Source organism: Xenopus laevis, chromosome 3L (assembly GCF_017654675.1).
Source record: "Xenopus laevis strain J_2021 chromosome 3L, Xenopus_laevis_v10.1, whole genome shotgun sequence".
NCBI classification, from domain to species: Eukaryota; Metazoa; Chordata; class Amphibia; order Anura; family Pipidae; genus Xenopus; species Xenopus laevis.
Window position 1 is genome coordinate 77,072,923 of NC_054375.1, and position 72,089 is coordinate 77,145,011.

Sequence of the window (72,089 nt, forward strand, 5' to 3'; positions counted from 1 at the left end):
TTTTTGCAGTAATGCCCGATAATTGCCCTTTATCATGCTGTCAAACATACCAAAGCTTCAAAATATAGTTTACAAAGATAAAATACTTTTGCATGGGGTAATTTTACTTTAATGAATGTTTTCTCTAAAAGTATTTTGGGTATATATGATCAATACATTTTCTGAGAACACCTAACAACTGAGATATTGTTTGCAGACAATATTATATTTAATTATGATTTTTAATTTAAGGGTCTGAGTTCTCTCTTCTGCATGTACATTGTTCGCACAAATATCCGAAATTCTAATAATTTGTGGTTTTCGGACAAAAAAAGAAACTACACATTTTTTGGAATTTATTAAAGCCTGATGGTCTTAAAAGTCCGAATCGGAAACCCCGGCCTCTAAAAGCTCTTGAGGTCCTGTATAAGACAATGGGGAAGGTCCCAGTGTCTGCGCTGATGTCCGTACCGATATCCAATGAGTTTGTGGTTTCTGCGCAATAAATTACAAAAAATCGTAGTTTTTGCGCAAAACTCCGAACAATTCGGAGATTCCATGGAAAGCTCTGAAGTTTGCCCGACCCTATTTTTTCAGGCTGTTTTCTTAATAAATAAGGTCCATTCGGCAGTCGAATGGACCTTTTTATGTTAAAAATACTTTGATAAATAACCCCCTACAACTTACTACATTGCTCTATTGATCTATTTTACATGTGGAAAAATATAGAAGAACACGTAACATGTAAAGGGTACTGGTTGGAGTTATTTATATTGGGTTATTAACTAAGGCTCATTTACAAATGCAAGTACAAAATACTAAAGTGGATTTAAAATTGAGCAACTTCCGTATCCATACATGCTCCTTTGCAAATTGTAGTGATCACCAATACACACAATCCGCCTGCTAAAGAATTATGATGAATTAAGGAAACCCCGAATTATCAACCTGGACCTGCTATTAGTTCCAAATTTCCTTTAGTGGATTATGTCCATAGCTGCAGTGAGTGAGTGGGACATAACACACCATTCAACACCCCATGCTGGAAAGGATCTCATTCAAAAACAAATGTAGGGAAAACATATCACAATTTGCATGCGATATCCTGAAATGGCTGTTAATTAGCATTATAATTGGTGCATCAAGTACAAATTGTGGTGGACACAACTTAACATGTGCCAGCAATGACACTAGAATTCTGGGAATAAAATGCTGCATTGTGGGTAATGAATTTGGAAATAGGCCTTGCTGATTTTTTCACAGACAAAAAAATACTATTTAATTTGTAACTGAATTATAATTAGGTCATACAACGTATAATAATATGTGTTGAGCAATTTTAATGGACGAGGTTAACTAACTAAGCTATGCAATAAATAGTTGTATATATCTATGGAAATTTAAAATGATTTACATATAAACTAATGTGATCTGTGGCATATTATTAGAGAGAGCAGGCTGAGCTGTTGCCAGTAAGAGTATAGAGGACAGATGCTAAATTTCTATGTGTGTGACACAGTTTCTTTTCCAAAGGGAGAAAAGAGAGTTAAGAGTTATTCCACTCTCTTCACTGTATACAGTAACGTAACTATCACTGGTGGGGCCCGGGTGAAGGACATACATCTAGGCCCCTGTCCAGGCGCAATTCTTGTACCAGATTCACAGGCATGCGAGACTCCAGTGGGCAGTGAGGGGATGTGGGCCCTGAGCAATTGCACACTCGCACACCTGGTAGTTCTGCCACTAAGTGTTGACAGTATAATACAGTCGCATCAGGGAGTGACAGTGATTCTGCTGCTATAACCCAGGGCACATTGCAGGAGAGAATTTATTTGCTTCTTGTTTTAGCAAACAAAACTAACCCAGAAAAACGAACCAAGAAAAGTATTAACTGGTATTAGGTTTGCAGCTGGCAAGCGTATTTACTTTCTCTTGCATGACTAATGTCCTACAATTCTTCTTGATTACATCAAAGGTTCCAGAAATTACTTAATTTTGGGATTCGCTGGGATAATTTAATTGTGTGGTGCAATGAAAAGGCAGAAGTTCAGAACATCTAGAAAATCCTGGGTGGTCACAAATGACCAAAAGAATACAGAATAATTTAGCTGTTCTTTATTAGAACATTTTTAATCATTTCAGACTTTTAGAGGTTTTTGGATTTTTTACACTAGGAATTGTCTAGGAATTTTTTATTTGGATCTTTTAATAAATTTCATGACATTCATGGTTTTAGAGAAAGTGAGTTAAGTTGTGGTTTCAAAAACCTCTAAAACCACTAAAATGAGACTGTTGATAAGTAGCCTCCACTTGTTTTCCCATTCTCTATTGAGCTTGATCTTCCAGTTTACATTCTAGGCTTTGTTTACCTCTGAAATGATTGAGCAGTATTTTATTATTATTATAATTCAGTATTATTACTAATAATATTTTTTGTGGTAACATGCAATTAAATTTACTGTGCACTTTTGTGAACTTTATTTATCAAAGTTATACAAAGGTGCTTGAAAAGGAACCATATACTGCCCTGCACTATACAGTGAACATAGAACAGAAAATATAAATAGAATCACGGAAGTGTGCAAATCATTGTGGGACTTGTGGGAGCCTTGAAAAACATTTGAACATTTCTCTGAACTACAGTATGTAAAATCATATCATTCTTTAAATTATTATGTTAGAATTTCCCTTTAAATTCACTTTACCATCAGTAAATAACTTAGCAAGTACAAATGCTAACATGTTAATGATTTCATTGTAAACCATTCTGCTACTATTGTGTAAAGCAGATGCAATAATAAAGCATTTTCTTACACTGTGAGGGCAGGGAACCATGCAAGTGCCAGGTCCCTGTCTGATAGCAGCATAACTCCTATAGCAGGGATCTGCACAGAGTCAAACACTTTCCAGGGATCAGGTGAAAACCTGGAGGGGTGCACATGAGACTGGGAAACCGTAAGTTGGAGGTGTCACCCAAATTGTGCCACAGGGAAGTCACATATAATGCTGTGCCCCCTTTGAAAGCTCTGTGTTCTGCAGGCTGTGGCTCAGTTATTGCAATTGAGAACATGATCTATGTTATTCTCTATGTCCTGATCTGGGTCTAGAGGTGTTTAGCCTCAAAACAAATAGTATATACATATAGAGCTTCACATCTTTCATTAACATTATTTTATAATAAATATCAAATTCACAAATTATGGATACAGCTACTTATATAACTGCAGCTTTTTCCCAGATAAAAAATTAAAAATACATATTCAAAAAAAAAATGTTACATTATGATCAGCTACTTTTCACTTTATATAAAAAAAATCTATTTGCACATCCAGTAATTGTTACTATGTGCCAGTTTCTGACATCCAAGGCTGCAGCATAGGAACAAGGAACTCTAAAGAAAGCATCTTCTAAACGATCAAGACAAAAAGAGTCAAACAAAAGATTGATGGTGTTACATGACTCATGTACTTTCCCACCAGTTGAAAAACAAGGTCCATTGTTCTTTGCCAAAACACACTAAAACAGAGAGCATTTGTCTGAATCCCTTTCAGAAATACATTTGCTATGCCACGCATAAGAAGCATCATATACAAATATTTATTCATAGTGACAGGATGAATGGGAGAGGAGCATACTCACAGGATTTGGACCACAAAGTGAAATCTTGTTACTCAGGATGAATCCAGACCTCCTATTTTGAGTGCCTCCAAATTCCTTTAAAGGAAAAGGAAAGGCTTGGTGCACTTGGGCGTGCCAAATGTTAGGCACCCCCAAATGATTGTATTGACTTACCTGAAACCCGGGGCTGGTGCCCTTTCAGCAGAAAACTTCCCCGGCCTGGGGTTATACAGTGAGCACCACAAAGCAATCTTCTTCCGTCTTCCTCCTCCTTCTTCACGCGGATGCGCATGTGCAGTGGAACGAAAAGCTGAATTTTAACTAAAAAGTAGCCTATTTCGTTCAACTGCGCATGCGTTTGCCCCGCGAAATTTGAAGAAAGAAGAAGATGGATGAAGACCGCTCCGTGGTGCTCACTGATAGGAGCACCGGCCCCGGGGTTTCAGGTAATATGTCAATACAATCACTTGGGGGTGCCTAACATTTGGCACCCCCAAGTGCACCAAGCCTTTCCTTCTCCTTTAAATACAATGTTAAAAACTTGTCAGGCAAGTTACTGACACAGCATGGATGTTTTTCTTCAGGCCCTCCTGTTCAATGACAGGTGCAAAATGCATTGTTACCTTATGCCCTAGAGCACTGCACCTTGTATGTCAATAATACGGGCAACAAATATATTAATTCGAGGCATATGAAAGATGTGTAAGGTGTTTTACCACTGTTTTTCTTTTAGCGTTTTGTGTGCTGAATGAATTAACTAAGGACAAAAAGTATTTATTTAGTAAATTATCATTTATGTGGAACACTATTTATTTTCCTATAATGGTGCATTCAGTCAGCCATATAGACCAGACATTATGTATATATAACATGTCCTGGCACAGAAATCATAACAGACAGAGAATGAACATGAAAAAAGATAAATGGTTTGTGTTGACTATGCGTGTATAAAATAATTATAATAATAGACAATGTCCATTAAAGAAAGCCAAAGTGGCTGACGTAACAGATGGTCTTGCAACTAAACTCCAGTCCACAGGTTGTAGGTAATCACCAAACAAGAGCTAAAGTGTGTCATCAAAATAATTTTTTTACATGATTTTTTTTAACTGATCCACTACTGCATACATTGTTTAGAGAATGAACTGCCTTGACTCTAGTCACCAAACAGCGGATGGCTCTAAAACCCCTTTACCTGTCAGTCAACATTTGTGCTGAGAAATCTGCAAGTGGATGAAGAAGTAATTGAATTCCTAGCCCTTTGAGGCAGGGCTTTACTTGTGTGTTCTGCCTTAGGCTCTCCTTGCAAATACACCACTCATGTCACACCAAAGTGCTTGGCTGATGTGAAATAATCACAAAAGCTGTATTTTATAGAAAGGCTCTATCTAAAGACCAACAGAAATTTCAAATGGGTTTAAACTGTATTAATATAAAAAATACAGTAATAAGTTAAGGAACATGTTTTTTTTCTAGATTTCCCTTCTCAAAGGACAGTTTACAAAATGATCAGCACATTCTGTACACATGTATAGCCTACATTTGTCCATTTAGAGTCTCAGCGAGTCTTTGGACCAAAAAAGGGGTCGCAGATGGATTGTGGCCTACAAAGGCCTGATATTTATGTTTGGAAATGTTAGGCGTTAATCTATTTTTTATAATACATGGGAGCTATGACTATCCCTGTAAATAAACAATTTAATAATGTCAACAGTTATAATTGGTGCTCGGTGATGCACTTTGTGTCACATGATTCACTGAAACTCATCTATTATAAAAAATAACATATCCCCTGTTGTAAATATGAGGCTATAATTCACCTCATTGTTCCTTGACCTGTAAACTTGACCTTTGACTTCTTGCCTTTATTTAGTCACAGCTTCTTGGTGGTTTATAAGATCCTTACATTTTACAATAGGGGAAGCAGATACTTTATATAACTACCAGGGTATTGATAGCTCTATTCTCCTTAAATAGAGGTTCATGTGTTCACAATAAGTTCCACTTTAGTAACTCATGGACACCAATCAGCAGATTGTAAATACTGTTTTGTACCTGATGTAACAAGAAACCATATACTGTAAGTTTAAAGACTTTTGTTTAAATTGCTTTGTCTAACATTACTTTTGGCACAGCACAACTAAACAAAACTGAGGGGCGGATAGGAATAGGGTGGATCAGGACATGATGTTAATCATTAGGTAAGCATCACAAAATTCTCAATATGTTTACTTATGAATGTTGTCAAATACAAGCATATGTTTTGTCCACAGGAATAAGTTTGGCAAAGGTCAGTGGATCCCAAGCAACATTCCAACATACATTCATTACAATTTTACATTTTTTTTAGAGTTACTTGTAAAAGTAATTGCTATTGAAAAAGTGTGTTCATCTCTTCCTGTACTCTGGTTCTGACTCTTGAAACAATAGCATAGAGGTCAGTTTCAGTCAATTCTCTTAATCAGCTGCTTCTGCTATACTGTTTCAGGAGTCAGTCAGTAGTGCAGAATGTTTAATTCAATTAATTAATTGTAATTAATTAAAGTATAATTAATATTTAATTAAGGTGCAGTGTATATGTATGGGGTAATTAACTATTCCCAGGGGTGCAAGTACTAGAGCACTGAGGGGTGCGCTCTACATGCCTCCCCCTCCTGCCCTTCATTAGCCAGAGCTGTATGCTAGGGGTGAGTGGCAGGTCTCTGCACTCCACAGTAATGCAACATCACCAGATTGCACTGTGCAAAGTGCAAAAAAAATGTCCACTTTTCGAGTGGAAGGCGCTGTAAAAACTTGAATGCAGATAAAGAAATGAATTAAAATAAAGAATCCCATTTCCACTATATTCACTTGTATTTTACAAAACACTTGAACTGAACAAGCCGTTGGAAAGTAATTCCTCAATAAAATAAAATTAAGAAATTCAAATTTAAACTGTGTATTATCAGCATCACATTTTCTCAGCAGATTTATCGCAAAGGAACTGAAAGCAATGTAAAGGCTAAATATTTTTCTACTCTGATACTAAATGAGACCTTGCAAGGCACAGTATGTCAGGAACTGTAATATGAATTATTTCCAAACAGTAATAAAATCAACTAAACATATAAACTATACTTTATTGTACAAACACAAAGCTACAACCCAGCTACAACCCCCTCACCTCGTGGAATATGGTTCCTTTTGTATTTAGTTGTAGTATTTAACTAGTATATTTAATTTTGCACAGTCTAAAAAAGTGGATCAGGATGCATTTCACTGCATGTTGTACCTGTATAACTATGCATGTGACAAATAAAGAATCTCATCTAATCTTATCTTATCTTTATGCCTTTGGGTGCTGTTTGATTAAATCAGATAAGCAGAACTGTCTCTCAGGTCCAATCTGTTCTTTTGTTATATAATCGAGTGCTTGGGGATCGTGGTGACTGTGGAGCCAGTTGGCTATAAGCTTGTTTGGCACAGCAACAAAATGATGTGCCAAGAGGCTACATCTGAATTAAAGCTAGGTCAGTCTTAAATAAGGAACAAATATGCATAAACATCCAGATCCTCTGCAGAAATTGTTTGTTCCAGATAGAAGTTTCCAACTATCCCCTGTTGTGCTACCAGAATTAATAAGTCCTTAGATTTCCACTCTAAACATTACACACATAATGCACTTCTGGGGTTTTAACACAACATATCCAAGTTTCAGCATTATTTAATCAGTAATGTTAATGGATGCAGAACACATGATGGGGACCTCTATGCAAATGACTGAGTGGGATGTTAATTCAGATGGTCATGCCTGTGGGTTTTTATTTTGTGATATGTTGCATTCAGCTTCATGCTGTAATTCACAAAATACACACATAAGGCTCCCAACAACCAACAACAAAACCACAGTCAAACTTTCATGTTATCATTCCACATAAAACCATTAACAGGAGGTGCTCTTTCAGTATGATGCAGGTATTGATATGTACAGGTGAATTCCATTTGGAGTGCCTGTAGTTTATTTTTTGGTTGTATTTTAGTATTTTCCCTTTCTATGCTGACTGTCTCTGAAATGTAAAATGGATCAGCTTTTTCTTGCAACCAGAAAGCAGATTCATATTTATGTTAAGGCAAAATCTTGCTTATCTTACAGTCTGCCATTCAACACACTTCCAGGTTGGTAGAGTTCAATTGCAACCTAACAATAGGATGCAATTTAAATATTCAGCTGAAAATTGCCTTAGAACATAGTTTTCTGCATTCATTTAAAAGCAAATTTTAAGTTAAACATCACCTTCAATTAGAAGCAGCTAAAAAGTTTATAAATATAGCTTAAAGTAAAACAACATCACTACAAAATGAGCTAAAAATGTAGCAAACATATCAATGAATATTTAGAAGTATTACCTCAATGTATGGTATGATTTTGCAAGAAAAGTCCTCCAGGAGCCACTTCTTGGTAAGTTCATGAAATATTACCAATGGTAAGCAAAAGAAAATAATCAGAAAATCCCAAAATGCCAAGTTTGCCAAAAGTGAGTTGGATATGCTCCTCATATAGTAGTTGTGATAAACTATACACATAACAGCCATGTTGCCCATAATACCTATGACAAAGATAATGACAGACAAGCACATGACAGCATAGGCACCATATGAATCTTCTGTTAGTGGGTAAAAGGGATTCTTTATATGCAATTTTTTACTTGAGGTATTTTTTGGTACCAAAGCTTGATTAATGTCCATGTTATCGGAAAATACTTTAAGATCATTGGTTAGAAAAGGGACAGAGGCATTTAAAGGCAACGCTTGTGGATCAGTCCAAATTGCAGTTCTCTCACTTAGCTGAGTTTCATTGAAATCGGTTGAAAAATTGTTTATATTTGAGGTTATGTTTGTGCTCTGGTTGTTTTCTCTCAACTGAAGTTCAATCGTTCCCCTTCTCTTTCTGCGAACATGAATGTTTGGTGTAATATTATACACATTTTCCTGTGCAACCTTCTGCCTATCAGATCTGGTTTCCACAGCCAAGTTTCTCACCTTTCCATGCTCCTGCAGAATTGTTTTAGATTGCATATTCAGTGCTGCTAATGAGTCTCTTTTTTTCTCTGCATTTAATACCAGATCTAAAGGTCCTGTGGGATTAATGTCTTTCCCAGGTAGCCTAATATGGCAGATAAGTTTTCTTAAGGTCATTTCATTTGAAAAGTTCCTATGAACAGTGTATTTGGAGTTCTTGTTTGTGTAAACTTTGCCAGCGGCTGAATGAAGACCATGACACCAACGTGTGCCCACGATATTGCCATGCTCTGGATTCATCAAACCATCTTGTAGCTTCACAGCACTCACTATTAAAGTCCAGACTGAAAACAAGGAAAATGAGGTGGAGAAAGGATATTGCATGATTGAAACAGAGCTTCAGTCACCAAATAAAGAATCTATGGGGTTATTCTACATATTTCATCTGACAGCAGTGCAGCAGGCAGGTAGGCTCACTGATATATGTGAAACGATGCTTGGGGTTATTGAATTACATTGGCAGCAAAGGAATACAACAGAACTGCAACACTAGTACTGCATTCTATCTTTAATACAGAGGCACACAATAATATAAAGTTAAGGTTCTCACAGGTATGTATCCACAGAAATGCCAGGGCTCCACCCTTCTTGTGCCAGCGTCTCTGGAAAAAAAATGTTTGGTCTTAGATTTTTTTAGTATCTCCTATAGGCAAACACATCTGTTTCCCTGGGAAAAAACCCAAAACCCATTTCCCTCAGTTTCTTGATAATCCTCAATGGAAATAATCCCTCCTTGTCTGGTAGTAAACAGGTTGCAAAAATGTCATCAGGTTAAAGGGGTGCATGTGCAGAGAGAGAGACAGAGAGAGAGAGGATGCTGCCCGTAGACCTGCCCTTTGTTCAGCGATTCAGGAGAAAACACCAGGAAAGGTGTGCGGCTTGATAAGGTGCAGGGAAAGAGGCACCTTGGCAGTGCGGTCTGTTAGTCCCTGCCGAGCTGCTGTCAGTGCACACAGAAAAGAGCCCCGCCTGCTGTCAGTAAAACACTCTTCTTCTAGTCTGTGCCTGTGTGTGTGGCTGTGTGTGTGTGGCTGTGTGTGTGGCTGGGGCGAGACAGCTCCTCCCTCAAGCTCATGTTGCTAAAGGCAATTTGCACACCTTGCAGTCTCATTATTGTATTAATAACGGGGGAAGGCATGGGTACTGGCAGGCAAAATAGCTCATTGTTTTTTCCAGTATATTTTAATCCTGTATGTGAGGTGGTTTTTCTGATTCCAGGGCTGAGCTGTAGCAGGTTTCCTCAGTCCTATAACAAAGGCTAGAAGGGAGGGGTGCAGGAATAAGCAGAGACTCAGGATATTGACAGTGTTGTGGAGAGGAGCAGTTAGTTGCCTTGTTCTTTGCCATGGCAGTAGGTATCAGCATACCTTGTGCTGCACTTATCATGGTTACTGTGGCCATTTTAAAAATCCTGACCCTAAATCACTATGTAGCATGTGCCTACCCTCCTGTCAGAACTCCTATATCTCTATTTATATCCTCCCTCTGCCATCTGCTACCTCAGTCTTCCTTCCCTCCTCACTTAGTCAGGTGTCAGCCCACCTCCTTGCCTCCCCCTGTGTCCTTCCTTCTTCAGACCTCCCCTATTGCAACTGCATTGTAAAGTGTCAGTCCTCCTCCATATCTTCTAATGTGTACTGTGTACGTGCTGCTCTGTTTCACCTTTTCCCACATTGTAGTGGGCACATAAATGGTTAATGGACATTTAACCCCCCCACAAAGAAACATAATATTTAATCAGCCTCTTTGAAGCCTTTAAAGACCTGCCACTCAAAGGTTAAAAGTCCATCTGCAGCATTCTGTTTCCATGGTTAAATCACTCGCCTCCTTCCCTTACAAATTTGCTGTGGCTGTTAACTGTCACCACAAGCGACTGCATCATCATTGACCTTTGTAAACACACCCGCTCCTGCCCAAGTGCCAATGAAGAGACTGCATTGCCGGTTCCCATAGTAACTTGATGAGTGGTTAGACTTGCTTTTGGAACTTATCTACTCCTGACTCCAGTAGCAGACAGATTAACCATTTTAGTGCTCAATACAGTGTGGATTTTCCATCAATGTAAGGTCTGCCTGTGTATGCATTCATTAATGCATGCACTGTAACAATCTCGTTATCGGGAACCTTGCTTGGCGGTGCATACACTCACAATGCACAGGGTAACCCTGCGGAGTCCGGTGTTCACCGACGCCCTTTTGGGCCCCTGCTGACAACAACAAGTCCGTAAACGAGGTACCGTCAAGGATGAAGAGGAGACATAGTCGAGAATCCGGCAAGAGGTTCAAGGCGGGCGGCAATAATCGGAGTCAAAAGTCAGACAGGAGTAAAAAAAACAGGAATTCAGATACAAACAAACGCTTTGGCAGGAAAAGTAAGACTGGAACTAGCTTGGGCATTGTCAAAATGGTGGAGGAGCCTTTTAAAGATGATTTGACACCAAAGATTCAAAACCGGCGCTCCACGATGATGTCAAGACGATCGGCCTCGAACGTCAGCGTCAACAGAAGCCTGCGCACCCGAGACTGCAGAGCCGGTGTCCCGTGGAAGGAGCGGATCTCTCGGCGTGTCTAACATGCAATTTACACATAACAACATATAATTATACCCATGTATACCATAATCCCATTGCATTTTCTACATTTGTGTATTTGTAAAGTGTTCTTTGACAACGTATTTGCTCGGTTTGATGCCAATTAATTTTGCATACCAATGCTGTCTATAAGTAATATCAATAATACTTGTGATTTGTGTCTTTTTAATGTTGTTTGTCCTGCATATCAAAGAACCAATTGTTAAATCACAGCTTATCATTGATTTTATTAAATAATTTTCTTATTATGTTTAACCAAACAGTGTACAGTATTATTCTTTATTTCTTGATATGTTCTTGTAAACACTAAAACTATAATAGTGCTCCTTATTAACAAAACTCACTTTGATAAAATAAAAGTAATCAATTATCTTGGCTCCAGGCTGTCTGGAGCCTCTAAAACATCTTTTATATCGTTTTTTACTTTGTTAACCATTTTTGTTTCAATGTATTTTTAGATTCCCATGCAATAACAAAACACTCCTTTTGGTAAACTAAATGCAATATTTATTTATAAAGAAACAAATTACACAGAATTTTTATATTTGACGACTTTGTTTTTTATACAATACTTTTTCAATTTGCAAAAAGGGTGGACTTGGCCACTTGCTCATAGGATATATCTGGGCACTTTGGCCACTTTTTGTGACAGAATACATGCTCGGTTTGCTCACAGGGTATACTTGGCCATGTTTTTGAAAGAATACTTGCTCAGATTGTCCTATGGTATACTTGGCCACTTTAGGCACTTGTTTGGCTACAGAATACATGCTCAGTTTGCTCATAGGGTAGACTTGGCCACGGTATTTACATAATACTTGCTCAATTTACATAACCACTTGGTTTTATTACATTCCACAACTGCTGTGTAAAATTATTTACTCATTGCTTTCACAATTGATCAGGTAGTCCCAGGGAAATCATCAGGACAAATGGAAACAATTGCTTTTGAGTTATGTCTCAATGAGATTAAAGACCACAGGATTGATGTAGCAGTTATTACAACAATTCTCCATTAAAGCATAAGTAAATTGATGTTAACCAAATATAAAACTATTGATTATCAGTTTAATGTACGGCATTGGTGTAAAAGTATATCTAAAAAGCTGTTTGGTGTAAGTCAAAAAACAAATCATCTGTGGTGGTGCTCACAAAATTGTGACCACAATAGTCATAACAATAGTCATAATATTTTAACTGACAAATGGAAAAACTGTAAATGATGATGATGATATTGTCTTAACCCTTTCACTGCCAGCCGATTTGGTCATTTATGAACCTTTTACATTTTTACAAAGAACAGATTCACATATTTCTCAGAAGTATACATTCCCCAGTATCCAAAATGGGTAAATATGTCTTTCTACTCCAAAGTACTAAGTCGCAAAGCTTTCCTAAATTTGTCAGTTTTGATAAATTTTCTGAAAATCACCTCAAATCTTCCATTTTGAAGCATCCTATGTCCCACATATCATTACGTACCAAGGTAAATCACCCTAAATATGAAGGTCAGGGTTCTCTGAACAATGAGCAAAGGTTTACCTAAGGATGTGGCTTTTAGGGCCCCCAAAAGAAGGCACCCAAATTGATACTTTCTGTCATTCCAGTTACTGCAATTTTTGGAAAGTACGCATTCCCCATAATCCAAAATCGGTAAATATGTCTTTCTACTCCAAATCACCTAAATATGAACGCTGCAGGTCTGTTGAACAGTTTGATGCCCAATATGCATAGATTTAGCAAAGTATGAGGTATGTACGGACCCCAAATGAAAAACATGCATATGAATTTTCCCACCTGCCAACTCAGCTGCTGAAAACAGAGCCACCTGATTGTGTATTACTCCAATACAATACTTTTGTGGCCACAAATCAATGTTGAATGAGGCACAATAATATTGTCTAAAGAGGCACAAATCAACAGCAACATATTTTTATGGCGATATGCAACTCCTAAACCACTTTTATTTGTATACAACTGCAAATGTTGCTGCTTAGTCTCTTTTCAATGTAAATGGAGAATTGGCTTAGCTGATTAATACAAACAAAGCCCCAAACTATGGCTTAACATACTGTATGTATACAATTAAGTTATAGTTGGAGTGAGGGTGGTACACATCCTATGTAGGAGGGTTCATATGTTGTGTATTTACACTTGAGAAAGGGTCAGGGAGACCTGAAATATATTGCACAAATATTTTATTCATCATTAGTGGTAAAGGTTATTTTAGAAAACACAACTGAGCCTATTTGCAATTCCCCGAGCAGTGTGCAAAATGCAAAAAAACAGCCATTTTGGAGTGCTTAGGAGAGGAGTACTAGGGGTGTACTCTTGCATCCCATAGTGCTCTTGCGCCCCCAGGAGTCATGAACGGGGGTCATGGATTACCTGAATTGCCTAAAACCTTCTAACAGGTAATAAGCCTTGGTTGTAGCATCGACCCAGTTAATTAGAGCAATGAATATATCTGTGTGAAAGTATACAAAGTATACAAAAAAAGTCTTCACAATTATGGTAAACTTATAAAAAATACCCATATGCTGTAAATCTACTGTCGGCATTTGAAGAAGGACTGTGCTGCAATTTAAAAATAAACCATTTATTTAACACGAAATGTTACTCTTATTCTTAATTTAAATGAGTTTATGCAGCTTTATCATTATGTCTCTATCACAACAAAACAATAACAAAACAAACAAGAATTTAAGTGTATTAATTTAGATCCAATTTTCCCTGATCACTTTTTTGAAACAATTTATAAAGGTCAATAAATAAGACAGTATAAAAAGTAGGATATTTGGGACAATTGATATATATTAAACAGGGCTGTTAATTTAAGAGTTAATAGCATTTTTTTTCTAGGTTACACGAACGTTGTTTCACATGCATGTAAAAAAAAAGGTGTTTATTTTGTACATGGTAAATTAGAATGTTACTGTTCAGTAGGGATACTGTACAACTGATCAAATGCATTGTCTGGGATTCTAATTAAAAACATTTAAACATCTTCATCAGTACAAATGGATGAATGTGTTTATAGGACAAACATTCATTTCAAACCATTGTAAGCACAGAAACGTCAGGCAGTTGACCCCTAAAAATTCACACAGCCTCTGCTGTCTCTGGCAATCACTCATGGCCCCTTTAACAGAGGTCCTGTTGCTGCAGAACATGAAGGACTGAACCAAACCATATTGTTCTAAGGTTATTTATTGCTGCAAGCATCCAAGGATGCAAAGAAAAATCTACCGAAAGGGCCAAACCTAAATTGCACTGCAGAATGGTGTTCTAATTTGTGATCAATTAGCTTTAAAGCATTTGTAAAAGCACAAAAATATTAGGAGAGGTAAATAGTAAAAGATATTTTTGAATACAATCAGTGGAATTATGGGTTCTTTTTGGATTTAGATGCAACATATTTTGGTGTACAGTACCTTGATTAATGTTATAAACTGCATTAGCAAACTCACTTAAAGTAACCTTTTTTCCTGCTACAACCTAATCATTTATGAAGTTTTTTTATGAGGGTAATGTCACAAAGGCAGAAAAGTAATTAATAGAAGCCATGAAGAGACACCTAAAATCATGCAATTGGGCAGTGCAAGTCTAAGAAATTTAAGGTAATTTTCTTAAAGAGGTTGTTCACCTTTGAGTTAACTTTTAGTATGATGTAGTGAATGATATTCTGAGACAATTTGCAATTGGTTTTATTATTTGTGTTTTTTGTGTCATTTAACTTTTTATTCGGCAGCTCTCCAATTTGCAATTTCAGCAATCTGGTTGCTAGGGCAGAAATTACCCTTGCAACCAGGGCTGGATTTACATAGCTGCCGCCCCATGGTCTGTCGTTCGTAGACCACATCCCCTTTTATTCACTCAAATTTTCATCGGAACTGGAGCAATGGGGATTGGCGCACGGAAAATTTTAAAAACTATGTTATCTCCTGCAGGGCCGGAACTAGGGGTAGGCAGAAGAGGCAGCTGCCTAGGGCGCAATGATTGGGGGCCGCTGGGCAGCTACCTCTTCTGCCTACCCCTAGACCGAACCCACCTGGAAATCTGTTCGCAGTAAGCGCCGCACGCTGAAGCGAACGTGAATGCCTTTACTGCGCATGCGCCGGGAACGCGCTTACTGCGCATGCCCGCCGGGAACCTGTTACTGCGCTTGCGCGCCGGGAACGGGAGAGAGGAAGGGCTGGGCTGCCTAGGGCGCCCGGCCTGTTTGGCCCACCTCTGATCTCCTGTACATCCCTAGTTTTTCTGAACCAATGTGGGTGTGGTTGGGCAACATGCTGCCCCCCTAAAATCCTGCCAACCTAGGCCCGGGCCTTGGTGGCCTTTCCACAGATCCGGGCCTTCTTGCAACCATGCATTGATTTGAAAAAGAGACTGGGATGTGAATAGAAGAGGGTCTGAATAGAGAGACGAGTAATAAAAAGTAGCAATAATAACAAATGTGTAGCCTTACAGAGCATGTGTGTTTTATATGGGGTCAGTGACTCCCATTTGAAAGCTGGAAAGAGTCAGAAGAATGAAAAAAAACCTATACAAAATAAATAATAAATACCAGTAGAAATTTTGCTTAGATTTGCCCATTAAATAACATACTAAAAGTTAACTTAAAGGTGAAACACCCCTATAAAAGCCTTTGTCTACTAAAACTACAAGAGAGTTCCTAAACACTCGCAAGGTTGTGTAGCCATTGGGGCAGCCATCCAACCACTGGATACACAGTAGATAATAGATAAGTTCTGAAGAACCCAATTGTATACTACAGAGCTTATCTGTTATCTGCTGTTTGACCTGTGCCTTTTCTCCTTTTTCAGCTTTGAATGGCTGCCCTCATGGCTACACAACAGCTTGTTTATATTAACTATAGTATACTATCTGAAGCAAACACGCTAATTGTAACAGTACAGCACAGCAGTACATTATATTTTCATTACTTCAAAAGTTTTGTTGTTACTGTTCCTTTAAATGCAAAATTTCCTGTTCTTAATGCCTACAAGTACAGAGTTTTCTTTGCACATGGACCCAAACATTCTTTCATGTAAGAGAATGCCCACAGCATGCCATCAAGGTGTCCATATTTTGCAAACAGAAGGCGTCAAGAGGTGAAATATCTTTGAATACAATGGTGCATTTCACACAATAGGAGGCAGGTGTAAAAGTTTGCTGCAAGCAAAATCATGCTGGATTTTGGAAAAAAAGTATATCTAAAAGAAAATTGTGTACATTATGAAGTGAGTGCATTGTGAGTGGTGCTGATTTTTGCACTTTGTCATGTTTTAGTAGGCAAATACAGTATATTTTCATTCCCAAGGATCCTGTGATTCATTATCATAGTTAAACAGGTCCTATATTGGTTATCCAGAATACTCAGACCTGGGGGTTTTTTTGGACAAGAGATCTTTCTGTAATTTGGATCACCATACCTTAAGTCTAATAATAATTTAAACATTAATTAAACCCAATAGGATAGTTTTGCCTCTAACAAAGATTAATTATATCTTAGTTGGGATTAAGTACAAGGTACGGTTTTATTATTACAGAGAAAAAGGAAATAATTAAAAAAAAATCGTAATTGAGCTATCTGGATAATCCCATACCTGTAGCACTTTTCTTTTGTTTTTTTCCTAAACTGAATTTGCACCTGTTTAAAAATAGCAACCTCTCTCCTTTTTAGATATGATGCATAATATCTGTCAATAAAATTGTTTGCAATGTATTTCTTAATGTATATCCATTAGCATTTTCATTACTGCGACCACTTTGCAGAGAGAGCAGCTAGATGTGTTTCCATTATGAAAGATGCAACCCCTCTGCCTTTGCAAATTATCACCTTTTCTAACGATAACAGACACCTTCTAACAGGTAATTAGGCCAGGTTGTAACAATCACCCAGTTAATTGTGTGAAAGTGTACAAACAGTCTGTAAAGATATTTTCCATAAAATGTCTTTACAATTTCAGTCTATGTAAACTTATACAAATACCCATACGTAAATCTACTTTAGGCATTTGAAGAAAATTGGCAAATGAGCTCAAGGAGAAGGGCTATGAGATGATTAAACTGGACACATAGCAAAACAAATGTACCTAAAGCTATAAGTAGAGTACAGAGAAAGCAACAGAAAAAATCAAATATTCTTGCTAAATGTAAGTAGTCAGAATAGTGCTGTAAGGCTTATACGACTGTAGGAGGAAAATAGAGTACTACTTACTATGCTATGTGAAGTCAAAGAATGGCGTATAATATGAAAGAAGGTCCTTTAAAACCAAATGTTGACTATGTTCACTGTTAAAAGGAGAACAAAAAGAGACCTGCACCTCAACAATTTATTCATTAAAATACAAGTTTATTCAAATTATAATATAAAAATATACAGACCCCACAGATCTTTTCTTTTATACCTCCATGGTACTTATTTATAGGCAGTAAAGATCCCTAATGACGAAATGTCCCATCAGTCCATTAAATATAAATCGGATAGGGCTGAATAAGTAACCTCTGTATCTGCTTTACAATTCATAATACCACGTCATTTGCTATTCCATCGCAATGGTGGAATGAATTGTATAGAAAAAATAATAGATTAATTGATTTGGCTGTATTTTATTCTGATATTGTTTATTCCTGCACAGCAAACCGCTTTTATTTAGTGGATCACTAAGTTTGGTTAGAGGGGATGCTGTTGTTACTATCACACTGCTCAAAACTTCTTCTGCACATTATACAAATATACTACAGCTATTTGACCTGGCTCTATTTATTCATAAGTCATATATGCTACAGTATGTAAGTTACCAAAATAACCAACACAAGCTCAACTACACAACAGCTGTTAAAAGCAGAACAAATGGTTTTGTGTTTAATGCACGAGTATATTCGATTCTATAATTTTTTTTAATTTGCCCTTTTTTCTGCTACTTGCTTACTTGAAAATGTAAAAGGCTTTCTGGTTGCCGGGATCAATAAAGCCCATCAACTTGTTCACACTGAGGCTACACATATTTTAAGTGCAGAAACCTTGAAACATTTGTTACTTTATCCAGTAAAAGCAATAAAAAACTCAAATTTTTGGAGTTAAAAAAAACCAAACATTCAAATTCTTCTATATTTATTATACCCTATTGCTGGAAATAGCTTGAATCCAAAAATACACCATCTAAAACCCGTCGAGGTCATGCAGGAGTCAATGGCAGTGGTTCCTTGAACCATGTGAAGAGTTTCTTGCTTTACTCAGATTCCTTGATTCCAGCATGCAATAGGTCTCTGCTACTGAGTAATGTCTTTCAAATGCAGGAGTCTCTAATCATTACTTTACAGAGACTAGAATTGTTAAAGGGATACTGTCATGGGTAAACATTTTTTTTTTTTCAAAATGAATCAGTTAATAGTGCTGCTCCAGCAGAATTCTGCACTGAAATCCATTTCTCAAAAGAGCAAGCAGATTTTTGTATATTCAATTTTGAAATCTGACATGGGGCTAGACATTTTGTCAATTTCCCAGCTGCCCCTGGTCATGTGACTTGTGCCTGCACTTTAGGAGAGAAATGCTTTCTGGCAGGATGCTGTTTTTCCTTCTCAATGTAACTGAATGTGTCTCAGTGAGACATGGGTTTTTACTATTGAGTGTTGTTCTTAGATCTACCAGGCAGCGGTTATCTTGTGTTAGGGAGCTGCTATCTGGTTACCTTTCCATTGTTCTTTTGTTTGGCTGCTGGGGGGGGGAAGGAAGGGGGGTGATATCACTCCAACTTGCAGTACAGCAGTAAAGAGTGATTCAAGTTTATCAGAGCACAAGTCACATGACTAGGGGCATCTTGGAAATTGACAAAATGTCTAGCCCCATGTCAGATTTCAAAATTGGAATATAAAAAAAATGTTTGCTCTTTTGAGAAATGGATTTCAGTGAAGAATTCTCCTGGAGCAGCACTATTAACCAATTCATTTTGAATTTTTTTTTTCCCCATGACAGTATCCCTTTAAATAACCCAAGTAGCCCACATTTTGGGAGAAAACTGAAGGCTTAAAGAGGATCCATTGTGCTGTTTGTAATTATTTATTTACCACACTTATGTCTATATCCAATCAAATGTATTTTAATGAAATAAATATACTATTGTGTCAATTTACTTTATGTGTGTTTATTTCAGGTGTGTTTATTTCATGTGTGTGCCCCCATGTCATTTTGCAGTTCTAAGGTTAGTGGGCACAGGTGACCGATCTGCTGCCTTCTGCCCCATGATCTTTATGCAGTAGGTAGGTACTAGATTTGCCTGTCAGTGCAAACAAAAAGTGGATTTTGGTAGCAAAATACATAATTTACAGAGGCATATGAACTTGCCTTTTCTCCCTTGGCATAAAGCAACCACTGACAGCAATAACTCTCCTGTAGAACTGGTAATATGCTGTAAGTATCAACACTAGCCCATTGCCATTTGCAGGTTTACTGGTTTACTTACGGGTCATCAATTGTTCACAAAGCTTCTGAGATTTTAACACTTTTACAAAATGCTTTTAATACTGTAAAAACATCCATATACATTATATACAAATAGATGTTGCAAGGCAATTTTATTATTAAAATGTATTTTTTTTAGGTTACATTACACATTGTATATAATTAGTTCCCCATAAAAACTACTAGTCAAGGGAAGAGAGAAAAAAATAAAAATGATATACAGATATTAGATCTATTATCTGGAAACCCATTACCCAGGAAGCTCTGAATAAAGGAATACCAGAGTCAAGGTTAAGCAAACCATTATTTGTTGAGTGATTTCCTTTTTTCCTCTGTAATAAAACGAAGATGTATAAATCCATGTTGGTGGCAAAAACTTTGTCTTTTCTTTCTATAAATGTTTTTTTTCTTAGTTGCCTAATGGAATGGTGCTTCAAATTAAGAACCTTTATCTGTAAAAAGGCAGTTCCCAAGCAGTCCAGATAATATATCCCATATCTGTATGGATAGTGAGAGATCATTTTGGACCCCCACAATTCTGCACCAAAGTGCAGATGTTCCATTAGAATTTTCATTTAACCCAAAGCTTTTCTCTCACTCTCACATAGCCCAGTACATTTTGCTATTCTCAAAACCTGCCTTTGTTTCCATTCCCCACTTCCATTTGTTCCTCTTTTTTTTATTTTACCTCCCTTGTCATTTTCATGTATCTTCTCTAAAAAGCATTTACCTTCTTGAACCTCTAGTTTATTCATGCCCCTTCCTAAAATCTTAATATCTTTTCAAGTCCCTTTCCCCACTTTTTTCCCCCTCTTTCACTAAACCCTCAGCCTAAAGCATTTCTGCTACATATTCCTTAGCAGCAGACATTTAGAAGAGAAAAATATTAACAACAGAGAAATTGATGAAACTTATAGGTCCAGTAAAGTGATAGCCATTTTCAGAAATGACTTACTTATAATAGAAAACTTTACAAAGAGGTATGCAAGCTACAATTTTCCTGGACTTTAGAAAGACAATAAAAGTATTTTATTTTTAACCTTTTTTAATACTGTTTACTCTATAACGCTTTGATGTTAAAGGTGCACAGTAAAGTCTTTCGCAAAACATTTTTGTGTTTTATAGTCAAGAGAAGAAGGTGGCCTTAAGCAGGGTCTTTCCCAGATATACTCACCTTGAGGTGGGAGATATCGGGCTGATCTGATGGTTGGGCCCAAGTGATTGCAATTATGGGATTTTTAAACTTGTTTGATCGATTTCTGCCTGCATTTTGGCCAGATATCTGTTGGGGAAGCCAATTGGAGGGTCCCATACATCATACTCAATCTGTCTGCTGCTTTTATCGGCCATGCATGGCCACCTTTAGAGTGAGACTGGGTGATATATATTGAATGTGAAGTTAAGGAATAATACAGCAGAAATTGTAAACCTGTGTAAAGGATAGACAAGCTGGTTGCATCAATCATATCTTTGCAGTGTAAAAAGAAATAGCTTAAATGTGGCTGTTGATAGATACATTTACTCCTTGCTTTTTGAAACCATTTAAATACAGTAAGTATACAATATTTACATAATATAGCAGAAAATATAAAAAAAGCGTACATTAAACACTGCTTTATACCTAATAAAGACAATGCAGATTTCTCATGAAAGCGAGTGGAGGGGTTACATTGTTTTATATACAAGAACAGCATATGTAAATAAAATACATTTCCTGTCAAACATGGATAATTCATAAGTCGTCTTCAACTACTTCAGTGTCAAATATTTCATAGCAAATTTGTCTTTTCCCTCCATTTGTGGTATTGTAGGACTTGATACAGCAATCTAACCACGGACTTTTGTCTGAAATTTGCAAAACATATGCAACATTAGAGCTGGTTACAAAATAAAGGTTGCTCAATGTTTGTATATATTTAAATATTATGTACCGTTACCCTGCACTAGTATAAACGTGTTTGCTTTAGAAATGCTACTTAAAAATAATTAGAAATAAGGTGCTGTGAAGTTAAGCTAAATTCCAGGGCTATAAGGAACACGTTTACATAACAGAAAACAACACATTGTATACAATAAAATTGGGTTGAACGTCATCCATAGCTCTCTAAAGGACTTTAGATCTCTCTCACTATATAAAAGCAAACAACCGTTTCCAGTAAAGTCAGGATACTGTATAAAATGTTAAAAAAAGAAAGGAAAGATTTGCCAATTTTTGAAGGGTATAATCGCCATTTAGAAGCAATTAGGAATTTAGTTACAACTTTATGCAGGTAAAGAATAAATAAGGATTTTAAACCACTGGTATATTACTTGGGCTGTACCCTTGAACCACCCAACCTGCAGTCCACAATGAACATCTCTCACTGTCCCATAGATAGTCAGAACCAGCACTTCTGTCCCATAAATTTGAAATGCCAGGCTATCCCAAGTTCACTTTGAGGAATTATTATTCTTAAAAATGTTTGTCCACGCAGTGTTTCAGTGATGTAACCCTCCCTATCTTTACTTCTGAGAGACTCAACCTCTCTGGTATCTGGTCTTTTTAGCACGATAACACTAATTTTCCAATTTTTTTGCGCCAACTTTTGTGCAACCTGTTGCTGGCATCAAATTCAAAATGAGCATATATTCTTCAGAAAATAAAATGTGTCAGGGGCAAATTTATTAAGGGTCGAAGTGAAAATTAGAATTCTCAAATTTTTTTTTTTTTTTGGTCAAAACTCTCAAATACGAGTTTTAATTCAAATTTTGAGATTTATCATACTCTGGCCCTTTAAGATCTAAAATTTGACTATTTGCCACATCAAACCTGCCAAATTGCTGTATAAGTCAATGGGAGAGGTCCAGGGATCATTTCAGTAATGTTTGCAACCTTCCTGATTTTTTTTCAATTCGATTCGAGTTTTTATAATTCAAATCAAATTCGATTCGAGTTTTCAGGTCAATTCAATTTGTCAGAGCTGAGAAAATTAGATTTTATTAAAGGAAAACTATACTCCCAAAATGAACACTTAAGCAACAGATAGTTCATATCATATTAAGTGGCATATTAAAGAATCTTGCCAAACTGGAATATATATTTAAGTAAATATTGCCATTTTACATCTCTTGCCTTGAGTCACCATTTCGTGATGGTCTCTGTGCTGTCTCCGAGATCACCTGACCAGAAATACTACAACTCTAACTGTAACAGGAAGAAGTGTGGAAGCAAAAAATACAACTCTGTCTGTTAATTGGCTCATGTGACCTAACATGTATGGTTTGTTGGTATGTTTGTGAGTACAGTGAATCCTACGATCCCAGGGGGCGGCCCTTATTTTTTAAAATGGCAATTTTCTATTTATGATTACCCAATGGCACATACTACTAGAAAAGTATATTATGAAAATGGTTTATTTACATGAAGCAGGGTTTTACATATGATCTGTTTTATGCAATATCTTTTTATAGAGACCTACCGTATATACTCGAGTATAAGCCGACCCGAGTATAAGCCGAGGTACCTAATTTTACCTACGAAAACTGGGAAAACTTATTGACTCTAGTATAAGCCTAGACACAACTACAGCCCTGTCTCCCAGCAGCGCACATTCTGCCAAAGCGACCCCCCCCAGCGATCAACCGGACTTCTTTGCAAAGTTGACGGTGACAGAGAATTGCCAAACGGATTACTGTGTGCATTGTCCCACTGTCCCACTACCATGTGCAGTGGGTGCTGTTTGATATTGCCATCACTGTTAATCTTTCGTATAACCAACAGAGGGCGCTGTGTGATATTGCAGTCACTGTTATTCTTTCATATAACCAACAGAGGGCGCACTGTTATTCATTCATATAACCAACAGAGGGTGCTGTTTGATATTGCCATCACTGTTAATCTTTCGTATAACCAACAGAGGGCGCTGTGTGATATTGCAGTCACTGTTATTCTTTCATATAACCAACAGAGGGTGCTGTGTGATATTGCAGTCACTGTTATTCTTTCATATAACCAACAGAGGGCGCACTGTTATTCATTCATATAACCAACAGAGGGTGCTGTGTGATATTGAAGTCACTGTTATTCTTTAATATAACCAACAGAGGGCGCTGTGTGATGTTGCAGTGACTGTTAATCTTTCATATAACCAACAGAGGGCGCACTGTTATTCTTTCATACAACCAACAGATGGCACTGTGTGATTTTACAGTCACTGTTATTCTTTCATATAACCAACAGAGGGCGCACTGTTATTCTTTCATATAACCAAGAGAGGGTGCTGTGTGATATTGCAGTCACTGTTATTCTTTCATATAACCAACAGATGGCGCTGTGTGATATTGCAATCACTGTTCTTTCATATAACCAACAGAGGGCGCACTGTTATTCTTTCATATAACCAACAGAGGGTATTGTGGGATATTGCAGTCTCTCCCCAAGTGAACTGTTGGTATAGGAATGATTAAAAGTGACTGCAATCTCAGCTACACGGGTCGGGTACCGCAGACCCGAGTATAAGCCGAGGTAGACTTTTTCAGCACATTTTGGATGCTGAAAAACTCAGCTTATACTCGGGTATATACGGTACATTGTTTGGGGGTATAGTTTTCCTTTAATAAATTTGTCAAATTTCGAGTTTATGGGAATTTCTAAATCCTCACAAATTTGAAATTCGACCCTTGATAAATGTGCCTCTCAGTATCAACACTTGACCTGTTCTCTGTACAATTTGCAGTTAATTATTGAGTTAAAATGATTAGAAAATAGTCCCATTCTCTTTTTATTTACATAAATGGGAAATGGGATTGTAGTAAACATTGAGGGATTTAGAGATATAAAGATGAACTTGTTTTTAGCACAGGTATGGGACCTGTTATCCAGAATGCTCTGGACCTGGGGAGTTCCGGATAACGGATTTTTCTGTAATTTGGATCTTCATACCTCCATATAACTACCAGTTGGCCTTATGGCAGTTCTCTTAACCTAAGAATTTGGACCATAAATACAGTTTTATGAAAATAATTTTTTTCTTTTTTAGAACTTATATGAGCCATGCTGCTGTAAAACTTGTTTCCTCTTTTCCCTTATGTACTTAAAACAAATACCTGCCAAGATCAATTAATTTAGTGGAGAGTAGAATCGACTCCTGTTGAATATTTAACTATGACATAAAAACAAGACACAAAGCTAAGTGAAAGCTTACCAATAATTTTTCTTGGTGGGCATAATGTATCCATGATATTGAACAACTTTTCTTGCAGTTTATTATCCAGTAGTATCTCAGAGGCAGAGATGTGAAAAAACTGCTCCTAATGTTTTTAAAAAATGCATGAACACAAATATTAAACTATGAATATAAAAGTAAAACGGGAGTAAAGCAACCAAATTCCACAGTGTCAATCAAGATAGGGTTTTTAGTCATACTATAATATCAGAGCTTTTTAAACTAACAAAGGAATCACCATAGAATGCCATCCGTGCTCTCTTATTTGCACTCCAGGAACTAAATACATTTTAAGCGACCTTTATGGTGAGAAAACCATTGAATTTTCTCTGAAAGTATTAAAAAAAAGTTCACTCGCTGGAAGAGGGTGATGCTAGCATAACGTTATTGGATGCCCCTGTCTGAATTCATACACTAGTTCTAAAGGATTGTAAAAAGAAAATTACATTTTTCCCCAGGTTTAGCCACTGTTGTGATATTGTACAGTTTATATTAGAATTCCATATATAGACTTACAGAATAGTTCCACAGGAAAGCATTGAGTTTCCCAGTTTCATCCACAAATGTGAAATGTAGAGTGAAAACGTGACTTAGTGGTTGAATACCCAAGACTGCATAAAAGGGAAAGACAGAGAGGGAAAAATAAAACAAAATACAGTGTTGGTAGTGTGAGATCCAGGTTTTAAGCAAAAATACAACACTGTGTACATTGCATGTAATTTATTCTACCACTTAAAATGTTATTCTTGAACCTATAAATGTATTTTTTTTAGTTGTAATATTGGTGTGTAAGCAGCCATCTCAGGTCATTGTACCTGATCATGTGCTTTCAAAAACAGCCAGCACTTCACAATAGAACTGCTTTTGGATACGCCATTCTTTGTCCTACTCAATCTAAATGTAGCAACTTGGTTTAGCCAGACTTGGATTTTTACTATTGAGTGCTGTTCTCATGTCATGGGAGCATTTAGCAATGCAGATGTCAGGGAGCTGTTATCTGGTTACCTTCCTGTTTTTTTGCTAATGGGTAGCTGGGGGGGGGGAGGAAGGGGTCACGATCACATGACTGGGGGCATCTGGGAAACTGACAACATATCTAGGCCCATGTCAGATACTTTTTAAAAATTAGATTAGAAAGGACTATGGGAGATGGTCTTCCCATAAGTCTGAGATTTTTGGAGAACAGGCTTTTGGATAGGGAATCCCATGCATGTATTTTTAGAATACCAAAAAACAAGCACAAATATTTTATAATCAGACTATAAATATCCCAACCTTTTGCAATTTCTGTAGCATTCCATGATATTTCTTGAGATAATGATCGGAGCATCTCTGTACTTTTAATTTTAGAACATCTGGTGCATCTGAAACAATAACTTTTGTCAAAGTATATATTAGGCTGCAAATGATTTTATTTAACTAAAAAAATGTAAAAGTTTAACTTCTGCATACATCATGAATTGGCACACCATGTTGTTAACACACTCCTTTCCATTTCCTAAATATTAAAATCACAATATACATCAGTAGACACTCATGCAGAATAATCACTGGCCAGAAAACTGAACTTAAAACATTAAAAATTACTAATACCAATAACTAGATTAAAATACTAATTATCAATACTGTATGAGAAAAACATTGATGATGTGTCTTGTTACAACGGTATTCTTTCCTGTTTTCACAAAAACAATTGTCAGGAGGCTTTCTGATCTGAAATTATCTCTGGCAGGTTCCTTTGAACAACTCTGTGCTGGCAAGGATCATACTTGTACATTGTACTCCAAGAATGCCCAAACGTCACTGCAGCACTGGGAAATAGCAATTTCTAAATGAGGATGTCAGTGAGCCCTGACACACACTGGCACCTTGCTTTTCACTTGTATGACCCATACATATTTACAAAATCATACCCTTATTCTTAATAAAATGCATTTGCAGAGCAGAAAAAAGTGATTAGACAACTGTAGAAAGATAGGGGAAGAAGGGTGAAAAAGTCTTGCTTTCTACAACATCGGGCAGCACTTCTAAATGGTCACAGTGGGTGGAAAGTGGCACAGTATTACAGACATAAAATGTTAGCATGAAACTTATATTTCAGTGTATATTCCTGTTACTCTAGTCAAAGCAATAAAGCTTGAGAACCACAGCTGTTTATAATGTCTAAATGCACATTTACAATTTTTTAAAGACATATGCATTGAAGTTTACCTTTATAATCTATCAATAATAATCTATCAATAATATAGTGAATAAAGTACCCCTATTGTAAAACATAAGGACATTATAAGTCATAGAGGAGTTCCATGACCGAGGCTGAAGGTCAGGCACTCCAAGCTTACTTTTAATCCTCATATTTTCAAACAAGGGGTATTTTATTTATTATATAAGTTTTAGTGAGTCATGTGACAGAAATGACATCACTACTCACCGTTTATAAGGATATAATTTACAAGATATTCATGGGTTTTGTGTATTATAGCTTAATAAACTACTAGATAATATTATATCATTAACTTACCCATAGTGCCATCTGTTTCCTTGAATAAGAAATGGAATGGAAATATCTATTTCTAGGTTTCCTTGAATGGCTTTTACAGGGATTATACTGTCAAAATGTTTGGAAAGTTTGTATATTTCTTGAAGGGTACCACCTATAAAATAAATGAATAGGTAGATGGTACAAGTAATTATCCATTTACCTCTTTAGTTGCCTAGATAGCCACTAGTTACATTTTGCATGCCTATTTCTGAAGTATTACAGTTTTACATAGTAGATGAGGTCCAGCATTAAGGGGAACAGTCTCTATTAAAAGAAAATCTATATAAATATATCTTTTTTTTTTACTTTTTTCCCTACAGTTTCTTCTAATGTATCTAACAATTTATTTGTAAGATACCCTAAAGTGAACAGTGTTGAGAATCACTGATTTTACCAGGTCTAAATGGCTAATTCCAGTATAAGTCAATGCACTACAACCATAAAGTATGGTTGAGTTGTCTGTAGTAGGAATTTATATTTGGCGGAAGAAGCACCATAATAAGTCATTGATATCTTAAATACTAAGAAACAATAATCAAACCTACTTGTGAAATAGAATTAAGCATCCACTACAGTTTGGGTACATGGTTATATCAGCACTTTGAATTTATAGTTGATCCAGAGAAGGGTTATGGAAAAAAAACCCCAAATAAAAGTTTCTCAAAATGCTTAGGCTGAAATAGAACTGCTTTTACAGAAACCGATAGAACTGTGTGCGTCAGCAAATAAAGCATGCGTTCCTATTGGCTTCTCTAACTATGATTCTATTAAATGTAGGTGTGGGCCGGAACAGAGGAAAAATGCTGTATGATATGACCGGCAAAAGCTCTCTGGGGAGAAAACCACAGATCAGTTAGGGTAAGATTTGAGGTAATATTTTTTGCTGTCAGATATTCTTAGGACTATGAATGAATGACTTAATCACTGATATTTACTTAATTAAAAAAGTAATGGGGGGCCTGAACAAAAGGTTGGACCTTCCAGAGGGTATGAACTCGAAAAAAGTCAACAACCACTGGTTCAGAGAGTCAGCGACACCATGTGTTTTGAAGTTGGGACACTAAAGAAAAATAAAAAGCTACTGAAAAAAATACTGTGTTTGGAAGGTGACCTACCCCATTAAAAACCAATTTGTTCTGTAATCCATTTTTGTTTTTATGCAGGTGTTTTACCAACAAAAACCTAACTCTGTGCTGTGTTTAATTCTGGCAACTGGGTGCTCCCTGTTTAATATCTTCATGAATACTTACTGTGCAAGTTATAAGATCTTTATTTTTTTTTGATGAATAAAAAAACAGAATGATTAATGTTTTGCAGCACATTTTGCATGTAACAACAGTGACACCTGGTGTTTTATCCCTGAAGAACAATTTAAAATATTATGGAAAGCATCATCTACGCAGATTGAGTAGTTATATATAAATATAAGAAACCCAGATCTTACCTTGTAACATAATTAATGTGTCCTCTGGGTTCTGCAGAATGTCATGTCTTTTTACAAAATGAATAGCTATATGCCGGTTTTGCTGATTATTTGTGTTCCATACAGCAGACTGGTACCAAGATGTACTCTGTATGCCAGCCACTGAATCATAATCAGAATTGTTTTGCAAAACAGTCTTTATAGTATCCTCATCTGGAACATCATGTCTTAGAAAAAAGAAAACAGCTGAAATGGACTTAGCTTTTCCAATGATAAGATACAAATAACAAATATATTGTCCTATATATAGGGCCAATATATAGAGGCATGGAAAACAACTGTGAAAAGTTCACATTTAAATATTTATAAAAATAATGAACATAATGATTCATGCAAATGCTTTGGTGTGCTCAATTAAACTGGTAAATTTCACCTGTTTACAAGGCACAATTTATTTTTCTCAAAATTAAAAAAATGCATCACGGAAAAGAACAGCTTGCATGGACCTATAAATAAGTATGAACTCCTTATAATGGGTCATAATTTATGGCTATAATGTTTTGACTGCTTTGTTAGCAGGCGTACATTATGCAGAGGATATGTGCACTGCTAATCTTAAATGCAAAAATTCATTTTCGATTCCCAGCATTATATTTTTTTCCAAACTTACCATGCATCATTACATACTCAAATATTAGCATGTGTATTTAAACAAATAACCGTCACTAGCTTTCGACTGAAACAACAATTTGTATCTTGAATGGCCCATTATTATTTAAATGCTATACAGCTCAACATTATGTTTGATATTTACCCAAACAGTCTTCAACACATTAGAAGCCTTGGCATATGTGCACTTCTCAGCCCAATGCAATCCAGCTTAATGAAAAGCAACATGAGTTACCTCCTGAGACTTTCTCTTTCTATGTACAAGAGGGTGTTGCCAGTGGGATTGTGGAGTTTTTTGGCTAGTCCAAATGGGTTGGTAAGAGAAGTACTACTTTCCAAAGTGTTACATCTTATCATCAAATCATATTTCCTACAATAAGTAATACAGTAATAATGAATAAGTAATACAGGTATGGGATCTGTTATCCAGAAAGCTAAGCATTAGCCATCTCCCACATATTCCATTTTACTCAATTGAATTTGAAAATAAAATATACTTTTTCTCTTTAATTGTAAAACAGTACCTTGCACTTGATCCCAACTAAGATAGAATTATTCCTTATCATAGGCAAAACCAGCCTATTTTTTTTTTTTAAATACATTTTTAGTAGACAAAGTATGGTGAAATTACGGAAAGACCCTCATCCCCAAGGTTCCGAGCATTCTGGATACCAGTCTCCATACCTGTACATGGAAAAAATGAGATTTGGAGAATTCTGCAAGCTTAAAAAACACTTACAATGAGTTGCATTTAACACAATGAAGTTTAACAGACTGAAAAAGATTTTGTGGTTCGTAACTTTTCAATCTTGCTCGGATACGATATTTATGAGGAGCTTTGCTTTTTAGAACTGTTGCTAGTGGAGTTATTGGCCAATCCTGTTGAGCTTTGAGAGCTACAACAACATAAAAAAAAAGAAATAAATGTACAGTGAAAAAGAAAGAATACATTTTAATGTTTGACAATATTGTTGAATAAGACAGAAAATGTACTGAAAAATTGTGTATTTACATACAGACATAAAATAGTATAGAAACAAGTCTCTTCCCCCTATGGCATGACTGCTTGACGCATGATTAATTTTAAATAAGAAAATGTAAAAGACACCACAGGACTGATTTATTAACATTTGGGGGAATTTAAAAACAGAATACTTGAATAAACTGCAGGAAAAATACATTTAATCTCCGACATCATTTTTCTTAAACAGAAAAAAGTACCTGCTATTTCAAATGCTAATAAATCAACACCTCAGTGTTGCAATGTAAAACACACCACTATGCTATTCAAGGCAAAACAAACATAAAACAGAAATGAGGCAAAACTTACTGCTTCTTACATATAATATTTGCAGATATTCCCAAAATATATGATATAATGCTTAATATGCTAAATATGAAAAATAGGTAACATATTCTAGGAACAAGAGGGTCTGGTAAAAGGCAAACACACAGAGAGTAGTGCCACACACAGAGAGATGTAAAGCATTTATCTTGGGAAAACACCAACACCAAAATTGGCCCCTGTTAAAGCCTATATGTGACTCAAATGAGAATGGTAGAACAGTCACTCTGAGGGTAGCGAGACACATGTATGTAGAGGCTGTATATGTTGAATATGACAAGTACTTTCAATATACTGATTGTGCCAGTAGGAGGCTTGATTTCAAAATGTATAAAGCCGGATAACTGCTAGTTAATCAATAGCCATGACAGGCCTGAAACATTGAAAATAAAAAAGCTTTTTTTTTTTACTTTGAATGCTGGATGGTGCTGTTTTATAAATAAGATTCATGAGACCCTGGCGGTGAGTGGTCAAAATGTATGATGCACCTATTGCCGAGACAAGACATAATGAGTTTGTGCTGCACTATATTTTTCACCATTTTTTTTTTTTTAAAACTAGTTTATAGGTAAGTTATTTAAGTAACCTGCTGAGCTCTACACTATATAGAAGGTTTTTAAATAAAAAATAGCATTTTATACCATGGCTAGTGGTTTAGGATGAAACTTATTGTGCACATTTATTATGTGCATAAGTAGTTTCATCCTAAACCCCTAGCCACAGTATAAAATGCTATTTTTTTTTGATCTGATACAACTTTCTTTTTCTTAACCTGGATAGGCGCTGATTAATGTATATGTGATCCCAGTAAATAGGAGGTCACATTTACGTGAATACATATATATATATATATATATATATGTGTATGTATATTGTATCTGTGCTTCAGACCATAGCCAAGTTCTGTGTAGTATGGTAATCCATTCACACTCTCACCAATAGGGGTTACCCAGAAGCCCACACTGTGAGGGAGTTTAGACACAGAGAGCTGCTGTTTAGTCAGTTGAGGAGAAGTAGCACACCTGTAACTTTGGCTCTGTGTCTCTATTCATTTTCTCTAACAGTGTAACGGCTGCCACGGCCACACCGTGTGCCTGTAACATATGCACTTCACTGGCTGGACCTGAAATTTGTAGAGACATTGTCTTGGCTTGGAATTGTGTATTCCTAGTATTAATTATTGAGTTCCGCTTTAGATTCAGCCTGCTAGCTACCCAAATCAGCGCCTGGGAGTCTTTATTAAGAGAGTTATTAAAATATGCTTTTGCAGGGTAAAGGTTGTGTGGAATTTGCACCAGGCAGAATAAAGAATTGGGAGAGATAGGGAGATGCACTCTAGGGTAAGTAGGGAGATATATATATATATATATATATATATATATATATATATATATATATATATATATATATATATATATATATATATATATATATATATATATATATATATATATATATATATATATATATATATATATATATATGCGCTAAGGGCACAAAATGGTGGGAATATACCTTTAAAGGAGGTGAGGAGTGGCATGCTAAGAAAGAGAAAGGTGTTGGTAAGACTGACATAAGGGGAGGAAGAGAAAAAGATTTTATGTGAAGGTAAGATAAGAGTCTATATCGGTGATCCCCCAAACAGTGACTCGTGAGCAACATGTTGCTCACCAAACCCTTGGATGTTGCTCCCAGTGGCCTCAAAGCAGGTGCTTATTTTTCTAATTCCTGGATTGGAGGCAAGTTTTAAATTGCATAAAAACCAGTTGTACTGCCAAACAGAGCCTCTTGTATGCTACTTATACACATAGGGGCTACCAATAGTCAATCACAGCCCATATTTGGCACCCCCACTAACTTTTTCATGCTTATTTTGCTCTCCAACTTTTTTTACATTTGAATGTGGCTCATGGGTAAAAAAAGGTTGGGGGTCCATGGTCTATATCAGGGGTGTCCAAACTTTTTACTACTAGGGCCAGATTTGGTGAGGTGAAAATGTGTGGGGGCCGACCATTCAAATGTGAAGCCACTATAGACACTGGGACTGAACCAGCAGCAGCTGTGAAATAACGACAAGTACCAGTCTAAAGCAGTGCAAATACATTTCCCAGCATTCCCAATTGGCCAGACACCCAGCAGCTGGGACAGCATACTGATATATATAAACAGGCAAAGGAAGAATGGTTTAGTCATGCCCGCACTGACACACGGGATAAAAGCAAACTTTCCCCTGACACACGTGTATAGCCCGTGGCCGGCAGTACAGAGGAATGCTGGGAGTTAGCTGACAGATTGACAAGAGAGCACCGGTACTTCTGGGACAGGGAAGGAAGTTGCAGTGCATTTAATAGGGACTTTACTCACTGAGAACGAGTCTACCCCGAGTGCTTTCAGCTGCTCTAAGCTCCCAGGCACATCTGGCTGCAGGCGGTGTGGCTTCAACTGATCCTCTGCGGAATCGTCCACTGAGGACAGCACACTGAGCTCAGCACACGCGTCTCCTATTGGCTGCCTGCAACAACCATGACTGCCCACTGTGCGTTGCCGTAGGGACTGCACCACGCCCACCTCCAGCCGGCATAGTGGGGCGCTCCTGCAAGTGGCATTGGAATTTGCTGTGGGCCAATTAAAAGTGGATTGCAGCCCGCAGTTGGCCCGCGGCCGTAGCTTTGACACCGCTGGTCTATATACTAAGAAGAGGGGCGCTAATGTATATAAGCACTAAAGAGAGAGATCGTGGGAGGCACACACAAAGGTAAGGAAGCAGTGGGGAAAATTGAATAGGAGGCAAAGTTGAACACATACCAAGGGAAGATAAGGCAAAGCATCTGTTAAAGGAGAAACAAACCCTTAAAAAAAACTCCCACCCCCTACCCTACATAGATACCCTCCTCCCTGCCTTGCTGCCCCCCGGGCAAATGCCCCTAACTCTTTACTCCCCCCCATGCAGATTCTGCCCAGGGGAGTTCACGGGCGTCATCTTCTCTTTGGTAATAAAAACTGTGCATGTGCCGAAACTCATAAAAATTGTCGAAGCACCAGTCTCACTCCGAAGCGGCTGAAGATGGCGCCCATATACTCAGCTGGACAGAATATGCATGGAGGGGTAAGCAAAGATTTAGGGGCATTTGCCTGGGGGGGGGAGGTAGGCTAGGGGTCTACGTAGGGTAGAAAAATATAGGACAGAATGAGATGGGAAAACATTTATTATGAAGAGGCTATGGTAGAGTTACAGAAAAAAGTACCATATAATAAAGGTGAGTGTTTCTTGACAGTGTTGGAGAATTTTGTACATTAATAGTTGCATACAGATATGTAAAACAGCTGAAAAAAAATCAGAAGAATTTAAAATGATAACATTATCAAGCTGTAGCTTGAATGATTTTGTTCTATGCAATAACCTTTAATAAATACATAACTGAAATGCCAACATCTTGCAAGAAGTCTGCATTTAGTCTGACTATTAATAAATCTGATAAATGGAAAACTTTAGCTTCTTAAAATCGCTAGAACTTTATGACTGCAGCATGACATTCATTCTCTTATCTTATGAAACATATTTTGTTGTTTTCATTTCTTTGTCTCATCAAATAACGATGTGCCTTATACTAAAAGGTCTGTTTATCAGCAAAGTATTATAAAAGTATGGAATATGAAAATGTTTTTAAACTTTTACATACATTAGATTGATTAAAGGCATCTACAGCAACTAAACTTACAATTTGATGCACTTAGACTTATCTTTAGATCTTTTAGGTGTTAACAAAGGTTTCCTTTTAACAGACCTAATTCAGTATGTTAAAAAACCAGAAACGTAAAAATATACTTTTTATATGTAAAATCTGTTGATCACATGTGTTCAAACTATTTTATGACAACAAATTAGGAATTTTTCTTTCTGTAGGTCTGAACCATGAATTAAATTTGACCCATTTATTTCCTTAGGTAAGAACAAAGCTCACTGTATCCTACACATCTACTATGTAAACATGTGCTTTTAGCCCTAATTTACTTAAACTGCCCCCATTTTAGTTATATAAACTATAGTAAGCAAACACAATTTTACAAGTGTAGGATAACATGACATTTAAAATGGATATAAAACACACTTCTTTATGTTATTGGTCCTTTAAGTGTGCAGTATACTCCCTTATTTAACATTAGCTCAATCACTAAGGCTTACACGGAACACTTTTCATCCATTGTTTTAATAAGGAAAACTCTATGGTTTGTGGTTATTCTTAAGATAAAGAAGACAAATGAAGCTATTCATAGTTTGGTCCTTTCGAGGTAGATCATTAGATTATATATAGTTATGACTTACAATGGAGTCCATTTTGCTGTGGGATTCTCTGTGTTCTGGTCATCTAACTACCTATTCTGCAAAGAACAAACATGGAGTAGCATTACATTGCATGTTTGTCATGATTAGCTCAGAAATATCACAAACCAAAGATTTTTAATGATTAAAATAATAGGAAAAATGGATGTTCAGCAAAAGCCCAATTCAATAAACTCATGTTGAGCAAGGGGATATACTGGTTAACAAGGGAAAAAGTTGAAAAGAGAATACATTATTTAAAGGTAAATAATATCCATGATTATGTGGTACTATAAGAAATTCTCTTTGGTTGCCAGGTCACTTAACAAAGTACACATGTAACTAATGATTTAATAAGATAAAAATAATGTAAACACGAATAACTGAGCAGCATTAGATATAACTCCCTAAAGAAATGCTTTTTATTATTTGCACCTGTCCCTGTAAAGACATGCTGGCATATGTCACTTCTGTTACTTCCTCTTGTGAGAACCCCCCTCCCAGCGCTGATTAGAGAGGAGAGCCAGGAGATCTAAAGAACTGAACTTGTCAGATTAGCTGGAAAAGCTGCCAAATCTGATGCTCTGTGTTCTCTATACACAGCAGGCAAAAACAAAAGCGACTTTTGCTCCCTGTTCTGCTTTAAATAGATCAGTTTAACCATTTGTTTGAAACAACCCTATTTTCCTAATTTTCAGTCCATGATTCCTACTGTTTAGTGCTCCTGTGAAACCCCTGCAGTTTCCCTTGTTATCTATTATCATCAGTGCAGGAAGGATGACTTGTGGCAACATATTACTGCAGGAGAGAGAAAAAAAAAGGACTGAGTGCCACCTAAAATCAGCTGTAGGACTGTAAATTTCGGCTAACTAGCTAGTACAGGTATGGGACCCGTTCTCTGAAAACCCATTATCCAGAAAGATCCGAATTATAAGTCAATTGTCTCCCGTAGACTGCATTTAAATCAAATCATTAAACATTTTAAAACACGTTTCTTTTTTTCTCTGTAATAATAGAACAGTACCTTGTACTTGATCCCAACTAATGTAAAAGTAATAGACAAATACAAGAGTCCTCTGCACTCAACCCATTATCAATATATTTAAGACAGAGACATTTTGTGCATACTGCTAATAAAAAATGCCTTACCCTTTAAACAAAACAGGGATTGTTTGTCCATATATTGCAATATATTTAAGCTGGCCAACTACGTCAAAGTCACCCAATATCTGGCCAGTGTTATGCTTAATTTTCATCTGATTCATTAAGAATTCTATTACTTCATTATACATTTTACAAAGGGACTAGGTTTTGCCTGCAACTTACTAGCTGCTTTCAAAGTAAAACTCCCAAACTTGGCTGCCCTTTTATTAGACACCAGTGGGATCACCTGACTATAGCTGGGAAGGGTGGGAGCTACAACATGGAGCTGGTCACTGCTCCTGTCTAAACTATAACAAACAAGGGAAAGTTGTGCTCACCACTAATTTTTAAAACCATTAGGCGGCCGTCATGATAAACATTAAGTTGGTGTGTCAACCTTTAATGAACAATTTGATGTACCTTAAACTGCTCAACTGCTGAAATAGTTCTTTAGAACAGTATCTATCAGTAGTGGAAATTCTGTATATACAGTTATTTACAATACTTTCTGGTCTTCACCTTGCTCTATTGCACTTTTATACAGGTTTTTGGCAATGGTATGCCCCTTTAGAACACATTATTGTCTAGCCCACCTCATCTACTAGTTAGGAAAGCTGAGGAACATATTATGTAGTCTTAGCTACTTTAAAGAACATAAACAAGACTTTGCTACACATTAAAAACATTTTTGCAATTATTTTAAGACTGCTTACCTAATTGAGGGTGTAATGTGGTAATGATTTCTTGTGATGCAATATTGTCCAAGCTTTCATGAACAGAAACTAAAAGTCTTAACATAAATCAGATACTAATTAGACATTTAATAAAGAGAAAAATTAATTATAAGCTTTATTAATGTTTTTGGACAGTAAATAACACTCTTTGGAGGAAAATAAGATTCATAACATTTTTATGTACAGTATCCTATACTTTTGGATTTCAAATGAATTAATCATGCCAAATGTGGCCTTTATAAGCTTCAGGAGGGGAATCCCTTAACTTTGAGCCCCATCATCCTCCAACAAATAAGGTTTAGATCCTTCTGGAAATGTTAGCCAATTTGCATAGGGTGATCCACTATGCTCTAACAATAAGCTAGCAGATATGAAATGAAGAGTCATATATAACTGAAAAGGGACTGCCATTGTCACTAAAAATAAGCATTGCTTTTAAAACCTCACTAGGAGCTATTTACTATGTTGCTCAGCTCCAAAAAAGATCAGTGGTTATGCGCTGTATCTCAGAAAAAGGACACATTATTTGTATAGGTTCAGTATAGCAGGCTAGTTGCTAAGAACTGCACGCTAAAAAAATAAGCTACATAAAAATAGCTTTTCAATCACCCTTTCATTGTTTCCACCTCAATGTACAGAATTCTTACCTTTGAAGACCTTGGACATCACTGTTGCTTTCTGGCAAAACGGTAATGCCTCGTCCAAAGCATGTGCCTCCATGAAGATGAAACTCCATGTGTGGATTCTTTGCTTCATTTTCTTTGCCTGATGTATGTAGCTTGGCGTGCACATTATGAATCAAAAGATAGCTACCGATCTTCAAGAAGAAAAAATGATATTACATTATATTATATTTGGCTGCAACTAAAATGTTTTACTTTACCCTTGTTGGGGCCTCTAAATCATCAATAATCATTCTGAATATCACTCAGTCATCTAACAATATTAACAAATATTAAAGGAACAGTTCAGTGAGAAAATAAAAACTGTGTAAATAGATAGTCTGTGCAAAATAAAAAATGTTTCTAATATACTTAGTTAGCCAAATATGTAATGTATAAAGGCTGGAGTGAACAGATGTCTAATAAAATAGCCAGAATCCAACTTCCTGCTTTTCAGCTCTATAACTCTGAGTTAGTCAGCGACTTGAAGGGGGGCCACATGGTACATTTCTGTTCAGTGAGTTTGTAATTGCTCCTCAGCATTCAGCTCAGATTCAAAAGCAACATATATGACCCATGTGGCCCCCCTCAAGTCTCTGATTGGTTACTGCCTGGTGACCAGTCAGTGTAAAGCAAGAGAGCTGAAAAGCAGGAAGTAGTGTTCTGACTGACATGTTATACATCAAATAACTCCAGCCTTTATACATTACATTTTTGGCTAACTAACTATATTAGAAACATTTTTTATTTTGCACAGCCTATTTATTTACCCAGTTTTTATTCTTACACTGAACAATTCCTTTAAGCATACACCAAATCTAGCATTCTGCTTTAAAGAAAAACTAAACCATAAGAAATAATATGTCTAAAAATGCCATATTTTACATACTGAACTTATTGCACCAGCCTAAAGTTTCAGCTTCTCAATAGCAGCAATGATCCAACACTTCATACTTGTCACAGGGGGGGTCACCATCTTAGAAAGTGTCTGTGACACTCACATGTTCATTGGGCTCTGAGCAGCTGTTGAGAAGCTAAGCTTAGGGGTGGTCACAAATTAGAATTATAAAATGAATATAAATATAAGCTGATGCTACAAGGTTGATTAAATTCTGATGCTACTTGCACTGATTTATGTGCTGCCATGTAGTAATTATCTGTATTAATTACTAATCAGCCATATATTATGACATTTATATTCCATGCGTACTGTATACTGTGAGTGGGCCCCTAAGCTCAGTAAGCAACAGCAGCAGAGCTTGTGCAGTTAATCAACAGAAAAGAAAACGGGGAACTTATATTTGGAGACACAGATCTTCCCTACTAAAGGAAAGCCCTTTGCTGGTACAGAAACCCAAAACATAATGTACACCATTTCTAGCCTACTTCTTTAGTTAAGCTTTAGTTCTCCTTTAAATACAGCCAACTCAGAATTTTTCACAGTATTCGTTGAAATCCTTATTTCAGCTGAATGAATCCTAACTAAACTTATATCATCACAAAAGCAGTGGATGATGCAATAATTTGGGATTTTCTTAAAAAAAAAAAAACAACTTAATATTCATATTACAGCTGAATTTTTTTTAAAATAGTTGGTGGAGAATTTGACTGAATACAAAAATTATGAAATCAGCACATTACAAAGTGCATTTTGTTGTAACCCTTTAAGTTTCTGTAGAATTTTGCACTTAATTTGCATTTTGTGCCAGACATTTGTTAACATTTTGTGCACTTGCCATCTTGACAAAAAATTCACAGCAAACATATTTAATGCATTTTATGCGAGTAAAGTAATAAAATATATGTGTATGTCAGAAAACCATAAAAGTATATATTCTTCCAAATCCAGAATGGATAAATGTCTTTATACTCCAAACTACTACTACACAAAGATTTGTTAAACTTTGGTTTGGATTTGGTTTTGATCAAATATCTGAAAAAAGCTTCAAAGCTTGCATTCATGTTGTCCATAGTATTCATCCCAGGGTACTAAACAAGCCTAGCTTGCCAAACATCTTTGATTAATTTTTTAGGATTCATGCAGGTTTTAGCTCCAAAACTTGAATTGTGTTAAAAATTTCAATTTGAACGAATTCTCGATAAATATTTCGAGAATTATTAAAGCCTGATGCAGCAAAAAGTCTGAATCCGAAAATCCGCCATCTCAGACTTGCCGTGGTTGTGTATAAGGCAATGGCAGAGGTCCCTGCTATCTACTTATTGCCCTGGTGAAACTCCAGAGGGAGCTTAAAGGAGTTGCTCACCTTTGAGTTAACTTTTAGTATGCTGTAGAGAGTGATATTCTGAGACAATTTGTAATTGGTCTTCATTTTTATATAATTTGTGGTGTCTTAGTTATTTAGCTTTTTATTCAACAGCTCTCTGAGCTTTAGGAACAAAGGCTCCATTCACTGTGAATGTACAAATAGCATTTTATTTAAATCTTATGATCATAGCAATAATGTTTTTATGATAAATTAATACATATGCCGTTTTATTTGGTAAAGACTTCCTTTGTAAGCACAGGACGCTCATATTCTTTTGGTGATTTGTAGTCAATCCACTGTGCAGATTGTCCTTTTTAAATGTATTTATTTATGAACTGCAAATGCTCTGAAAAATATATTGGTAGATTATAAAAGATGATAATTAACATAATGCCACTTAATTGCATTAGATAAAAAAAACTAAAAGTGCCACAAGGGGGCAGTATTGCCTAACTTGTTCGCAGTGAGCAAGCAAATACTAGCAACATTTCTTTTTCTATAAATGTTATTTTATCTTAAAATTCCTAAAGGGAATATGATTCTATTTTAAAAATAAATTATACTATATACAGAAATTACATGAAGTAAACAGGTTTTACTTTTAATGCAGATCTTTCTAAAGTTTAAATAATTCTAAAATTTAGATAAAAAAAAAAAAAACATGTAATTCATTTATTATGCTAGGTTTAAAAAAAGAAAGTAAAAACTGTTTTTTTATATTATATTATTAAAGCTTGTCTTGGGTTAATTAAAATAAAATGGAAGTGTCCGTGCATGCACTTATTTGTGTATGAAGTGTTTGATTATATCAAACTTGTTGCTGTCAGTCAGATAATCAGAACACTTCCCCAGGTAGCTTGACCCATGAATGTATGAGTGTATTTGGAGTTAAGAGAAATTTTATATTACAAAACAATAGGATTTCATGGTTGTGGCTTGTATGACACATAAATTCATGGGTTCTTATTTTGATGCAGCCACATGTTATTAAAGGAGAAGGAAAGGTTAAAACTAAGTAAGCCTTATCAGAAAGGTCCATCTAAATATACCAGTAAACCCCCAAAGTAGTGCTGCTCTGAGTCCCCTGTCAAAAGAAACACTGCATTTCTTTCCTTCTATTGTGTACACATGGGCTTCTGTATCAGACTTCCTGCCTTCAGCTTAAACCTCATTGCCCTGGGCAAGAGCATGCTCAGTTTGCTCATCTTCCCCACCCCCTCCCTTCTCTACTGTAATCTGAGCCCAGAGCAGGGAGAGACTCAGGCAGGAAGTGATGTCACACCACGTTAATACTGCAGCTCCTATCCTAAACAAACAAGAGAGCTTCTAGAGCTGTTTACTCAGGTATGGTAAAACATTCTACAGAATAAAGATAGCATTCTAACTTGCACTATTGCAGCTAATCTATTGGCAATAAAATGCCTCCGAAGCTTTCCTTCTCCTTTAAAGGACATTCTGTATGAATTACTTTCATTTGGGGCCTTTACGTGCATTATACTTGCATTATAACCTGTAGAGGACTGGAGTAACTCTCCTGTCAACTTTTTTTTCAACATTCTTTTCCTGGTTTTCTTAAAAGTATCAATGAAGCCATCAGTCTCAGGATAATATATTGAAGTACGTAATTGAATCACCTTAACTAATTTGCACAAGCCCTGCAGTGTACTGGATATTTTTAACATTTAAAAGTAATGATGCGCATCCTATAATTTATAAGGCAATTTTAGGTTCGCAAAACATTGCTTAAATAAATACAGTTCAATATTTCTCTTCACGAAGCACATTTGGTCACATTGTACAAACGTGCATAAACTGACTGTGTATTCAATTATGTACCCCTTATTGTAAAAGAATATTATAAGTCACCAAGGAGTGTCATGACTATATAAAGGCATAAGGCGGAGTGGTTTTATACCATCTTGGAATAAGTTTCAATGAATCATGTGACAGAAAAGACAATTAAGCATTCATTATAACTGATTGTACTCTTGAGTATTATACATAAGCCCACATGCAGCTGACCAGCCTTCTATGCCGATTCTGAGCATAACTATCCCACTAATGATGGGGACAGGGAGATCAGCTGCAGTTAACAGATGCAAAGTACCATGCACTGCACCATTGTGACCTGCACTCAACCAGAGCCCTACATAGATGCGTAGGATTTAACCTAATCCTGTGCTGCAGGACACCAATTTTTTTACCTTAAGGGATTTTGCCGATTCAACATGATTATCATAAACAAGAACATCTATAATCAGGCTCTGCCGCTGATGGATAAGTGCTTGGTCTCCTTCAAGTGCAGCTTCTTCAACAAATACATTCCAGGAAGGAGAACTAATTTTTGTACCATCCCATACCTACAAAAGAAAATACATTGATTTGTGGTAGGTCAATTAAAATACAGTAAAAAACCAAAATACAATAAAAGTGTTTTAAGTAAGCACCACAGAATGATCTTCGTTCTTCATGGCAAGTGCATATGCGCAGTAGAGTGAAAAGCTGAACTAACTGGCCTTTTCACTCTATTGCGCATATGATGACAGAAGGCATTAAAGGACGAAAGAAGAGGATTGCTCCATGGTGCTCACTGAAAAGTACTCCGGGCAGTGGAAAATTTTGGCACCCCGCGATTACAGCTTTCCTTCTCCAATAAAGGAGATCTATGTCATGAACAAGTAGTTGTCATTGTCAATATAAAGAATGTGCATTTAAAAGTTGTTCTTTTCTGTAACAAACCATTTACTGCTGGCTGCTTTCCCTGGCTATATAGGACAGTTGGTGGCACTCCGCACTTCAGTATATTCTCTCGTCTAGGAGGGCAGCACTGCGATTGTCTACTCATATCCTACTATGCTTTGGGAAGGAGTATTAGGAAAGGCGTACTGCTCATTTGTATAGAGACTGTATACGATTTTTAGAGTTCCAATAAAGGTAAAATTTAAAAAAAATAAATTGATTTCCTTCCCAAAATTTAAAAAAAATAAATGGATTTCCTTCCCAAATATGAATTTATAATATGAATTTTATTTGAATATAGTATTCATCATGAGGGTGGTATTAAAATTACTATGAAAAGTTGCAACATTTGCTCTGGTTCTTGCAATCCACAACAATCAATCCAATGCTAACTGATGATTTCTTGTGATAGGTTATTAGAAATGGTACTCTTACATTTGTTGCACACACCTGTAATTGCAAAAGCAGCAGGGTTTTTGTAGGATCAAAATCTGATCCCCCCCTGCTGTACCGTACACTGGATCAAATAAAATTTGATGGTGTGTTTGGTTCATACATCAATGTCCAACAATCAATGAGTTTTAATGAGAAAAAAAAAAAAAGTCTTTCAGGCATCAGACTTTATCTGGTCGAATGCAGGTGGTGTTCCCTTCCCGTCAGGCTTGTCTTGTAAGATGAAAAAGCTTGAAAACAATTTTTAGATTGTTCTCATTATAGTTTGAGTACAACTGACTTTTAGGTTGCAATCTGATATTCCAATAGCATCCAACAAAAACTCCCCTGTAGTTTTGCTTTTAAATGGTAATGCTCATTTGAGATGCAATGAGAAATACTAAACTTCCAATGCATAGTAGATTGCATAATTTCTGGAAACTGTTACGTTTACTCAAAGGTTGGTATTTTTAACAGTCCTGTACAGTATTCTGTGTAGAAAAATATGTACTATTTTAAAACAACTGACTTTATGGGGAAAATTTTGTTTTTAGTTCCTGATGAAGCTCTTAGATGTGGGTGCTTCTAATTCTCACACACCTCCTATACAGTGACCAGGATATTTGTAAATGGTGACCTTGCTATGTAAAATATTTCTATATATAAACCTTTTAATCTGAACAATGTAGTTTTTAATCCAAACCACCCTTGGACAAATTCCAGTAAAATGTATATTCTGACAGCACAGGCCAAAAAATTTGACCTTAGATTAGATCAGATTAATGTAGAAGGAAGTGCTGTACTTGGCATTTCCTGTAAAGATGATCAATTTATACTGTGCTGCTGGGAAAACAAGGGGTTTCAAACTAGAACAATTGACTGATTGAACAGGATCGAATACACAGAATGATTAACTATGGGTAAGTTAAGTTATCAGTGAATGCCAGGCATTTTGACCGTACTGTACAGGAAGAGAGAAGGGGCACCAGAAAATATGCAGCATTTTAACTGCTTTTTCCTAGTGGCGACCAAATCACCCCATTGGCAATTGGCTTTACATAATTTGGCTAGGCTCTCTTTTTGTTAGTATTAACTGGATTTAATTGAAAAGCCCATCATCATAGGTATCTGAGTGCATATAAATCCGAATGGTAGACAACATAATTCAATATCACCATTTTCTTCTGTGTATTTTTCAGCATTATGTAACCAATAAAAAAAAAAAAAAAAACAAGAGTATGAAGTTGTTGGATTAATCTGTATAAATTCACAGTGCATTTTTTATACAGTATATACATCATTCAGAGGTCATGCTCGATTTACAATACTTCTTCTAGAAATGTTTGGCTCACAAAGAACATACGTACTTGACTGCCCAATGTTACTTTTACAAAGGGGTGGAACTCAATGGCAAATGACAGAAGTCTTGACTAAGATTAATATTTAAAACCGAAAACAGTTAATATTAAGTCCTCATCTTAATGAGATAGATGATCACAGTTACATGTATTCCATAATATATAAAGTCATAATCCTTTACTGTGAGAATGAACCAAGCTATTTATACAATGTTAAATTAAGTACCACATATAATACCATGACACCATTATTTAAATAATACTCTTACCTTAATAAGGTAGGAAGAATTGTCAACTTCTGCTTTTCCAACAAGCTGGCAAAGTAAGTCAAAAAACTGAACAGACTCAACATCTGAAATTTTTATCTGTGGTGCAGAAACTTTCAGGTGATTCGATGCCCACTGCCGTAGTACCTCTACAAATCTTTCGTCATCTGGATGAAAGTTGTAACATTTACTGGTAGACCTTGGAGATACTGGTGAACCAACAATGCCATCAAATACTAAGGCAGAAAAGCCACCACTATTAATTCCTTGAATTTCATCATTGAACTTCTGAATCTAAAAACAATTATTAAAAACATATAAATACTTTTTATTAACTAATCTCTGTAGTTAATGTTAGTAGATAATTTAAGAGAAGAGTTTATGTATATACCTTTACTCTATGAAATCTGACTATTTCCCCAACTTTGTAAACAATGGGCAGAGTTTCTTGATTTTCACTAAAAAGCATACACTTCAGCTTGGCCTCTGATTGATCCATAATTGTGACAAGTAAGCAATGATCTGTAATAGGAAAAACAACAGGTAACCACAATTCTATATATCATGGAACTGTACCTGTACAGTGAAACTACTGAATTATGAATTGATAAAAATTATTAATTATTATGAAATAAATGTATATTATTTTCTAAACAGAAATGGAGGCTTTATGGCAGATGACACTGGTTAATAATTAAGCGACTCATTAAGCCAGCTCAAATAAGATGCTAGCTGCACAGTGTAGACTATTTGCAGTATTTGAATGCAGAATATGTGCATGTTGCTCCTGCATGTTAAACTGCCTGCTCTCAAAATTGACATCACAAGTAAGCCATAAACTAGTAGCACAGAAAAGAACCTCACCATTTACATTTGTGTTCACTTGCATCTATCTCTGATGCAGAGATAGTCATCACAGATGGACTTTTGAATAAGATGTAATGGTTTTTAACCAACTGTACTTTACCGAAACAATTGGTCTTTATGATTTTTCCTATGTATTTTGAGTTATCAGCCATCCCAATCGAATTTGAGCATGCAGTTTGGTTGTCAGGGGTCGATGGTCCAAGAATCCAATAAACAGATGAGGCTTTACTTTTATTGCTATTCTTAATTTTTTTTACTTATATTTCTTCTCAGGCCCTCTCAATTCACATTTCATTTTGATGTCAAAACTGCCCTATTGTTGCTAGGATATTTGGCCCCTAGTGATCAGACATGCAGGAGACATTCCAATAAAGCACTCTTCGCAAAGTAAATATGCTCAAAGGTACAACAATTATTTTTTTTGTATTATTGCACAACTTCATGTACATAGCAGAGTATAGAAAGTAAGTAACTCATTACAAAAATATTTTTATGTTTTTCTACACTGGTATCTTTTTTTCCAGTACACTATCCGAGCAATCAGACAACAGTTTCAATTCCAAGCCTCAGAGCTGTAGAACAAAAAAAGTAAATAATTTAAAAATAAAGAATAACTGACAAATTAGATTTTGTATTAAGATTCTGTACCATGCTAAAAGTAAACTTTAAGCAGTATTAACCCTTTAAAACATGTGCCCTCTATTTTTCATGCTATCTATAATTTTTGCAGTTAATCAGAATTTTAACAATCATTTATTAATATTCCAGCAGAGCTCTCATTATTTCCTAGCTTCAAGGGAAAGCATGGAATATTCTTTAATGCTACTTAATTACTCTTCATTTTATGTAAAATGGTTGAATGAAGGAACTAACTAAGCAAAACTTCAGATTAAATTCTTTTGGGAACATAATATAAACCGTATGCATTAGCATCTGTCGAATTAGGATATACATCGGATCTTGTACTAGATGAACAGACTTCTTTGGATGTTCACTTATATTTAATTCTCATTACCCGCCATAAATCACAGGTTATTTCAGGGTAGCTCACATGGCTGAAGTTGCTTTCAGGCTTTATTTACGCTACAAATTTCTCAGGCTGTAACCAGTAAGATTTTGTAGAAACCTTCCATCAAACCTAAGGATGATAATGTGGGATTTTACATTCAGGCGCAATATAAAAATTCAGTTTTGTACTGAAATATTTTAGTGTAAATACCTGCAGTAAAGTTGCTGAGAATGCTTAAATTAATATCATTTAATAAAGACTATAGAAGCAGATATCTTCCTAGTTGAAACGTCATTCAGAATCCAAATTATGCAGGTAATATAACGTCACACACACATGCATTTTATCATCTGGAGGAGAAAACACTAATACCGCCCATGTGAGTAGTAACAGGCACGAAAAGGATCTGCCTATTACTGCATGAAAAGGATCTGCCTATTACTGCACAAACAAGACAAACCTTTTACTGCACAAACAAGAGTTCAATCACAAACACCAGCTTGTGAAAACTGGAGGGATAGGCAATTCTTCAATGCATCTCGTGACCGTATCTATATAATTTCATCAGCACCTAATAAATAAGTGTTATTTTCACCACTGTGGAAGTAAGGAGTTTACTTGTTACAATTTAGCTGGCAGTAACTTATAAAAATTTAATTATCAGTACTGGTCAACGTGTACTGTACTTTCAATGATCCCTATGCTAAAATAATAAATTGTGGATAGGAACACTGTTTTATTAATACATAAAATCCTTTATTCTTCCATTACCATCTTCTTTCCATCCTTCCATGATTTATTTTCATAACGCTACAGTGTTACAGATTTGGAATCACTATCCTGCTGAAAAATTAGCTCTCTCTCAAGATTCTGTTTTTGTAGCAGACTGAGATTTTTGGTGAAAAAATGTAATCACCAAAAATTGTGAAACAGTAAATATGATTGTGTTAAATTGCAGGAAAAGAAAATATGATTTTCAATTCCTCAAATATTAACTTGCTTGAATTCTAAAGAAACACTTCCCATTGCCTTTTGTGGCGTCTGAGCTGGTTTTAAGTTGGATGATTTTTTTAATCTAAAACAAGCAATGATTTAAAATTAAATTATTAAACGTTTGTTTTTTTGTAAAATCTGATAGAGATGAGCCGTCAAACAAATGGATTTGCTAATGCCCATCTGAATGATTCCTAATATGGATTTCATATAGGGAGAAAGTATTCTGAGACGTAGTTTCTCTTCTTGAACTATTTGTTCCAGTTTGGAAAAGTTGTTACGGTAATATTAAAAACATTGGTAATCTTTTATGAGTGGTAAGTATCGCTACCTCTTGTAAAAAGAATACAAATGCTAACTTTGCACCTTTCTATCATGTCTGGCATTATGCTATTACTAATGTTGAGGCCATTATACAGTACTAAATAGAATGTCATCCTCAGTCTAAAAACTTTAGGGTTGTTAGTTTGGTATCTCTACCAGGGAAGCTTTGGAGTAGGTAAACTGGGATTAAAAATTGAAATACTTTCAAAACACAATACAGAGTATGTGCTAGCATGGTTTTATGCACAGTAGATATTGGCAGACAAATTTAATTGACTTCTGTAATGGGGAAAAGCTAGATCTTGGTGTTGCAGTGGTTATGATCCCCTAGTTGTTAGGGGGTTTGTCCTTGGTCCTTTGCTGTTAAATGACCTTGAAGTTTGCATTGAAAGCATTGTCTCTGTTTTTGCATTTTACACTAAAAATTGTGCAGACCTATAGGTTTTTATGCAGGATGTTTCTATGTTGCAAAAAGATTTGAATAGATGTGTGAAATAAGATGCAAACTTGCAAATGAAATTCAACATTTGTTGGATAAAAATCACAAGAATTAAATCATGTTGGGGGGGGACTCCTAAATTGAGAAGGATTAGGGGATTAGTGCGTAGAACACAATTTATTACATCTCATAAAGTACTTATAGGTATTGACACAAGGGATGAAAGCATAATATTGCCTCTTTAGAGATCCCTGCGAAGACCTTACTCTGAATATGCAGCACAGGTTTGGACATCAGTCCTTTGGAAGAATATCAATGAGCTGGAAAGGGGTACAGTGAAATGCAATTTAACTGGTAAAAGGAATGAACAATTAAACTAGGAAAAAGACTGTTTTTGTTTTATTGAAGAGTTGCTTTGGAGGGGACATGGTAACTCACAATAGACATATTTTAGGATAAGGGACATGCAGCTGGCCCCTTTACACTCAAGGAATGCAACTTTCCCCGGGGCTACAATAAGGGGCAGAATGAAAAAAATTTGAATTTCAAGATAATTTTTGTGTACTTCAGCTAGGGAATAATCCAAATTCGATTAGAAAAAAAAAATAGAAAATTCGAATATCGAAATATATCATGTACTGTACTGTCGTGTAAAAATTCGACTTTGACCACTCGTCATCTATAACCTGCTGAATTGCTGTTTTAGCATATGTGGGACCTCCTAGAACCTATTTGGAGTCAATTGGTGGACTTTGAACAATCAAAGGTTTTTTTTTTTTTTTGAGAAAAACCGATTCAGATGATATCGAATGCGCTATTAATTCAATTCGTATGATTTGAATTCAGCTGAATACGGACCTATTCGATCGAAAACTTACTAATTCGGCCAAAAAAAACCTGATTTAATTTTGGTTCGTCTTTTTGAATTCGAATTTCAAAGTTTTTCAAATTCGACCCTTGATAAATATGCCCCTAAATGTTGTATATAATTGTGTTTGCTTACTGGTGTGTGTATATTTCTATACATAATTAAGTATGCATATCAGTAAATGTATTAACATGGAGAGGAGCAATGCCCTTAATTTTTTTCTGGCTTTTCCTACTATACATCACAGTTGCTGGCAGATACCATGTTGGAAATCTTTTGTTCAACGCATATTAACTAAGTAATTATAAGATGTATAAAATATTTAATACAAAATCACCTAAGTGGAAAGCTTTTTTCTAAAAAAAAAAAAATCACTCATTTCTAAATCTAATTCAATATCTAACCACAGTTATTGGCCATCTACTAATCAAATACAAAAGCATGGGGTATATCTATTACCATTTGATCCTTGAGTTTTTTCTCCCTGGTGGATGTGTTGTTTTTTTTGGTTTCGACAATGTTTTTGGAAAATGAAATGCTCCTATTCTAAACCCTGGCAAGCTTTTAATTAAGAAAACCCAATCATGCAAAAAAAAAAAAAATTGTCATGAGATAAAAGCAGCATATAGCAGAAAACCAACATGTTTTTAAAACACTGGGAGCACCTGGATAACACCTGAACTGGCACTTATATAACGGTGTAACAAACTGTAACCCACAGCACCTTAATACCCCTCTGAATTGTGTCTGTATGTTACCCTCCCATTTAGACTGTAAGCCCTACGGGGTAGGGTCCTCTAGCCTTTTGTTTCCTTGACACGGAGCACTTAATCTGTATTGTAATTATATTTTTTATATTTATGTGAATTGTATTTCTAATAATGCACTTATTGTTACTTTTTATTCCAAAGACCCCTTGTTTGTTACTACTAATTTATGGTTTTGTTGTACAGTGCTTTGCCCTCAAGGAGTGCTTTACAAATAAAAATATACATACATACATTAAGATGTGTATTTTTTAAAATTTCTTAAATTGGATTTTTTTTCACCCAGACCCTTTTTCTTCAGTGGATTTTATGATAGTGAGCAGCCCAGCCACAGATACTGCAAAGCCCACCATAACATTTCCACAACCTCAGAATATATAAGGTTCTTCTGGTGAAAAGCTGGTTTTGGGTTTTTCCAAACATCTTCTGGTACTATTATCAAATACCATGTAGATCTAATTTGTACAGCATTTTTCTAATGGTAGACTCATGTACTTTTAAGTTGCGAGACATCCTTAGGTCCAATCATGAAGTTCCAGGGAACTTTGACCTCTTTCAGCATCTTGCGTACTGATCTAGGGCTGATCTTGCAGGGACAGTCTGGCCTGTGCAAGGTGGCAGTTGTTTGAAATTTCTCCACTTGTAGATCTTCTAGAGTCTAGACAGTGGAATCTTATTTACTCCCACTTGGACTGGCATCTATTACCTTTTTTGCCAAAGGAGAAAACTCCTTAAATTTAGTCATGGTCAGACCACATACTTTAACAACAAAGTGTACCAAAAAAATGTCTGAGGTTTAAATAGTACAGGTTCTGCTAAGATGCTCGAACAGTTTTCTAATCATCTGCACCTGATTCTAATTTTAGACATGTGAGCTGGTGATAAATGCAGGGGTGCACTTAATTTTTCCATGGACTACAAAATATAAATGATATTTGTTATCTGTGTACTTACTTTGGTGCACTGTATTTTGAAATTGTTGAGGCTGAGAGTTGAAGTTTATCAGCTAAAAGAACAAAGGCCGTCTGTGTATATACGAATAGTTTTGATGTGTTATTTGGATTTAAAGCAAGCTCTTTTTTTTTCCTTAGTAGGTACCACAGTATACATGGATGTATGTGAATCAGTTCACAGCCACTAACATCACAAAGTCTAGGTTCCTGCCCATTTAAAATGGCAATTAAATTAGTCTGGCATCTATAACACATAAAATCATGCTGACACAAACTAAAAGTTGTGATTTTCAATGTATTCAATTATCTTATTTCTTATTAACCCTTCCTATCACTGATGTCAGACTAACAAGACATATATTATGTACTAATGAGCAAATCATTTACAAACATGCTCCAGGCTATACAGGTATATGCGCACTCTATACCGGATTATGGAACGTGGAGAGAGAACTATGTGATTAGTATCATCCGAGTTCCATGATGTTTGCTGATAATATGAAGAAATTATGAATTTTGTGAAAAAGATTTGTGTTTAAGTGAATGTTAAGTATTTCTAGCCATGCTCATACATGAATGAACAAGCATTTATAGTGACTATGTTAAGGTCAATATAGCGGTCAACACAAATTTGATTATGTTTCTTGATCTACTTTTATATATAAATTCAGTGTAGCCACTTAATTCTTGCTTCTTACTCTTTTATATGTACCGAGATAACAGAGCTTGTGGGACATGTTTCTAGTTCATTGTTCAGCTCAATTATGAAATTGGTACTGAATGCAAATTCACCACTTTCAAATGTCAGTCCATGCGCCTTCCTTGTGCATGCTTGATGCTTTTTTTTTTTTTTATAACTGAATAAATGTTACGTTTCAATTTATTGCAGTCCTTAACACTTCTTGACCTTTCTTGGGAATATGAGTGAGATTACTCTTGCCTTACTAAATGTTGCACTGAAATAGTATTGGCCTGAATACATAGTTGCATTTTTCTGTACTAGTTGTCAATGTAGTGCTAATTTTTATAAACGTAGATTTGAAAATATTTAGTAAAGTAAACATAAAAAACACTAACCATAATATAGGACCATGAGGGGTTATTTATCAAAGGTCGAATTTTAGAGCTATGTGAGCTTTTTTAGACCTCTAATGAACTCACAACTCGAATGGTCTCTAATATAAGAATAAACTCAAATCAGTGTAGTCGAGGTGAAAAGTAGGGATGCACCAAATCCAGGATTCGGTTCGGGATTTGGCCAGGATTCGGCCTTTTTCAGCAGGATTCGGCTGAATCCTTCTGCCAGACCGAATCCGAATTTGCTTATGTAAATTAAAGGGGTGGGAAGGTAAATCGCGTGACTTTTTGTCACAAAACAAGGAAGTAAAAAAATGTTTTCCCCTTCCCATCCCTAATTAACCTATGCAAATTAGGATTCGGATCGGTATTCGGCCAAATCTTTCGCAAAGGATTCGGGGGTTCTGACGAATACAAAAAATTGGATTCGGTGCATCCCTAGTGAAAAGCTCTAATTGATTGAGTTTTGTGGGAAAAAAACTCAAACCACCAGAATTGATAGAGTTTTCAATTGATACCCACTGAAAAAAACTTGAACATCATGAAGGCTATTAACATCTTCAAATGGTTCAAGGGACCTCTGCGATTGACTTCTACATGACCTCGACAGGTTGTAGATGGGGTATTTTCGGATTCAAGCTATTTCCAGCTTTGGCTTATAATAAATCACATTTTTCAAGTTTTTTTTTGTAAAAAGAAGAGTTTTTTAAAACCAAAAATCAGAGTTTTGACTCAAAAATACCTTGAAAACTCAATTTTTTTGTGAAAAAAAAAACAACTCGACCTTTAATAAATCTGCCCCTTAATGTTGTCACACTAGTTTCTAGAATAATATCAGATTTAATATTAATTTGTAACAGCAATACATACCGGTTCCTTTGCTTCTATAAGGAGGCTTGAAAAAAATTACAACACCGTACACATTAAACACTTTGCCTTCTTTTAGCTGATCAATGGGAGTATAAGTATACTTTTGCAAAGATACCTGAAAAAAAAAAAAAACGCAATGCTAAATGGGTGACAAGATTAAAGCTGTTAATAAGAACATGTAGTAATGTATTTCTGGGGCAACTAAACAAACCAAACAATGATCACAGTTCAAGTAGTCCTGAGCAGACAAAACAACAGAGGACTGCAAGCACAGTCTGATGCAGTTCTCACCCTATGGAATGTTCTACCCTTCCACAATCTTCTTTATTCTTCTTGTCTGAAGACCTGATTCTACACTGCTTTGAGGGTCAGATTTATCAAAATGTGTTTAGATTTTAATAAATAAAAACTCACCCAAAATATATATATATATATATATAGATATATATATATGCCAGCACTACTCATATAGTAGTTATATTATGCCTGGGTGCAAGAGCCAGAAAATATGGTACAATGTACACAGAGCAAAAATTCTGGTGTCGCAAGGGACTCTATCTGGAGGTAAAAAAATTAATTATTTTTAGATCGACGTTTCTACCCTCAGTTAGGGCTTTATCAAGATACATACATCTGATTTATCCCACACATTTATAGCCACACAATTTTTTTTTTACCTCCAGATAGAGTCCCTTGCGTGCAACAGCTTTCCTTCTACAAATTTATATATTTATATATATTTATTGACTTTGTATCATAAAACTAATGCAAAATAAAACATTGGTATAACTCTGCATTTCCTTCTTTCGTTTAGTTGCTGTGCTTTCCGTTTTACATGAATGTCCTTCAATTTTACAAATAAATGCCTTTTTCCAAACGAAGTGGCTATCTATTCAAATAGCTAAACTTCTCTTCTGCCAGGCATACATTTCATAAGAAAAGAAGCACTTACTCTAGCTCCTGCACGTGCAGCTGCCATAATAGACTTAATAAAAACCTAAAAAAAAAATATGAAGGTTACTCTGAAAAAGTAGTGTGAATAGCTTTCCAAGTAGAGCCGGCTGAGCAGCACTTATTAGAACTACAGGCCCCCTGCTGCAGACTTCTAGAGGCGCGACACTCCAGCTTTCCCTAACACAGCCTGCAGTCTAAGACTACTACACTTTCTGCAAAGCTGCTAATACAAGCTTCTTCCTCTCCTTAAAATCCCCACTCTGCAAGTCTCATCACGCGAGACTGGCGTCACGACTATACGTAAGCACAGTGACGCATCACTTAGTAGCATTGAAAGAGCGCCCAGCAGAGACTGCGTAACGCCAATAGAAGCGCCTCGCATGCGGTCATCGGTCAAATCAGTCTCTTTCCTCTGCTCGCACGTCTTGCTTTTGTTAGAGAAAAAAAAGTCTTTTTTTTTAGTACTTTGTGGGTCCTAACAACGGACAGCTTCAGCATTTATCAACTGTCAGTTCTGAGAAGGCTATCATTTGCCACTGCAACTTTTAGCAAAACAGTTATAAACTGGTACTGTTCTATTTATAAGGTCACTGATACAAAAATAAATATATTATAGTAGATTTATCAAAAGTGAAAATTTCAATTTCGAGCTATTTTCCTTGTGAACTTCTGAGTAGGGCACAGTCCAAATTTTTTGAAAAAAAATTGGAATATCGAAATTTACTGTCTCTTTAAAAATTTGACTTCGACCATTAGTCTTTTAAAACCTGCCAAATTGCTGTTTTAACCTATGGTCGACCTCTTAGAACCTATTTGGAGTCAAATGGTGGACGAAGGTTTTTTGGGAAAAACTTAGATCCGAATTTGATCGAATGCGCTTTTACTTCATTTCAATTCATACGATTCAAATTATTCGAACGAATACGGACTATTCAACCGGACAAAAAAATCGAAATTCAAAATTCAACCCTTGATAAATCTGCCCTTAGGTTACTACTATGAACTGATTTATATGGATATGAAATTCAACTGGAAATTGATGATAAGGACCATATGTGGCCCCAATGACGAGTTGTCCCAAGGTTCCAGTTGCGTTTTCCACGAAAAAGTAGAGGGTTTTTTTTGAGTCAAAAATCGATTTTTCAGGTAGAAAAAAAATCAGAATTTTTCTCTGACCCTGGAAATAGCTTGAATCCAAAAATACACCTTCTAAAAGCTGTCGAGGTCATGTAGGAGTCAATAGCAGAGGTCCCTTCAACCACTTGAAGATGTTAATAGCCTTCATGATATCAAGTTTTTTTTTTTTTTGTAAGGTTTTGCTTGAAAACTTGATCAATTCGAGTGATTTGAGTTATTTTTCAACAAAAACTCAATGAATTCGATTTTTCGGGTTGTTAACCCCAAACTTGCTGATTAGCGTTTTTTCTTAAATTAGAAACCATTCGAGTTCTAAAAAACTCTAATATTCAGCCTTTGATAAATAACTCCCTAAATGTAAAGTCACTGAAAATGTCAAACAGACATAGCCAAGGCCTTAAAGGGGTTGTTCACCTTTGAGTTAACTTTTAGTATGATGTAGAGAGTAATGCTCTGAGACAATTTGCAATTTGTTTTTTATTACATGTGAGTTTTAGAGTTATTTATCTTTTTATTTGGCATCTCTCCAGTTTGCAATTTCAGCAATCTGATTGTTAACCTAGCAACCATGCATTAAAGGACCAGTAACATCAACATTTTTTTTAAAAAAAATTGGTTAGTATACATCGAAAAATAAACACAAACACAAATTTAACTTTTAAATTGCAAAGCCTTTATTGAAATATAACTTACTGAAACTCCACTTCCGGTCCTCTTGAGAAAAGGCGACACGGCGACCATCCATCCTGCAGCAGTTGATTTCTTCTCCCTGGCTATCTCTCCTGGCTGCCCTATGTCTGGTGCGCTCTTCTCTGCCAGCAAGATTGACAGCCAGCTTCTTCTTCTTCTCCTCCAGGCACTTCTTTATGTGACAGTACTGGTACTGGTCTATGGAGCAGTCATGGTTGGCACGAAATCGGAGTGTGCTGTCCTATGCCATCCCCTTTCTTTGCAGGATCAGGATGTTTTCCTTCTGACTGTCCCAGCAGAGATGTTTCCTTTCCTCCCTTGTCGCTCTGAGCAGTGAGACTGACACAGACTACACATGCGCAGGAAAAAAAATCAAAATCACACGGGGTAACTCTACAGACCTTGCTCCGGCTACCAGCTAGGTTGGTATAAGAGAGATATATATACCAACAACTGACCGGAGAGGAGCACGCCCCCAACCCGATGCTTTATTGGTACTAATGAACAAATTGTGCGCATCGCTCTCCTGTGCGCATCGCTCCGGGCTACAATTTACAATTCCTTGCTGTAATGTGTGTCCTGTGTGCCGTGTAGTCTACTACGTGCCAGTATGTGTCTATTGCTAACACCTTCAGCACACAGGCAGCAGTATAGACCAGGTGGCAGATCATTTCACTAATGTGCCCAAATATTACTGCTACATTTACATGATACCTGATTGCACTGTGCTGGCGGGCCGCATTATTATTAATTTCACGATGGAGGCTGAGGGCCAGTGTAAATTTGATAAAGGGCCACAATTGGCCCCCGGGCCGCACTTTGGACATGCCTGTAGTACATCTACTTGTTAAATGGAATTAAACCTGGTGGATGTTGGATACTGACATCTGCGCATTGTCCTTTAACTAAGAGATTATGCAGGGTGTGTATTTATACTTGGAGAAATATTACACTATATTAGGTTTTTTTATTTTATGCTGTCTACTCGTGTTCTATGAAGCACTGGCTTTCCTTTGAACTATTGGCTACAGATTGCTGACTGGATGACAACAGACTTAACTAGAATACATAATATATAGTGAATAAAGTACCCCTATTGTAAAATATATAGTGAATGAAGTACCCTTTCTTGTAAAACATAAAGATATTATAACATAATAAGTTAGGTTGAAAAAAGACATGTCCATCAAGTTCAACCTTAAGTCTATCTATAACCTGCCTAACTGCTAGTTGGTTCAGAGGAAGGCACAAAAACCCATTTAAAAGCCTCTCCAATTTGACTTAGAGGGGGAGACTCCAAGATGGCAATCGGACCAGTCCCTGGATCAACTTGTACTATGAGCTATCTTCCATAACCATGTAGTCCCTCACTTGCTAAAAAGCCATCCAACCCCTTATTAAAGCTATCTAATGTATCAGACAGTACGACTGATTCAGGGAGAGAATTCCAGATCACATCTCTCGTAAAAAACGCCTTCCGAATATTTAGACAGAACCTCCTTTCTTCTAAGGAACTTCTGGTAAATAAATCATCAGAGAGGTTATTGTATGACCCCCTCATAGATTTATACATAGTTATATCCCTTAAAACAGAACCAAACCCTTTATATTAAAATCCCCTACCCCCTACCCTACATAGACCTCTCCCTGCTCCCCCCAGCCTAGGTGTTACCCTTGGTAAATGCCCCTAACTATGAAGAGAAGATGATGGTGTCCATGAACTCCGATGCGATGAATCTGCAACGAGGAGTAAGTAAAGCGTTAGGGGCATTTCCCAAGGGTAACACCTAGGCTGGGGGGGAGCAGGGAGGGGTCTATGTAAGGTAGGGGGGTAGGGGATTTTAATATAAAGAGTTTGGTTCTCCTTTAATCACCTCTTCTCTAATATGAACAACCCCAACTTGTCCAATCTTTCCTCATAGCTAAGATGTGCCACACCTTTTACTAGCTTAGTTGCCCTTCTCTGGACCCTCTCTAATTCAATAATGTCCTGTTGGAGCACTGGAGAACAAAACTGTACAACAAATTCTAGATGGGGCCTTACCAGTCTCTGTACAGTGGCAGAATTACTCCCTCCTTCCGCAAATCGATACCCTTTTTAATACAGCTCAAGGCCTTGTTTGCCCTTGATGCCGCTGACTGGCATTGCTTGCTACAGCCAAGTTTATTATCTACATTCCATTATGGATTTACTTAGTGCAATCCCATTTAGGGTACAAGTGGCTTGCATATTTTTACATTCCAGGTGCATCACTTTACATTTAACAACATTGAATCTCATCTGCCACTTAGCTGCCCAGATTGCTAGTTTTTCAAGATCCTGCTGTAAGGATGTCACATCCTGGATGGAATTAATTGGGATGGATAATTTTGTGTCATCTGCAAACACTGTTTCATTACTTACAGTACCCTCCCCTAAGTCATTAATGAACAAGTAGAGAATGTACCATTAACAACCACCCTCTTCATTAAGCCCAACAGCTCTTAGTTTAGAAATAAGTCATTTGTTTGGCACAGTATCAAACGCTTTGGCAAAATCAAAATAGATCATATCTACTGCTCCCCCACTGTCCAGCATCTTACCTTATAAAAAGCAATCAAATTTGTCTGACATGACCTATGCTTCATAAAGCCATGTTGATTGCTGCTCATAATGCAATTCACTAGGACAACATTTTGAATATAAGTTACTGAGGAGTTCCATAACCATATAAAAACATGAGGCCGAAGGTGGTGACTTCTGATATCCTCATATTTTGCAACAGGGGGTACTTTATTTATTGTAATACACATGTGACATGTGACAAATGAAATCACTAAGCTCCAATTATAACAGATGACATCACTAAGCACCGTTTATAAGGATATAATTTACAGAATATTCATGTCTCTTGTGTATTATAATACAATTTGCGATGTATATGGCACATTTGGCATTATGATAAGCAGAGTCCCCTGCAACTGAGCAGCAGTGATCAACTTCCCCTTTCTAGTTAGATTTCTCTTTCCATTTCAGAGAATCAGAGTATGTGCCATCAGGAAAGGGCAGACATATTTTTTTGGCATCATTAAAAAGAGAGACAGCAGTGGGAGATTTTGCTTGAGAAGTACTACTAACTTGATGTATTTAATTTCATGAAATGATTTATATTTCTACATGTGTAAATACTGTTTGCAGTAATGAATTTCTTAACTACAACTTTTACCAGTAGAAACACAAAATGCTCATACTTATACAAATTATTGATCAAAATAAAATGCCAAACATGTAAAGTGAAGCATTCTTATATTGTACAGGTATAGTTTATCAAATCATTTACCTGGAGGTGGGACTTTACTGTATCACTATGCAAAAAAATCACAGTGCAACAAATGTGTTAACATATTTTGTGACTTTATTATTTAGATACTGAAAGACTGCAGTCAGCTCCCTCCCCCCAAACTGCTCTAGTCAATATTCCCTTGATAAATGAAAACCTAAAATGTGTTAGCAAAGAAAGCAGCCTGTCTTACATTAGCAAAGACAAACGAAGATCACTTTGACCTCCTCATCTTAAAAGTGAAAATCAAGTAGCTATTTAGTTAATGGAACATCACAGTGTAAGTGTAAGACAAATCTTACACTTCTAAAACAAATTCTTTCATTATTGGTTTAAGTATGTATAGTATTTGATGCTATTAATGGGAAATAAAGCATATTTGTCTGCATAAACTCAGTATGTGTTATTCAGAATGCATAATATTACCTTTTTATCCTTTAAAATCAAAAATAAGCATTTTCACTTAAAGAAAAAGTGATGTACTTTTAAAATGAGCTGTTATCCAACAGGGTATGTTATAACAATGACTGTATAAAAAAAGTTTCTCTTCTTTTATAGGTAAGTCCCAAACTTGATAAGTATTAACCCTCCCAGACTTTTTCACATTTTGGTGTCTCTCAACCTTGAACTGGAATGGAGTTAATTGTGATTTTACTTACACAGCATAATTAATACTTTGAAGGTGCAAAATATTTTATTGTGATATAAAAATACATTTGTTGGATGTAAAACTATTCACTCCTTAAGTTAATACTTGATAGAACTACCTCTGGCTGCATTTACGTCTGCAAGCTGTTGAGGGTAGATATTTACTTACTCTTGCAATAGTTTGCCTTTTCTTTGCAAAATTGTGCAGCCTGTCAGGTTAGATGGGACCATTGATGAACAAGTATTGCCAGAGGTTTTTAATCAAATTTAGGTATGGCTAGCAGGGCTTTTATAAAAGATTCAGTTTCTTGGCTTTGACTCACTGCACTTTAACTTGGTGTGTTTTGGGTTATTGTCCTGCTGGAAAGTGAACCTACACTCCAGTATTAGGTGTCTTGCAGTCTTTTCTAGTATTGCCCTATTTTTGCTCAATCCACCTTGCACACAATCCCATCCACATCCCATTTCCTTTATCTGCTGATGAAAAGCACCACCACAGCTCAATGCTTCTACCACCATGTTTTGCTGTGGGAAAGGTCTCCTTAACTGAAAGGGAGAGAGAGAACATAAAATAAAGGAGAACTCAAAATCCAAAAAGTAAATTATATTCAGTTAATGTTTTGTCAACATTTCAGCCACATTCAGGTGGCTTTTCTCAAGACATACAAACAGAACCCATCTTTCCCACAAATATAAATATCCATATGTCCATAACTGACACCATAGCACTAGTGATGACATAGGTGAAGTATAAAGTAATTCAGCAATGTACAGCTTCATATGTGCTCTTTGAACCCTGTCTGAAATGCAGATGACCTTGACTGGCAATTATGTACATAAAACATGGGATTAAGAATCTGTACCACATATCAAAGAAAGGCTAATGACAAAGTCATTTATGTTTATGGTTAAACTGTTTAGTAGACATTAGGCTGCCCTGAGGCACTTCATACATTTTATGCTTGTTCATTAATTTAACATAAGCACTAAATTGTGCATTTTAATTAGAAGTGCAGCATCAAATATTTCAGTGAATATTGTATTACACAGTTCTGGCTTTAGAACTGGATTAGGTTGCAAATTAAACCCTAAGGATAAAATGATAAAAATAAAGCCACTAACAGTGATGTTGAATGCTATCTAAAAAAAACAAAAAACATCACACTCCCTCTAATCATATTCTGTAAATAAGCTCTAAAATGTTTATATGGGGTTTTTGCAAAACATTCTGCAATGTACAAACAACTAGGTATTTTCACAGTACACCATACAACTATTACTAAGACATAAATACTAAAGTCTCTTGCTACTATAATTACAGTCATCACAGTACAATCATACATATATTTTAGCATTTTCAAAATACAGCTGTACGTATAATTAAACTTATAATTTTATCAGGTTAGTATGTATGGCAAACCCTTGGGTGCCGCCTGGAGCACATGAGAATCCAGTACTCCCACAGGGACATGCAATGGCGCCGAACATATACTCTGGAAAGAAGGAAGCTGGACATAGTCAGACAGGCCAGGTCAGATACAGATAACAGCAGCAGAAACAGAATCTCTTGGTCAGGAACAAGCCAGGGTCAGAACCAGGAGAGGGGAAGACAGGAAGGGGAAGCAAGAATCACGGAACAACAACTGCAGGAGTCAAAGCACCTAGGAGCAAGCATGCTTGACCTATAATGGGAAGTGAGTCAGTGCAGAGCAGGGGGTTTTATAGCAAGACTAATGTCTTACACTGATCACCTGTGACCAGATTAACAAAAGGTAAAACAAGTCATGCCTAATTTAAAATACAGGGATACCAATAGCAGTGAACGAGGACCTTAGCTCTCTGCTCATGTAGAGCAGTGGTAATGCAGGCAACATTGAAAACGATAGGTCACTGGTTGAAGCCCAAACAGGATGTTACAGCTACACACTATTATTGGAAAATGAGCTGTACACTGTGGGGCATGTTTATCAAGTGTGAAACTACAGCTCACAACAGTCTGTCAGAGGGGAATTCCCTGTTTTTATGGTGGAGAAAGTGAAAGAAGAGTTCATAGTTTGATAAATATGCAACTAAAAATTCCATACAAGCAATGACATTTCTTTCTGATGGACTGTAGTGATCTCTCTCACTTTTTGATAAATATGCCACTATGTAATTATAAATATTTCTAAAGTCGGCCCTTGTCATACTACTACAGTATTACAACACCGTCTCTGTACAGTCTGTCCTTCCAACTTTACAAAATTACAATTCAACATACGTTTGAAACTATTATAATGTCACCATTGAACAGTCGGCAATTGAACTATGGCACATATGGGGACTTTACCAGTGCTACAGATGCAAACTCTTACAGCCATTGCTCAGAGCACTTACGCCTGTAGTAATGGCAGGTGCACAAATTAAAAATATAGCAAAAGATGCAGAGAGCATCCTACAATGTACACAGGCCCAAAGGAACCCTATACTTAAGATAGTCATTAATTACAAGACTTCCCATTGACTTGTGTCCCCTGGACCTTTGCAGCTTCCATATACTGAGTGATGTGCAAGGCAGAGGCATTCCAGGGGAGGTACATGCACAACCCTTATCCTGCCCCTGCCTTATGCAGCACTGCTCAGTCAGTAGGTCAATCAACAATGTTTCAAAGTAAGCGATATGTTAGCAACATTGTAAAAATTTCAGTATGGATCAATTTGTCCAAAACCTTCCTACACATTGGCCTCACAACAAACTGTCTTCAAGTCAAGAATTTAAAAAGAAGCACCTACTTTGAGGACACTGGGAACATCATCCAAGGGGTTGGTGAGCAACATATTGCTCCCGAGCCACTGGTTGGGGATCACTTTTCTATAGATGCCATTTTAAAACAATAATTCTATTTTTTAAAAATGATATACTTTTTCTCTGTAATAAAACAGTACATTGTTTTTGTTCACAACTAAGACATAATTAATTCATAATTAGACTTTTGAAGGATTAATAAACTGAATTGTAATGTTTTTCTGTTCACAGTTTTTGATGTTTATTGTTTGGGTGTTCCTTGATTTGTGTAATACTCATAAAAAAACCCAAAACAATCTTATTTATCTTCAAGTCTTTATTTATCTTCTAGTCTTCTGTAAGCATCCTCCAGCAATAATTTGCAAGTAATTTATCACTTAAAGTTCCTTTAGCCATGCCTGTCAAAATCAAATCCTCAAAAACATTAACCCTAAATGTCATTGTTGCAGTTCAATTAGTTGAGTTAGCTAGTAAAAAAAGATTCATGATTTAATTGAGCTTCTAGCATAATAATACATAGGATTTTGTACAGTTAATTATGTTATTTTTATACCTTTGTTTTCATTTTATAGGACTTTTCATCCTGTGCCATGGATATGCATAATTTAAAGTCCTATTGATTACAACTAGTATGAATATGTTAAAGGAGAACTTTACCCTAAAAATAAATGTGGCAAAAAATGCCATATTTTATATAATGAACTTGTTGCACCAGCCTAAAGTTTCAGCTTCTCAATAGCAGCAATTATCCAGGACTTCAAACTTGTCACAGAGTGGCCCCACCTTGGAAAGTGTCTGCGACACTCGCATGCTCAGTGGGCTCTGAGCAGCTGTTGAGAAGCTAAGCTTAGGGCTTGTCACAAATGATCAAGCAGAAAATGAGGTTAGCCTGTAATATAAGATGATGCTACAAGGCTGATTATTAAATTCTGATGCTAGGTGCACTGGTTTCTGTGCTGCCATGTAGTAATTATCTGTATTCATTACTAATCAGCCTTATATTGTGACATTTATATTCTAGGTGAACTGTATATTTTGAGTAGGTCCCTAAACTCAGTAACTGACAGCAGCACAGAGCATGTGCAGTGAATCGGCAGAAAAATAGATAGGGAGCTACTGGGGCATATTCAGAGACACATATCTTCCCTGATAAAGGATCGTGGTCGCTTTGGGCTGGTACAAAAGGCCATAATATAATGTATAACATTTCTAGCCTACATCTTTAGTTAAGCTTTTGTTTAGATACAGTATACTCTTTTTTTTAACATTTTATATTATCATTTAACTGTAGCACGAGAGGACGAGTCATGCAGATTTTCTGAAATGAATTACTTCCTAAGCTGTAAAACCTATTCATGATGATATACTATTTAACACGTTATGTGTTCCCTTGATACTTAAATCATATATTCAAAAGTGAATGAGATGACATGTATTACTAGTTTTGTAAAAACTGTTCAGTTTTATTACAAGTAAAAATACATTTGGGACTGATTGATAGATAATAGATTAGTCTTCGAAAGAGATGTGAATAAATGAAAAGGCACATTTATATGTTCTTGCTTGGATAGTTTTATTCTTATTGTTCACAGCTGATAATGTTTAACTTGAAGCATGGTTTTACATATGTAGTAACATTCACATGCTCTGTATGTTTTCCATTGTAGTCTGTTTATGAATTTAGCAAATACAGCTAGTTCATAGGCATAACTATTTAAAGGGCTATTGTTTTACAAAAGAACTAACTGTGTAGTGTAGTGAATTTGTTTTGCTCCGAGAAGTGTTTCTTTATCGCTTCATTCCCCAGCTGCAGAACTCTCTCTCTCTTTCTATCACGTACGGCTCCCTAAATTCAGAGCAAGTGCTAAGCTCCCTGGTCAGGGCTCAATCTTCTGCCAGTAGCAGCTGCCTTTGGCCTCTGGAGGAGCCCTCAGCTACTCAGATGCCGCCAGGTCTTAACTTGATCAAAGCAGATGTTCTTAACGAGCAAAGGGTTACGTTTTTTTCCAAGGTTTTGGACGGAAGGCAATAGTTCAGGGAATAGATGAAAAGTGTAGTCAGGTAGGCCGGGGTCGATACAGGCGAAGTTCACGCAGGGTCAGACAGGCAGTGGTTGATACAAGCGGAGTTCAAGCAAGGTCAATCAGGCCAACACAATATCTATTTGGCATAAACAAAAACAATATTTAAGGGATTATTTACTAAAATCCTAATTTAGCTCATATATTTCATCTTATTTATTATTAAAAAAAACCTCAGTTTAATCTGGGCACGGAAAAAAAGTGATAAAATGAAGTGAAAACCTGAATCGCTCAAATCTTTCAGGTTTTTGCCTGGAAACCCTGAAAAATTTGGATTTTTAGGCTAATCCTAACGCAGACCACGGTGCCTCTACCATTGACCTATATAGGACAGGACCTATATACAGGACCTCGGCAGTTTTACATTTTGGCTTTTGCAGCATCTGGGTATTATAAATCTTGAAAAAATGTAGTTTTCTAGTGAAAAAATAATCTAATTTTTCGAGATTTTAATATTCGGATTTTAATAAATAACCCCTTAGTAATTGCATGCACATAAACTCAGTTATTACCCATTCCTATTAAAACTGCTCAGGTGAATTGTACCTAATATTCTACATCATCATCGTCTATTCCTTCGTCTCCCAGTGAACTATAGGGCATCCGTGAAGACTCACCATTCAGATCTATTTGTTGCTGTTTTCTTGATCTCATTCAATGTTTTTCCCCATCTTTACAATTTCTTCTTCCGTCACCTTCTTCTTGATCCCTGTGGATTCCATTCTACAAATGTACATAATTGCCAGTTGATGCAGAGATGAAAAGCCCAAAAGAATATTATTGCCTTGTCTGTTCCCTTGGTTTTCAAAGAAAGTACTGGTAAATTTTGATAGCACATTTTTATGACCTATTTGAGGATGGCATAATTGTATGACTAACTCCTTTTTTATGAAACATTTTATAACATACTACACACTGGTGCAAACAACAAAATGTACAATCTTTTTCTATTTATGGTTGAATCGCTGTATATTCTCAAAATATATAACTGTTCTCAAGGGAAAAATTATTCACACAAAGGAAAAATTGTTCCCATTATGCATATTTTTTTTTTTTGCAGTTAGGCATGTATTACATTCTCTGTGTCTTATATCCACTTTCCTACAGAACCAAGTATGATTAATGTCGGGATTTAAGGGAAGCAAAAGTTATGAAAATCCCCTTGTTAATGCCTGGGAATATTTATCAGACCATTTTTAATAGAGACATAATATGAAGTATAATATAAGATATTAAAAGGAGGTTTGTAGAATACAGGCAAGGGAATGACCCTGCTTTATGTCCTTTTACCTTTTAGCTACTTTTACCTCAGTTGTATTTGCTGGTTGCCCTCAGTCCTGATGCTACCTGAAGTCTATTTTACTGTTAATATCGTGAAGTAATTCTCTTGCAGGTAATATACATTCCATAGTAAAACTTCTGTTTTTACACCATCTAAAACATGCATTTAAAAAACCTAATTGTAAGGGTTCTGGATTGCTATTACTGTTACTGTTTTTTTTTTCACCTTTGCAGGACCTATTTTGAAAAACAGAACTTTTACTATAGAATGTATGTTATGTGCATAAAAATTGCTTCAAAATAATAACACAATGTTGCAAATAAAAAAACTCACGACTGATTAATTAATGACTGATGGTTAAACAACCCCTTACTGCAACCTCTCTACCTCCCGTACACACAATCACAGTATGGTCATTTGTAGATCACTTTGTCAATTTGTTGCTACTGAAAACTTGTAATTACTTGCTTCTGCCTCTGTTTCCTCATCTCTTGCAAAACTTGATTTTGTTGTACACACCTACCATACACACCATCACAACACAATTCAAAAATTAAATAACCACAACCGTACCTCAACTCTGGCCTACTCTAAAAGGTCAGCCAGAAAACTGCAATGGTCTGTGATTCATTTCCCAGTCTTAAAAGTAGCTCAGTCAATCTTTACATATTTATATGAGAATTATAGTTATGTATTACAAAAGATTTCAAATCAACATTTTTGTGGTATGCTTGAATCAACCATCTAATAATTTATACTACATAATGACACATTGCATTACTATATTGCCATTTTAGTTTAGCTGTGTTTCTAAGCAAAATATATGCTGCCTCAAAAATTGAGTTGTAAATATTGGTATTCAAAATCCAGGCTTTGTTATATTACCTATCTAAATTTAATATTGTTTGTTGTGCCTGAAAGTTGACAGCTTGCATATCAAATATTAAACCCTGACTACCTCAAATATTTTTACCTTTTTACCATGCACTAGGCTCTGTTTGTATTCTTAAGCTATTTAACACTTCTATGGTGTTATCTGTCTTAAGCAAAAAAATGCTATATTGCATAGTTTGCAACTAATAAAGCCCCATTTTCCTTTGTGATGAAAAGATGAACTTTGAATAAAACAGTAATCTGTTACACAGTACACTCTGATATATTATTAGAATAATATTAGAATTTTTTTGTCCTTGGTGAGTGTGATTTCAGTTGAAAAAATAATATTTGAGTTTATAAAAGTGGATTATTTTTTATCCTCATTCTTTAAAACAGTGTAAAGTGTGCCTCAATGAATGCAGGTGGAATATGCTCTTTTTGTAGAAACACACAGCCACTGTACAATATGTGCTGATAACAAACCTGTTAATATAAATGCAGGTTTCTTCAAACCAATTTCCATGGCAGCATGGCAAAGAATGAAAGTACTGGGAGATAATGTATCTGACAACATTGTTACACTGTTGGTTAAAGGGATAACCTTCATCAGTTGCATATCCTGTTGATTCTATATAGGGTAATGTACAAGTAATACATGGTCTTAAAGGGAATCTAAATCTAGAGTATAACCCTAACTGTCTATGTATTTTATATGCACTTCCTGCATTCAGTTTACAATAGGTTGCTGAATGGATGTTGAGCCAATAGCCTGAATTTACATTAATACATTTTTTGGCTTTTGATGCACAAGTTACTACTTGTATAATAACCATAGCAAAAAAGGGAAAGTTTCGCTCACCACTGCAATGAAGGTGTGATCACAAAATTCATTATATCTTAAAGGGGAACTATTGTGATGAAAATTTAATAATAGCTTCATCATACTGAAATAAGAAACTTTCTAAATACAATCTAAATACAATCAATTAAATATTCGGTACCGTTTCTGAAACAATCAAGCTTATGTTCACTATTCCTCTCTCAGCATATGTTTCTCTTCATTCTCTCTTCATGCAGGAGTTGGGTGTCAGATATTCATTGACAGTTTTGCCTAGATGTATTAAAGCCCACTCTATTAAAATCACAACAAATCCTGTCTCTCTACATGCAAGATTTGTGCAAAAGGCAGCTATTTTGTTAGATTTTGTTTGTACTGGAATCAGTTATTTGAATGAGCTCTAATTCATTTGCTAGGAAAGGAAGCCCCCCTATAAGATATATTAGATCTAACTGTCATTGACTATCTGACAAAAACACTATGTCCAAAAGGATGTGAGGATCTCCAAAAATAAAGAGACAAATATAAAAAGTAGAAAAATTTATTAGGACATAAGGACCTAACGCGTTTTGTGCCTATTGGGGCACTTACTCATATGAGTAAGTGCCCCAATAGGCACAAAATAGGTCTTTATGTCCTAATAAATTTTTCTACTTTTTATATTTGTCTCTTTATTTTTGGAGATCCTCACATCCTTTTGGACATAGTGTTTTTAGTTTTTGCACCTTGGGACTGAGGTGAACTGTGAGTGTTTTCTCCCTTATTATTTTTCCTATTATATTTTTGTATCTGTATTCACTTAATACTTATTTGTTGAGCGGTACCTTAGACATTCCTTGTTATGTGGCAGTAGCACAAACCAAAGTATTTTCATTGACTATCTGACACCCAACTGCTGCATGAAGACAAACACATCCAAAAAATGGGGAGCATCACTCTCTGTAAACGCTTATTTCCGTGCTGCATGTGTAGTCTGTCCCCCACAGAGAATCATCCTCATAAAATGTAAGAGACACGGAACATCAGGAATAGCATTGAATTAAAATACTCTCACCTTTAATAGTCCATCTTAAAATGATTCTAGCTTATCAGCAAATGAAAAATTGGATCTACGCTTTACGTGTTTCGTGTTGTCTTGTCACTTCCTCAGAAGTGATCATTTATGAGGAAGTAGTGAGACGAAACTAAACGCGTAAAGCGTAGATCCAAATTTTCATATGCTTATAAGCTGAAATCATTTTAAGGTGGACTATTATTTAGAATTTTTGCGATAGTTCCCCTTTAATGTCCTTAAAACATTTATAATGGTTGAGTGCAGAGGATTTCTTGTCTTGCCTTGTATAGTAATCCATAGCAACCAATCAGGAGGTATAATTTGCAGGTCTGGTGTTTGCAAACAAATATCTGATTGGTTGCTATGGTTGCTATGCTAATCCCACTTTTTCATACATTCTGACATATATTGCAGTCAGGGGACGCATTCCTAGAAATCTGAAATTGCTAGAATTTTTGCACCTATCTCAAAAATGTATAAGGAGCCAGCTGGATGCATTAAATATCATTTTCAATAGAGGGTGCTGATGTTCGAAGAGCAATAACCAAAGCAATTCCATCTTGTATCAATTGTTTCCTGAAACAAAAGCCTGTCAAAAGGTTGATAGAGGGGCCAGTCCTTTTTAAAAGGCCACAAAAGGAAATAATCAAATGGCTCAAGACAGTAGCAACAGAAATAAGAATTTGTATGACAAGCCCCTGTGACAGAAGTTCGAGATGCAGAAATAGTACGAAGCTCTACAGGTAAAGACCTGAGTCTATGAAAAGGTTCAAAGCAAGGAGCATAGTATAAGAAACAAATATTTATTATCTGGCCTTATCATAAACTATATGATATAGTCCATACATGGCTAGAATGTTTATAACATAAAGCCTTATCAGTGATTGATATTCCTTGCCAAATCTGTATTCCATTACAGCAGTTGGGTATGAATACAAGTGCAATAAAGGTTAGTATTTGTAAGGTAAGATACTGTTTTATACTGCACATACAATATCAAACATAAATATTATTTGTACCTGTAAGGCAACATCTTTGTATCTGAAAGTAGCATGCTTTTCCATGCAATTTGCTGTTTTGCATCTGTCCAGACTATACAGTATTGTATATTTGTTCTTAAACTCCTCCATCAAAATACTTTTAACAAATTTCAACATACATAAATTGAATTTGCTTCAGGTGCTATTCAAATGCATGAATTAATTGCTTGTATTGTCAAATAAAAGAAAAATAGAAAATATCAACATGGAAATCACTACAGCATCAAAATAGCATTTGAAAAGGGTATCTGTCAATAGCATGTCATTTGTTTGCTAAAGATAAATACCTGACCTTTAAGAGCAAAATGTTTTTACATTGCTGTAAGCAGAAAGATTAGTTCCCATAAGGTGCAATCTGTCTAAAAAACGGTTGAAGCTCCGATAATTGCTTTATACGAACTGTAAACAGTTATTTAAAGTACGGTTAAAAAACATGCAAGTATTTAATTAAAATTCTTCTTTTTGCTGGCTGACAATTGACGTATAATAAATAATGCTAGTTTATTTACAGACGTAACATCTAAGAAGTCCACAGACTTGCATGTATTTCATACAGTGCTAGTCAAGTGTAACCAACATTCAGTCAGTTCTAGGCAACTGCAACCCAAAGTTTGACATTAAGCAAATGTTTACGAGAGAAAACAAGACAAAACAAACAATTAAAAAATGCAACAGAGGAAAGAGGTTACCTGAGAGCAACGTATTCTATTGTATATCTTATTCAATTAGTAATAATTATGTTTTATTTGATCCCTATTTAAATACCCCTAAATATTACCCAAAAAAGACCCCAAAAAGGATTGAACTCCTAAAACTGTATTTTATATACTGGATTTATAGGCTCACTCCAAAGGTATAACTGCTCTATAACAGTTGGGATTTTATGTCATGCAGCAAGGTGAAAATGCTCTAATAATTGAGTTTTACTAAATAAAGATTTAAGGGCACATTTACTATGGGTCGAATATCGAGGGTTAATTAACCCTCGATAATTGACCGTCGAAGGATTTACCGCATTTCCTTCGTTCAATCGCTCAAAGGAAAAATCGTTAGATCAAACGATTCGAAGGATTTTAATCCATTGATCGAAGGATTTTCCTTCGATCCCAAATTGCCAGGAAAGCCTATGGGGACCTTCCCCATAGGCTAACATTGATGTCCGGTAGGTTTTAGTTGGCAAAGAAGGGGGTCGAAGTTTTTTTTAAAGAGACAGTACTTCGACTGTCGAACGATTTTTAGTTCGAATCGTTCGATTCGTAATCGTAGTCGAAGGTCGAAGTAGCCAATTCCATGGTCGAAGTAGCCAAAAAAACACTTCGAAATTCTAAGTATTTTTTATTCTATTCCTTCACTCGAGCTAAGTAAATGTGCCCCTTAAAGACCCCCAAAAGGATTGAACTCATAAAACTGTACTTTATTAAACTGTACTTACAGGTTTAATCCAAAAGTATAATTGCTCTAAAACAGTCAAGCTTTTATACCATGCAGCAAAATGAAAATGCTCCATGGTTACTATTGTTATTCAGGTACCAGGCACAATGCACTTTTCCCTTGACCCTTTCTGCGGGATTGTCATTGAAGTCTGCACTTGCGCACAACTGGATAGCATGCAAATTAAGGACACACAAACAGAATATACAGGCCTGTGTCACACCCATATAGACATGCTCTATAAAATGACACATAGGTGCATAAGTGCATTACTTATACCTAGCAGAAAGAATAATTACCCTGTATTCTGCAAAAAGAACATGAGTGACCCACAAGGGAGAGTGCACTGATTTTGATATTTAGTATAGACATGCAAATGAGAGTCCATGTTGGCAATGTGCTAGCATTTTGCAGCACATATGTTTCTTTCTGAGTTTGCGTGTCAGTGGTATTGCTTCCATCATGCAGAGTCACTAACAGCAGTAGTAACTCTTGCCACAAGTAATTGCAATTACAGAGGCAAGTTGTTAAGGTGAATGTTTTGCCCTTTACAAAATATTGCAGAGTAGGTTGCAGGGAGGAAATAGTGCACTAGAATAAGACTTGAAATAATAAGGCAACACCTTACTGGAAATGTCCAGATAACACTAATAGGTATTATTATTTTTTTACCATCCTTTGCTAAATCAGGGTGCAAAGTCTTTTAAAGGAACAGTTAATTAAATATGCCAAATGGAATGCACTAATGGAACTTGTGGACTTATAATGTACTGAATCACCAAAATAAATGAATGTTCAAATAGAAGAATACCTCATAGGCTTCTTCTAGCCATATTATTATTATTTTTTATTATCTGTTATTTACATAGCACCAACACATTTCTGCAGCGCAGCACAGAGATTTCTCATCAATAACATCAGTTTGGTATGTAAAGTAACTACCGTACATTAGACTTAAAAACTCTGGCT

General features: G+C 36.0%; 2 protein-coding genes across 2 annotated transcripts in view; both read right to left on the reverse strand.

Moving 5' to 3' along the window:
* Window positions 1-9,673, reverse strand: part of gpr37.L (G protein-coupled receptor 37 (endothelin receptor type B-like) L homeolog) — a 15,931-nt gene extending 6,258 nt beyond the window's left edge. Inside the window, exon 1 of the mRNA XM_018252586.2 lies at window positions 7,984-9,673. Within this exon, the coding sequence (XP_018108075.1) occupies window positions 7,984-8,979 (996 nt within the window). The 5' untranslated portion in view covers window positions 8,980-9,673. The remainder of the gene's footprint in view (window positions 1-7,983) is intronic.
* Window positions 9,674-21,302: 11,629 nt separating this feature from the next.
* On the reverse strand, window positions 21,303-54,162 carry pot1.L (protection of telomeres 1 L homeolog; the record flags this gene model as incomplete). The annotated part of the gene is given in 14 exon segments (NM_001090953.1): window positions 21,303-21,557; window positions 24,896-25,001; window positions 25,433-25,527; window positions 26,192-26,280; window positions 27,438-27,570; window positions 28,903-29,108; window positions 30,290-30,446; window positions 37,073-37,149; window positions 37,741-37,910; window positions 42,227-42,382; window positions 44,821-45,111; window positions 45,209-45,339; window positions 52,985-53,099; window positions 53,937-54,162. Coding segments are annotated over 14 exon segments (1,866 nt in total). The 3' UTR covers window positions 21,303-21,444.
* Between the last annotated feature and the right edge of the window lie 17,927 nt (window positions 54,163-72,089).